Source organism: Enhydra lutris, unplaced genomic scaffold, assembly GCF_002288905.1.
Source record: "Enhydra lutris kenyoni isolate GAN:26980312 unplaced genomic scaffold, ASM228890v2 scaffoldscaffold10, whole genome shotgun sequence".
Lineage (NCBI taxonomy): Eukaryota > Metazoa > Chordata > Mammalia > Carnivora > Mustelidae > Enhydra > Enhydra lutris.
In genome coordinates, this window is record NW_019154094.1 from 43,336,040 (window position 1) to 43,408,128 (window position 72,089).

General features: G+C 44.3%; 1 protein-coding gene and 1 pseudogene across 2 annotated transcripts; one reads left to right on the forward strand and one right to left on the reverse strand.

The window, feature by feature from the left end:
* Nucleotides 1-23,018: 23,018 nt before the first annotated feature.
* Nucleotides 23,019-56,494, reverse strand: LOC111144061 (transmembrane protein 40). The gene is made up of 11 exons (XM_022498149.1): nucleotides 56,437-56,494; nucleotides 40,706-40,786; nucleotides 39,717-39,845; nucleotides 32,841-32,894; nucleotides 30,086-30,121; nucleotides 29,680-29,712; nucleotides 29,265-29,312; nucleotides 25,576-25,647; nucleotides 25,420-25,494; nucleotides 24,816-24,878; nucleotides 23,019-24,051 (listed from the first exon to the last, which is right to left on the reverse strand). The coding sequence occupies exons 2-11, from the start codon at nucleotides 40,776-40,778 to the stop codon at nucleotides 24,032-24,034; spliced, it is 603 nt and encodes a 200-aa protein (XP_022353857.1). The 5' UTR covers nucleotides 40,779-40,786; nucleotides 56,437-56,494; the 3' UTR covers nucleotides 23,019-24,031.
* On the forward strand, nucleotides 36,885-37,448 carry LOC111144062 (annotated as a pseudogene). The gene has a single exon (XR_002640361.1). The product of XR_002640361.1 is annotated as a multifunctional methyltransferase subunit TRM112-like protein pseudogene (transcript).
* Nucleotides 56,495-72,089: the final 15,595 nt, after the last annotated feature.

A 72,089-nucleotide genomic window follows, 5' to 3' on the forward strand; every position in this document is an offset into this window, starting at 1 on the left:
AAGAGTGCCAATTTCCCAACACTGAGAAGTGTCATGATTTGAAATAGTTTATGGAGAAAATAAGTTATTTGTTTAAAATTTCATTTATTTCTTTGAGACAACAGCTTCTCCTCTTTCCGAATAAACTCATATTTATCCTTTTGTAAATTTGATTGGGGAGGAAAGCTCTGGACTTCACCCCATTCATGTCTCTGAGTCTCAGTTTCTTCATCTGCCAAATGGAGTGATACCAGAACGGCTGTGAAATTAAGTGAGATGAAGTATGGGAAAACTCTCTCCACAGTGTTTTCTGCATATGCACATCATCATTACCCCCTTTAGCATGACATTTATCTATTCATTATAAAACCTTCTGTTTCTTAACAATCCAGAAAACCTTCACCACAACCCAATTCTTGAAAGCCTTCTTCCTTTGTGACCTGGTACCTTAGAAGGCTGTGGGCAAAGCCCTCTTTTAATTTCTTTCGTTTTTCGAGGGAAATACTGCGACGTGTTTGCAGCCTTAGAGAAGGGCCCTCCGTCAAGGCCTGAGGGTGTCATTATCTGACACTGGCGAGAAAACCAAGTTCACTGATGTAAGGGCACAGCCTCCCCGCCCTCCCCAGACCTCGCATTTGGGAGAAGAGCCCATCCGGAAAGGTCAGAAGCACTCTTAGACCCAACAGAGACGCACCAGGTACCAGAGGCCAACCCCGGCCGACCTGGCAGGTGCAGGAGCCAGAATACAGTTAATGACTCTCTGCAAGTTTCCTCCTCAAATGTTTTTCTCTGTTGCTAGGAAAACTCATTTCGCGGCAGCTCGCTGGTTAGAGCTCCCTCTTGTGTTCACATGCTGTAATGGCACTACTCCAGTTGAGCAAAGAGTAAAGATTACTTTTTGTCTTTAACACAGTACATGATTTAAACCATTGTTACTGTGGAATATAATACAGAGAAAAGTATCCAAGATAGACACACGGGTTTAAGTAGTTATAAAGTAAACTCTCCTGTAACAACCACGACCCAGGTAAAGAAATGGAACACTGAGACGCCTGGGTGTCTAGCCTGTGCCTTCAGCTCAGGTCAATGTCCTGGGATGGAACCCTGCTCCAGGCTCCCTGCTCAGCAAGGGAGTCTGCCTCTCCCTCTCCCTCTGCCCCTTCCCTCTGCTTGTGCGCACGCGCTCTCTCTCTCTCAAATAAATAAATAAAATCTGAAGAAGAAGAAGAAGAAGAAGAAGAAGAAGAAGAAGAAGAAGAAGACGAAGAAGAAGAAGAAGAAGAAGAAAGAAGAAGGAGAAGAAAGAAGAAAGAGAAGAAAGAAGAAATAGAACACTGCCATCACCTCAGATAGCAGGCACTGGCCCCCTTTGTCTGCTCAATCACACTCCTCCTACAGATTAAACACTCTCCCCAGGCTTAGGGATCTGTTTATCGATTTCCTTCATAGTTTTATTACCTGTTTATGTGTCTATAATCAATATAGCTTTGGTTTTATCTACTTGGAAAATTTATGTAAACAAAACCATATGGTTTTACTCGATATTATGTTGGTAAGGATATAAACATATTATTTTTGTATCTGTAAGTCCCATCCATGTTGTTATCTGCAGACGTAGTGTGTTCATTTCCACTGGTGTGTAACATTCCAGTATATGACTGTACCACAACTGATCCATTCTCCTGTTCATGGATATTTGGGCTGTTTCCAACTTGGGGCTATTTTGGACAGTACTGCTGATACATTAAGAGTGAAGTTGTTGAGAAAAAAAAAAAAAGAGTGAAGTTGTTGGACCACAGAATGTGTATCTCTGGTTTTACTAGATAATGCCCAATAGCTTCCCCAAATGAGTGAACCAATAAATGCACATTCCCTCCCAGCTGGGGTATTCATTCCTGCTGCTCCATGGGACTACAGTTGGTATCACCACACACTCGTTTTCATCAATCTGGTGGTTGTGGAGTGCTATCTCATTGTAATTTTGTTTGATTTATTTTTATTTTTATTAATTTATATTTAATTATGTTTATTTCCTGATAATTAATGAGATAAAGCATATGTTCATATGTGTATTGGCCAGGTGCAATTTCTCTTATTTGAAGTGTCTATTAAATTTTTTTGTCCATTGCCTTTTGGGTTGTTTGTGTTTGTAGCAGAAATCTCTAGTTCCTGATTTGGCTAATATGACTTCAGCCCCTATTGTGGAAAACAGATTTGTTTTTTGCTTTTCATTTTGACATAATTTCAGACATAAAGAGAAGTTGCAAGAATAGAACAAATACCCCTTTCACCAGATTTCCAAATATTAACATATTACCACATTTATTTTAATCTTCTCTGTGTAAGTACGTTTTTTCCCCCTGAATTTGAGAGCAACTTGCAGACATGATGCCTCTTTATCCTAAATCCTTCAGCATGTGCTTTCTGAAAACAAAGTTGTTTCCTTACATAACCACAGTACAATGATCAAAGCCAAGAAACTGACAATGATACATTAATAATGTCTTGTTTTATCTGCAGATCCTATTCAGATTTTGCCAGTTGTCCCAATTATGTCCTCTATAAATGAAGAGTATTCAAGATCATGTTTATATTCATTTATGATATCTCTTCAGCCTTGATTAATCTGTAACAGTTCTTTTCTCTGTCTTGTATAACATTGACACTTACGAAGAGTATGGATCAATATTTTGTAAAATGTCCTTCCATTCAGGGGCACCTGGGTGACTCAATTGGTTGGGAGTCTGCCTTCAGCTGAGGAGGTGACCCCAGGGTCCTGGGATTGAGCCTCACTTCGGCTACCTGCTCTGTCGCTCAGCGGGGAATCTGCTTCTCCTTCTCCCTCTGCGTCTCGCCCCCACCCCCACCGTGTTCTCTCTCACTCTGCTGTTTCTCTCTCTCCCAAATAAATGAATAAATAAATCTTTTTTTAAAAAGTCCCTCTAGCTGGTTTGTCAGATATTTCCTCATGATGAGATTCAGTTTATGTACTTAGGCAGGAATATCACAGAATTGATGCTGTTTCCCAAAGCATCATTTAAACCCCAAGATCAATCTAATACATTGTTCATTCATTCCTTTATAGACAAGAGACTGTTGAATATAAGGTTAGGGCTTTTAACATCATAAAAAGTGAAAAGATTAGCCATGAAGTGAGAGAAGATCATTGAAACATACATAGTTAGACATCAAATATTAAACAGACGATAGTATCAAAGATACATCTAGAATTCTTACAATCAACAGAAAAAAGGCAGACAACAGAGAAAAAAAATAGGCTAATAACGTGATCCAGCTCTTTCTAAAAGGGGAAATGCAAAGGGATACTAAATATGTAAAAAACTTTGAACCTCATTAACAAACAGGAAGTGCAAAGTAAAACACAGCTAGATAACATTATATGCCTAACATATTGACCCAAATTAAAAGGCCATCAGGCTTTTGAACTCAGGGTTGTGAGTTTAAGCCCCACATTGGGTGTAGATGCAGCTTAAAAAAAATAAACTTTTAAAAATCTTAAAAATCTTAAAAAAAATGAAATAAGATAAAATAAAAGGCCGTCAATACCAAGTGTTGGTAAGCTGATAGTACCACTGGATACACCAGAGGATAAAGAGTCAACCCACTTTGGAAAAGAGTGTGGTTTAAATTAGGAAATCTCAAGGGACACCTGGTTAAGTCGGTTAAGCTCTGCCTTTGGCTCAGGTCATGATCCCAGGGTCCTGGGATGTAGGCCCACATCCGACTCCCTGCTCAGACAGGAGCCTGCTTCTCCCTCTGCCTGCTGCTCCCCCTGCTTGCGTTCACTCTGTCTCTCTCTCTCTGACAAATAAATAAATAAAATCCTAAATACATAAACTAGGACAGTTCAAGATATGCACATCCTCTGACCCAGCAATTCCACAACCATTTAGAAACTCTTGCACTAGGAAGGATGTGTATAATGTTCATATCATCATTGTCATAACGCCAAACACTGGGAACAACCAACGTGCTTATTAGTAACAGAGGGATAAATTGCGATACGTTCGCCCAATAGAACAGTCCACAGCAGAACTTCTCCAGGGTGAGCATGCTTCAAAATCACCTGGGTGGTTTTGTGTCCACATGAAAACTTATACCGGAATGTTCACAGCCGCGTTATTCATTACTGCCGAAAAGCAGAAAGAGCCCGCGTGCCGGTCCCCGTCAACAGAGGAATGGATAAACAAATGTGGTATATCCGCGCAATGGACTATTACTCTGCCATAAAAAGGAATGCAATGCTGACACACAGCTACAACATGGATGAACCTCGAAAACATTTTGCTGTGTGAAAAGAAAAAACAACTAGATATGAAAGGCCACACATTGTATAATTCTGTCCATATGAAACGTCCAGAATGGGCAAATTCCTAGAGATAGAACGGAGAATATGGTTGCCTCAGGTTGAGGAAAAGGGAAATGGGGAGTGGCTGCTAACACGGGTTTTTTTTGGTGGGGAGCGTTGAGAAGGGTCTATACCGCATTGTGATAATTGTGCACCACTCTGTGACAACACCCAAACTGTTCCATTATACCTTTAAATAGATGAACTGTATGACAGGTGAATTATATCTCAGTAACACGGTTTATTTATTTTGTTTGTTTGTTTTTACAGATTTCGGTTTTATTTTTTTGATTCAATTAATTAACATAATGTATTATTGGTTTCAGAGGTAGAGGTCAGTGAGTCATTGGTCTTATATAATATGCAGCGCTCATTACATCATGAGCCCTCCTTAATATCCATCACCCAGGTAGCCCACCCCCCACCTCCCTCCCCTCCAGCAACCCTCAGTTTGTCTCCTGGGATTAAGAGTCTTTCTTGTTTTATTTTTTCCTCTCTTCCCCTATGATCCTCTGTTTTGTTTCTTAAATTCCACATGTCAGTGAGATCATATGATATTTGGCGTTCTCAGATTGACATATTCTGCTTTTCATAACACCCTTTTGTTCCATCCTCATTGTTGCAAATGGCAAAATTTCATTTTTTTGGTGGCTGACTAATATCCTATTGTATATACACACCACATCTTCTTTATCCATTCATCTGTCAATGGACATCTGGGCTCTTTCCATAGTTTGGCTATTGTGGACATTGCTGCTATAAACATGAGGTTCAGATGTCCCTTCAGATCGCTACATTTGTATTTTTGGGGTAAATACCCAGTAGTGCAATTGCTGGGTTGTAGGGTGGCTCGATTTTCAACTTTTTGAGGAAACTCCGTGCTGTTTTACAGAGTGTTTGCAGCAGCTTGCATTCCCACCAACAATGTAAGAGGGTTCCCCTTTCTCCGCATCCTCATCTATTGTTTCCTGAGTTGTTAATTTTAGCCATTTTGGCTGGTGTGAGGTTGTATTTCACTGTGGTTTTGATTTGTGTTTCTCTGATGCTGAGTGATGTGGAGCACTTTTTCATGTGTCTGTGGCCATTTGGATGTCTTCTTTCCAGTTCATGTCTTCTGCCCATTTCTTGATTGGATTATTTGTTCTTTGGGTGTTGAGCTTGATAAGTTCTTTATAGATAGTAACACTGTTTAAAAATCACATATGCAGAGGGCCTGGGTGGCGCCGTCAGTTAAGACTCTGACTCTTGGTTTTGTCCAGATCCTGATATCAGAGTCGTGGGATTGAGCCTGTGTCCAGCTCTACTCTCAGCATGGAGTGTGCTTAAGACTCTTAAGACTTTCTCCCTTTCCCTCTGCTGTGCCCCCACCTCAAATAAGTAATAAATAAATAAACAAACAAAATCACATATGCCAATTGAAGGCTTTACCCCACAGAGTTTTTCAATAGGTCCAGGGTAGGACCCAAGACTTTTCATTTCTTTCCCCTCTTTTTTTTTTTTTAAGATTTATTTATTCATTTTAGAGAGAGGAAGAGAGCACGTGCAAGCAGGGATGGGGGGCAGAGAGAGAGAGAGAATCCATAAGCAGAGTCCTTGCTGAGTGTGGAGCCCAACATGGGGCTCAATCCCACAACCCTGAGATTATGACCTGAGCTGAAACCAAGAGGTGGCCGCTTAACCCTCTGAGCCACCTAGGGGCCCCAAGACTTTTCATTTCTAACAAGTTCTGAGGTGATGATGATTGTGGTATACTGACGGGGGTGGTTCTGGGACCACGCTTGGAGAGCTCTTGCTCTGTAGCAGGAGGAACAATCAAGTTACAACTACACACAACTACTCTAGGCTATTCCAAACCAACATTTATTTTGCTTTCTGAAACTTTAAAAATTCCTTAAATTCACCTCCTGGGACCAGGGCATACTTGCTGTCCCTCTGTCTGACTTACTAATGCTGAGAATGGCCCACTGGCCTGGTAGATTGGGCAAGGCAGCTTCCTTCTCTACTCCTTCCCCAGACCCCCTGCAAAGGAAGGGGTGGGAGATGAGGTCACTCCCTGCCCTGCCCAGCCCAGTGGTCCCAGATACCTGCCCTGCTCACCCCCACTGCTCCCAGATACCCTTCTCTCTCCTTTTCCTCCTCTCACCTCCAGGCTCCCCTCCCAATGGTAAAATTACCCAGGGTCTCCAGGCTCTTTCCTTCTGAGACCCTAGAGGCTTCCCTCTCACTGCAATCTTGGTATGTAGAGGTCCACCTCTCAGGCCCTTGTTCTCTCCTATAAAGGCCACATTAGAGGAGAAGGGATGGCGGAGGGAGAAGCAGGATAGCATAAGAGTAGGAGACCTAAATTTGGTCTGTTCCCAGAAATTCAGCTAGATAATTATCAAACCATTTGGAAGACCTGCAAACTCAACAGGAGATCAAAGAGAAGAGCAGCAATTCTAGGAACAGAAAAGCGACCACTTTCTGGAAGGTAGGAGGTGCGGAGAAGTGAATCTGAGGAGATATATGGGAAGAGACACAGTGGGGGGAGGGCCCAGATCCTGGTAAAGCAGTGGAGCAATGGAGGACAAAATCCAAACTTTTAGAAGTCTGCTCCACTGAGGGATGTCATTCCAGAGACTAAGCGGGGGTGGAGTCCTCGTGGGGACAGTGTGATCTCAGGACCTGCGGGGTCAAGAAAGACCAGGGTGCATGAGTGTGGCAGAGCCCCCAGATATCAGAGTGGGGAAGCTGGCTGCAGAGATGGAGCCAAGGAGTGCTCTCTCAGAACGGGGTTCCCTTAAACCATGATCCAAGGCACAGTCGGGGCACTGCTGTTGGAGCAGGGATCCCACAGGTGGCAGGTCCAGAGAGACTCACCTTCCTCCTCTGGGAGGAGCATCACGGGAGCATGCAGCAGGAATCTGCTGGGTTTGGAGACTCCAAATGGGGCCATGCACCAGAGATAGAAACGCTTGGTCACAGGCTGGGTGAGCTCAGATTGAGGCGGGAGACCAGGGTGTCGGGAGGGATTGACTGTTTTTTTCTGAGGGTGCACTGAGGTGTGGGGCCCTGAGCTCTTGGCTCCTCTGGGTCAGAGATTGGGAGGCCGCCATCTTCATTACTGTCCTCCAAAGCTGTATGGAAGGCGTTCAGGGAACAAAAGCTCTGGAGAGTGAACCAAGCAGATTACTTAGCCCTGGCAAGGACGGTGCAATCTCACCTTGAGCAAAGACATTTGAGAATCACAGCAATAGGCTCCTCCCCCAGAAGATCAGCAAGAACATCTAGCCAAGACCAAGTTCACTGATCAATGAGAACCGCAAAACTTCAGAGCTATAGGAATACACCACATAGAATTCATGGCTTTTCCTCCATGATTCTTTAGTCTTTCAAAGTTAAATTTTTTTAATTTTATTTTTTTCTTATTCTATTTTTAAAATTTTTCCTTTTTCCTCTTTTAACCTTTTTTAACTATTTTATCTTATCAATACCTTTTTAAAAAATCTTTTAAAATTTTCATTATTATAGTCATATTTTATCCCTTCATTGTATTTAACCTTATTTTTTGTATACATATAGGTTTTTCTTTCTTTAAAATTTTGGGATACAGTTTCTTCTAACAGATCAAAATATACCTTAAATCTAGTGCATGGCTTTGTTCTGGGCTCCAGCCTGATCACACTCTTTCCTCTTTTTTCTTTTTTTTTTCTTTTTTCAACCAACTTCTTATCAATTCCTTTTTAGAATCTATTTAAATTTTCATCTTTACAGTCATATTCCATCCCTTCATCATGTTTACCCTTATTTTTGTATATTTTGTTATTTTGTATATATATAAGTTTTTCTTTCTTTAAAATTTTGGGAGGCAGTTTCTTCTAACAGAGCAAAATACACCCAAAATCAAATGTATAGCTCTATTCTACTCACTAGTCTAATATATATATTTAGATAGGTAGATACAGATATAGATATAAATATAGATATTTATAGATAATAATATAGATATAGATATAATATAGATATAGATATAAATATAGATAAATATAGATACAGATAGATATATCTATCTATCTAAATATATATATATCTGGTTCTATATATATCTATATACATATAGCTGGTTCTTTGAAAGAATAAGATTGATAAACCCCTGGCCAGACTTGTCAAAAAGAAAGGAGAAAGGACCCAAATTAATAAAATCATGAATGAAAGAAGAGAGATCACAACCAACACCAAAGAAATACACACAGTTATAAGAATATATTATGAGCAACTATACACCAGCAAATTTGACATTCTGGAAGAAATGAATGCATTCCTAGAGACATATAAACTACCAAGTCTGAACCAGGAAGGAATAGAAAAAGTGAACAGACCCATAACCAGTAAGGAGACTGAAGCAGTCATCAAAAATATCCCAACAAACAAGAGCCCAGGGCCAGACAGCTTCCCAGGAGAATTCTAGCAAACATTTAAAGAAGAATTAAGATGTGTTCTCCTGAAACTGTTTGAAAAAATAGAAATGGAAGGAAAACTTTCAAACTCATTTTATGAGGCCAGCATTAACTTGATCCCCAAAGCAGACAAAGACCCTATAAAAAGGAGAATTACAGACCAATATCCTTCATGAACACTGATGCAAACATTCTCATCAAAATACTAGCCAACAGAATCCGACAGTACATTAAAAGGATTAATCACCTCAACCAAGTGGGATTTCCTTCTGGACTGCAAGTTTTATTCAACATCTGCAAATCGATCAATGTGCTGCAATATATTAATAAAAGAAAAAACAAGAACCATATGATACTCTCAATAGATGCTGAAAAAGCATTTGACAAAGAACAGCATCCTTTCTTGATCAAAACTCTTCCCAGTGTAGGGATAGAGTGTATATACTTCAATATCATAAAAACCATCTATGAAAAACCCACAGCAAATATCATTCTCAATGGAGAAAAACTGAGCGCTTTCCCCTTAAGGTCAGGAACATGGCAGGGATGTCCACTATCTCCACTGCTATTCAATATAGTACTAGAAGTCCTAGCCTCAGCAATCAGACAACAAAAAGAAATAAAAGGCATCTGAATTGGCAAAGAAGAAGTCAAATTCTCACTCTTTGCAGATGATATGATAATTTATGTGGAAAACCCAAAAGACTCCACTCCAAAATTGCTAGAATTCATACAGGAATTCAGTAAAGTGTCAGGATATAAAATCAATGCACAGAAATCAGTTACATTTCTATACATCAACAGCAAGACAGAAGAAAGAGAAATTAAGGAGTCAATCCCATTTACAATTGCATCCAAAACCATAAGATACTTAGGAATAAACCTCACCAAAGAGGCAAAGAACCTGTACTCAGAAAACTATAAAGTACTCATGAAATAAATTGAGGAAGACATAACAAAATGGAAAAACGTTCCATGCTCATGGATTGGAAGAACAAATATTGTGAAAATGTGTATGCTACCTAAAACAATCTACACATTTAATACAATCCCAATCAAAATACCATCAATTTTTTTTCAAAGAAGTGGAAAAAATAGTCATAAAATTTATATGGAACCAGAAAAGACCCCAAATAGCCAGAGGAATGTTGAAAAAGAAAATTAAAGTTGGTGGCATCAGAATTCCAGACTTAAAGCTCTATTACAAAGCTGTCATCATCACGACAGTATGGTACTGGCACAAAAACAGACACATAGATCAATGGAACAGAATAGAGATCCCAGAAATGGACCCTCAACTCTGTGGTCAACTAATCTTTGACAAAACAGGAAAGGATGTCCAATGGAAAAAAGGCAGTCTCTTCAACAAATGGTGTTGGGAAAATTTGACAGCCACATGTAGAAGAATGAAACTAGACCATTTCCTTACACCACACACAAAAATAGATTCAAAATGGATGAAAGGTCTCAATGTGAGACAGAATGCATCAAAATCCTATAGAAGAACACAGGCAGCAACCTCTTCCACCTCAGCCATAGCAACTTCTTCCTAGAAACATCACCAAAGGGAAGGGAAGAAAGGGCAAAAATGAACTATTGGGACTTCATCAATATCAAAGGCTTTTGCACAGCAAAGGAAACAGTCAACAAAACCAAAAGACAACTGACAGAATGGGAGAAAATATTTGCAAATGACATATCAGATAAAGGGCTAGTATCCAAAAATCTATAAAGAACATATCAAACTCAACACCCAAAGAACAAATGATTCAATCAAGAAATGGGTAGAAGACATGAACAGATATTTCTCCAAAGAAGACATACAAATGGCCAACAGACACATGAAAAAGTGCTCAACATCACTCGGCGCCAGGGAAATACAAATTAAAACCACAGTGAGACACCACCTCACACCAGTCAGGATAGCTAAAATTAACAAGTCAGGAAACGACAGATGTTGGTGAGGATGCGGAGAAAGGGGAACCCACTGGTGGTAGGAATGCAAGTTGGTGCAGTCAGTCTGGAAAACAGTACGGAAGTTCCTCAAAAAGTTGAAAAATAGAGCTACCCTATGACCCAGCAACCGCACTACTGGGTATTTACCCTAAAGATACAAATGTAGTGATCTGAAGGGGTACATGCGCCTGAATATTTATAGCAGCAAAGTCCACAATAGCCCAACTATGGAAAGAACCTAGATATCCATCAACAGATGAATGGATAAAGAAGATGTGGTATTTATATATATATATCATGTGGTGTGTATAACATGTGGCACACACACACACACACACACACACACACACACACACACGTGAATACTATGCAGCCATAAAAAAACAAAATCTTGCCATTTGCAACAATGTGGATGAACTAGAGGGTATTAAGCTAAGTGAAATAAGTCAATCAGAGAAAGACAATTATCATATGATCTCTCCAATATGAGGAATTAGAGAGGGAGGGCGGGGCGTTGTTGGGGGAAAGGAGGGAAGAAATGAAACAAGATGGGATCAGGAGGGAGACAAACCATAAGAGACTCTTAATCTCGAGAAACAAACTGAGGGTTGCTGGCAGGGGAGGGATAGTGTGATGGGTTGATGGACATTGGGGAGGGTATGTGCTATGGAGAGTGCTGTGAATTGTGTAAGATTCATAGACCTGCACCCCTGAAGCAAATAATACATTATATGTTAATTTTAAAAATGCTGTCATTCATGTTCAATAAAATATTTCCCTTTTTCCCTTAAAAAAAAAAAAAGGAGAAGGGATGGGGGAGGGGAGCAAGGTATATCGTTAACCTCTGTTGAGCCCCTACGGTACCAGGCACTGTGTGAAGTGCTCCTCCTTTATTCCTACAACTGCTCTATGAGGTAGTAATATTATCACCCCATATCACAGATAAGGAAGTCAAGGCTGGAAAAGATAAAGTGTCACATCCAAAGTCACACAGCCAGTCAGAATTAGAAACCAGCTTCTTTCCACTTTACTAGAAGCCTCTTTGGGCCCCACTCTTAATCTCTCCCCTGGAGACTTCGTACTCTCCTGGAAGCCTATTTTCCAGGTGGGAAAACTGAGGTCCAGAGGGGGCAATGTCTTGACTGAAGGCACACAAGACATCCTGGCAGGACCTTGGCTTCTTCAAGAGGCCCGGTTCTCCCCTGCCTCAGGCCAGACCTGTGGAGAACTGCCACAGCTGGGCCACCTCTGCAGTAGCCCTGGCTGGTCCACTCTGAACACGCAGCTCCCTAGGCTGGGATGGGCCAGGGCCTGTGCTCGGTAGCCTTGGGTCTTTCCCAATGGGTAGGGCATCCTCCCAGAATCCTTTGCTCAGCAGCTGGGCCACTGACAGCACCAGCCTGCTGCTGTCCAATCCTTCCCCTTCTCACCTTACCCTCCCCCATCCTGCCACATATCAGAGCCCCCCACATCCTCTGGACCAATATCCTCCCTTTCTCTATGTCAGTCTCCCTTCATCCAGGCTTCATCCAGCTTCTCCCTGCCTATAGCCAGAGGGAGCTCCCCCAGACTCAGAGCTGAGTGCTTTGTGCCCCTCTCCTGCAATTTCCTTCTGTGGCTCCCTTACAGCCATTAGGAAAAGCCCCAGCTCCTCCCCAGTTAAGGCCCTTTGACATCTGGCCCCACCCCCCTGGGCCACGGTATTTCCTGTCATTCTCCCATGGCCCCAAACTCTGACCTCTTCAGAAGTGCCCAGTGTGACCACATAGACATCAGAGAGCCTCCAAGTCTGCACACATTATTTCTTCTTGAACCACCCTTTCCCTACCTCTCCGTCTGGGAGCACATGAGGTTAGGGGGTGGGGAACAAATGAAGGATGACAGGGCCTCTCCAGGGAGGGTCATGACTCTTTTCTGTACTTGAAGTTTTGCTGACCTCATCCAGTCTTGGGACCTTGAATTCCATCCTCATGCTGATGTCTTCCAAACATGTATCTGCAGCCCAGACCACCCCGAGATCTCCAGACTCATAGAATCAACCACCCACATTTCTACATGGATGTCTATTAATGTCTCAAAGTTTACACACTACAGCAAGAAACCCTGCTCTTCCCAACCACACTCCCCCTACCCCACTGCAAACCCCACTCCTCCATTCCATCCCACTCTGTCTGGTCTCAGTGGCTGAGCCACCATCATCTCTTGCCTTCTAGTATCTCCTATCAGTGGAACCATACAATATTCATTTGTCAGAATTTCCTTCCTTTTTTTTTTTTTTAAGATTTTATGTATTTATTTTAGAGATAGAGAGACCGCGAGTGGGGGGAGGATCAGAGGGAGAGGGGCAAGCAGACCTGCACTGAGGGCAGAGCCCAGTGTGGGCTGGATCCCACAACCCCAAGATCATGACCTGAACTGAAACCAGGAGTCAGACAGTCAACCAACAGAGCCACCCAGGAGGCCCAGCATATCCTTCCTTTTTATGGCTGAATAACATTCCATTGTACAGGTAGAGCGCATTTTGTCTCTATGCATTCATTCATCAATGGATGGACACTTGGGTTGGTTCCACCTTTTAGCTACTGTGAATAATGCTGCTATGAATATGGGAGTGCAAGCACCTGTTTGAGTCCCTGTTTTTAATTTTTTTGAATGTACATCTAGGAGTAGAATTTCCAGCTTTTTTTTTTTTTTTAATATTTTATTAATTCATTTGAGAGAAGGTGAGAGAGAGAGAGAGAGAGAGAGAGCGCACCAGCAGGGGGAGGGGGTGGGAGGACAGAGGGAGAAGCAGACTCACCACTGAGCAGGAAGCCCGATATGGGACTCCTGGGCCACCCTGGGATCACAACCTGAGCTGAAGGCAGACACTTAACCGACTGAGCGATGAATTGCTGGCTTCTATGTTTAACTTTTTTAGAAACTGTTGAACTGTTTTTGATAGTCATTTTACATTCTGATCAGCAACATACAAGGAAGGTCTGGCAGGTGTCCAGCTCCACATCCTTGCCAACACTTGCTATATTCTTGGTTTTTTGTTTTTGTTTTAAATACAATAGCCAGGGGCGCCTGGGTGGCTCAGTGCGTTAAAGCCTCTGCCTCAGGTCATGATCTCAGGGTTCGGGCCCTCTGCTTGCGGGGTGGGGGTAGCCTGATTCCCCCTCTCTCTCTGCCTGCCTCTCTGCCTACTTGTTATCTCTATCTATCAAGTAAATAAATAAAAATCTTTAAAAATAAATAAATAAATAGATAGATACAATAGCCATTCTAATGGGTGTGAAGTGATATCTCATTGTGGTTTTGATTTTCATATTCCTAATGACTAAAGATAATGAGCACCTTTTCCTGTGCTTATTGACCTTTTGTATATATCTTCTTTGGAGAAATGTCTATTTAATGCCTTTGCCTGTTTTCCCTCCCAGTTTTGAATTTGGTGTTTGTGGTTGTTGAGTTGTAGGAGTTCTTTATATATTCTGGGTATTTATCCCCTTATTGGATATGTGATTTGCAAATACTTCCCCCCCACCACCATTCCATGGGCTGTCTTTCTGCTCTCTCGATAGTGTTCTTTGATGCGCAAAAGGGTGTAGGCTTATTCTTTGAAGGAAAATTGGAGTGGCAAAAAACACCAGGGAGACAAATAGCAAAGAACAACTACAACCATCCACTAAAGGGCCCAAACCAGAGCTCCAGGATCATCCGAGATTCTCCTTTTTCATATACTTCATCTATCCATCCATTCATTCATTCACTCACACACTCATTCACTCATTCATTTATTTATTGGAGAAACTCAGAATCTAGTGGGAGAGAAAAATGCAGACATAGATAATCCTCATGCTGGGTGTCAAGAGCTACAACCCTAAGGAAAGCCAAGGGGGCGCTGAGGATGGGTGTACAGTTGAAGACAACCCATGGCTTAGCCCTTTAAAATGTCTTCAAATTCATCCCTCCTCTCTGTTCCTGTGGCCACCAATAGCCCCTGCCTCTAGTCTCACCCTGTTAGTCTGGGCCCTCTGAGAAGCTAATGCCAGGACGGGATAAATTATAGAAGGATTTTTATTAGGTGAAACACCTGCGTGAGAGGTAATGAGGAGGGAGTGGAAGGCTGGGAGAGCTGTCAACCTGTGATATACATCTAGCCCCAGGTGAAGAAGAGAGGGAAGGAAGGTTGAATGGAAGGATCTAGCCTGCCAGATTGTCTAAAGAAGGTCTGGTAGATGTCAGGCAGTCCCATGTCTTCCAGGAAGGGACCTGCCTTAGTAAACCCCTTGTGTTAAGTCATTGGCTGGGCGCATCCCATGGGAAGCCTGGCCTTGATGAAAACAAAGAGCACAGCAACCCTTGGTCAGTTACAGTCTCTGGAGTTCAAGGTCCATGAGGCTCATTTTCTTGAACCCCACAACCCCCACAGAGGTGCCAGAGTGATCTTTCTAAATTGCAATCTCACTGTGCCATTCCTCAGCTCAAACACCTTCCATGGCTCCCCAGTGTCCTCAGGGTAAATCTTTAAAATCCCTAAATCCTTATCCTGGTTCTCAAAGTCCTGTTGGGGGAAAGGGGACAATTTACCTTTAGTGCTCCACTGCCCACTAATCCTCACTCTTTTTTTTTTTTCTTTAAAGATTTTATTTATTTATTTGACAGGCAGAGATCACAAGTAGGTAGAGGAGGCAGGCAAAGAGAGAAAGGAGGAAGCAGGCTCCCTGCTGAGCAGAGAGCCCGATGTGGGGCTCGATCCCAGGACCCCCGGATCATGACCCAAGCTGAAGGCAGAGGCTTTAACCCACTGAGCCACCCAGGCGCCCCTAATCCTCACTCTTAAGCACAGCCTATATCCCTCAACCACACCGGACAGACTATCCATTGCTTCCTAGATGTATATTCTCTTCTATTCCCTTATGCCTTTGCATAAGGGGCAGATTGTGCCCTCTGCCTGGAAAGTCCTTCCTTACATCTCTCCCATCAAAGCCTAGCTCAATGTCAAGTGCTTTCTCCAGCTTCCCAGTCAGCAGCATTCCTGGCTCTATCTCTGGTTCAGGCCCGCATCCTCTGGAGTAGACAGTGGATTCCTGTGGCTGTGACAGAAGAAGGGGGCAAACAACTACCACTGTCCTCTCGAGCTTTGCTCCTATCTTCCCAGAGCAAGCTGGCTGATATGGCCTCAAAACAGTCGCACACCCCCATCTTCTCTCCAGTGGTTACAACAGAAACCCACTGCACAGAATCCAGGGCAACCAGAGATTGAAGCCCACCCCGATCCAAGGGCTTTCTCTCTCCCTCCTCCACTTGCAGTCCTGCCTTCCTGGACTTAGGATGTAATGGTTTATTTTTAGACCACATACTGGACTGGGAATCTGCTTGATGCCTGAGGTGTAACCGGACTCTGGGGTGGCACTAGCCTTGAGCTCTAGCTTGGCAGAGGAACCATGAGAAGGTCCAAAGACTGTGCTGGGTGCTGGGGCCCCTGGGAGGCAGCACACTAGGGCAGATGAACCCTCTACTGAGCTCCAGAGGGTGGGGGGGGCTTTCTTTCAGGGCATGAGGTGCTCTTACAACCTGACCCACCTGAGCCCCTCCTTTGACAGTTGGAGCTCAGAGAGGCCAAGATTACCAGAGGTAGACCAGGGACTGAATTCATGTCCCCACAGCATGGTCAGGCTTCCCAAAGTTGGAAAGTGGAGCAGAAATGATTGTGTCCTTATTCTTGCTCTGGTGTTCTCTCCCATTCTGTGTGCACCTCCAGCTACACACCATGGAGAAACCCCCAACACAGAGGGCCTGCAGGCTGGATCCAGTTTTGTTTGGTCACAGATATTTTGAATTTTTTTAAAAAATTGTGGTAAGATACACATAACATAAAATTTACCATCTTAACCATTTTTAAGTGTACAGTGCAATGACATTGAACCGTTAGATGTCATGCAGCCAGCCCCACCATCCATCCCCAGAACTTTCTCATCTTCCCCAGCTAAAACAGTACCCATCAAACAGGAACTTTCCATTCCCCTACCCCAGCCAGCCCCTGGCATTGGCCTTTCTATTTCCTGTCTCTATAAATCTGATGACTCTAGAGACCTCATCTAAGAGGAACTATACAATATCTGTCCTTTTATAACTGGTTGATTTCACTTAGCATAATATCCTCAGGGTTCATCCATGTGGTAGCACGTGTCAGAATTTCCTCCCTTTTTAAGACTGAGTAATATTCCATTTATGGACAGACCACATTTAGTTTATCCATTCATCCACTGATGGACCCTTGGGTTGTTCCTACCTTTTAGAATTGTGATTAAGGTTGCTATTAATGGGGGTGTGCAAATATCTATTTGAATCCCTGCTTTCAATTCTTTTTTTTTTTTTTTTAAAGATTTATTTATTTGACGGAGAGAGAGAGATCACAAGCAGGCAGAGAGGCAGGCAGAGAGAGGGGGAGAGAAGCAGGCTCCCTGCTGAGCAGAGAGCCCGATGCGGAGCTCGATCCCAGGACCCTGAGATCATGACCTGAGCCGAAGGCAGAGGCTTAACCCACTGAGCCACCCAGGCGCCCCCTTGCTTTCAATTCTTTAGGGCATATGCCTCAATGTGGATTTGCTGGATTTAATTTTTTGAGGAATCATTTTTCACAACAGAATTTGAAATTTTAAAAAATTAGTTGCCAGCATTAGAAAAAATTTGTTAGTGTATAAGAAAGCAACTGGTTTTGTATCCTGCCACATTACTGAATTGCTATATGAGTTCTAGTAGTTTGGGGGTGGAGTCTTTTGGGTTTTCCATATAAAGTACCATGTCATTTGTGAAGAGAGAGAGTTTGACTTCTCCTTTGCCAGTTTGGATACCTTTTATTTCTTTCTGTTGTCTGATTGCTGTTTCTAGGACTTCTAGTACTATGTTGAACAATAGTGGTGAGAATGGGCATCCTTGTCATGTTCCCGATCGCAACGGGAAGACTGTCAGCTTTTCCCCATTGAGGATAATATTTGCTGTGGGTTTTTCATAGATAGATTTTGTGAAGTTAAGGAATGTTCCCTCTATCCCTATACTTTGAATTGTTTTAATCAGGAACGGATGCTGTATCTTGTCAAATGCTTTTTCTGCATCAACTGAGAGGACGTGTGGTTCTTTTCTCTTGGTGATTTGTTCTATCACATTGATTGATTTGCAAATGTTGAACCACCCTTGCATCTCATGGATAAATCTCACCTGGTCATGGTGGATAATCTTTTTAATGTACTGTTGGATCCTATTAGCTAGGATCTTGCTGAGAATCTTGGCATCCATATTCATCAGGGATACTGGTCTGAAATTCTCCTTTTTGGTGGGGTCTTTGCCTCGTTTGGGGATCAGGGTAATGCTGGCTTCATAAAAAGAGTCTGGAAGTTTTCCTTCTGTTTCTATTTTTTGAAACAGCTTCAGGAGAATTGGTATTATTTCTTCCTTGAATGTTTGATAGAATTCTCCAGGGAATCCATCAGGTCCTGGGCTCTTGTTTTTTGGGAGGTTTTTGATCACTGCTTCAATCTTGTTACTAGATATTGGTCTATTCAGATTGTCAATTTCTTCCTAATTCAGTTTTGGAAGTTTATAGGTTTCCAGGAATGCATCCATTTTGTCTAGGTTGCTTAACTTATTGGCATACAACTCACTGATGATTATAATTTCTGATGATTATTTCTATTTCCTTGGTGTTAGTCGTGATATCTCCCTTTTCATTCATAATTTTATTAATTTGGGTCCTCTCTCTTTTCTTTTGGATTAGTTTGGCCAATGGTTTATCAATCTTATTGATTCTTTCAAAAAACCAGCTTCCAGTTTCACTGATGTGTTCTACTGTATCTGTAGTTTCTATCTCATTGATCTTTGCTCTAATCTTGATTATTTCCCTTCTTGTGTGTGGGGTTGGCTTAATTTGTTGTTGATTCTCCAGTTCTTTAAGGTATAAAGAGAGCTGATGTGTTCTGGATTTTTCAATTTTTTTGAGGGAGGCTTGGATGGCTATGTATTTCCCCCTTAGGACCGCCTTTGCCGTATCCCATAGGTTTTGGATTGAAGTGTCTTCATCAAGATCAAAAGCTTCTGCTCAGCAAAGGAAATAGCCAACAAAACAAAGAGGCAACCCACGGAATGGGAGTAGATATTCATGAATGACACTACAGACAAAGGGCTGATATCCAAGATCCATAAAGAACTCCTCAAACTCAACACACACAAAACAGATAATCACTTCAAAAAATGGGGAGAAGACATGAATAGATACTTCTTCAATGAAGACATACAAATGGCTATCAGACACATGAAAAAATGTTCATCATCACTAGCCATCAGGGAGATTCAAATCAAAACCACATTGAGGTACCACCTTACACCAGTTAGAATGGCCAAAATTAACAAGACAGTAAACAAGTGTTGGAGAGGATGTGAAGAAAGGGGAACCCTCTTACACTGTTGGTGGGAATGCAAGTTGGTGCACCCACTTTGGAAAACAGTGTGGAGATTCCTTAAGAAATGAAAAATAGAGCTACCCTATGACCCTGCAATTGCACTACTGAGTATTTACCCCAAAGATACAGATGTAGTGAAAAGAAGGGCCATCTGTACCCCAATGATCATAGCAGCAATGGCCACAGTCGCCAAAAGGTGGAAAGAACCAAGATGCCCTTCAAAGGACGAATGGATAAAGAAGATATGGTCCATGTACACTGTGGAGTATTATGTCTCCATCAGAAAGGATGAATACCCAAGTTTTGTATCAACATGGACGGGACTGGAAGAGATTATGCTGAGTGACATAAATCAAGCAGAGAGAGTCAATTATCATATGGTTTCACTTACTTGTGGAGCATAAGGAATAACATGGAGGACATGGGAAGATGGAGAGGAGAAGGGAGTTGGGGAAATTGGATGGGGAGACAAACCATGATAGATTGTGGACTCTGAGAAACAAACTGAGGGTTTTGGAGGGGAGAAGGGTGGGGGGTTGGTGAGCCTGGTGGTGGGTATTATGGAGGGCACATATTGCACGGAGCACTGGGTGTGGTGCAAAAAGAATGAATTTTGGAACACTGAAAAAAATCAAATCAAATAAAAATTTTTAAAAATTCGGCTTCTGTTGAGAAATTGGAGTTCTGATATCACTGGTCCTGAGCCAGTTCTTCTGGGTTCCCTGGAGAGACACCAGTCCAACCAAGCAGTGCCCCCTCCTCACAGGGCTGGGATGCAGCTCTGTGGTGCCCTGTCCTGAGCTTCTTGGTTGTAAGAACTCAAACTTCTTTCCTTTGTTCCCCAGCCCTAGGTAGGCTCTGTGATACCTCAGTGACCCCTTTTGCCTTTTCATTCCTTATGTGTGTGTTTAACATATCCCCTATAGTAGATCTCTCTGTTGAAACACCTGGTGTGGTTCCATTTTCCTGGCTGGCTCTGGCCTGTAGCACTCGGCTACTGTTCCTGCCTGGTGATGCTGGACAGCGGCTGACCCCCCAGATCAGGTATCATCTTGCCTGGTCACCTCTCCCTGACTTCCTGTTTTTCTACCTCTGGCTAACTTGGCCTGCCTGAGATCAGATGTGTGCCCCTGCTCTGATCAAGTACCTTCCAAGGAGATGCTCCTTATTGAGCACCTTACTGTGTGCCAGAGACCATGTATAAGACTTTATACATCAACTATACTCAAATAATAAAAGCAGACACCAAAAAAACACACAAAAAGGATTGCTTTCAAATAAGAGAATATAAACCTGAAAGAAACTTCTCTAATAATAGGGTTTTAATAAAACCAATTATTATAATATATGAGACATAAAACTAGGCATCTAATAACAATCTGTATGGATGATTCTTTAAAAATAAAGACTTTAGGGGCACCTGGGTGTCTCAATGGGTTAAAGCCTCTGCCTTCAGCTCAGGTCATGATCTCAGGATCCTGGGATGGAGCCCCACATCGGGCTCTCTGCTCAGCAGGGTGCCTGCTTCCTCCTCTCTCTCTGCCTACTTGTGATCTCTGTCAAATAAATAAATAAAAATCTTTAAAAAAATAAAAAAATAAAGACTTTATGCACTAATCCCATGTAGTCCTTGCCACAACATTGTGAAGTGGGTGCTGCTCTGATCCCCACTATACAGAAGGGGACATTGAGTCCGGGACAGAGAAGGACTTGGCCAAAATCCCAGCCAGGCTGTAGCAGAGCCAGCCACAAGGACACAGCATTCTCACAAAATGAGGCTAAACACACTGTCCCTGAGTCAGTAGGTTTCTTTTTCTATCATAAAAATCTACATTCTATAACTGTTTGGTAAATATCTGACCTAGATTTGTGTCTTCATTTTCTCATCTCTAAAATGGAGATCATGACAGATGCTACCTCACATGGGTTTCAGTGAAGATATGGTGTTCACCAAGTGCCTGGCTCCACAGTCAGCACATAAGAAGGGCTGAACAGATGTTAACCATTGATATGATTACCTAGATCTGGAAGGATTATTATGCAAAGCATGAAATGCACAGTGGGTGGAGATGATGCTTATGGAAATATCCTTATTATGTAATGGAAAAATCCTTATCCTATGTGCAAGAGAAAAGGGCCCAAAATAAAAATAAATAACTCATGCACTAAAGACTCACAGGAAACACACCCAAACATTAACTGTGGTTGATTCTGGGTGCTGGGATTTGGGGCAAACATTTTTTTTTTTCTAATGCAAATGTTTAAAAGGTAATAAATCAGTTAAAAAAAAAAAAAAAAAGAAGCACCATACCCTTCAAATTTATCTACAGATGCAGTGCAATCCTATCACAATTCCCACTGGTTTCTTTGTGAAGTTGATAAACTGCTTCCAAAATTCATGTGGAAATGCAAGGGACCCAGGACAACAAAACAATTTTGAGGAAGAGGAGTAAAGGTGGAGACCTGTGCCACAGGCATCTACATCAGGGCCAGGATCAGAGCTGAATGCTGAGACGGCACGATCGTGCTTACTGAGAACATTCCCTACTCAGAAGTCACTGTTCTTCTGAAATAATGCTGTAAGTTTCATTGAGACAGTTGTCTTAGAATGAGAGTAGAAAAAAAAAATTTTTAAGTCCTTGGAAATTCTCTGGTTTCGTGGTTTCTGAGAGATGACTTTTTCACCAGACCACAGTGATTCGAGGAAAAAGGACACACAGTAAAGTTTTCATAAAGCTTCATTTATTCATTTAAAACCCTCTTGTTTCCAATGATAACTTCCCTGCCTCTTTTTTTTTTTTTTTTTAAGATTTTATTTATTCATTTGACAGAGAGAGAGAGCACGAGAGGGTGCGGGACAGAGGAAGAAGTGGACTCCCCGCTGAGCAGGGAGCATGACAGGAGGCTTGATCCCAGGACCCCAGGATCATGCCTGAGCAAAGGCAGACACTTAGCTGACTGAGCCACCCAGGTTCCCCTTCCCTGCTTTTTTGATGTGAAACTATTCTTTCTTTTATAAAATGATGCTGATGTTTTTATTGTCTTCAATCAGCAAGAGAAAGAGTTGGTAGCCCTCCTTTGACTATTTATTTATTCACTTGAGAGTGCACACCTGCAAGTGGGGGCTGGGGAGGGCCGAGGGAGAGAGAGAATCTTAAGCAGGCTCTACGTCCATCATGGAGCCAGATGCAGGGCTTGATCTCAGGATCCTGAGATCATGACCTGAGCCAAAATAAGAGCTGGCTGCTTAACCAACTGAACCACCCAGGCTATTTAATTTATTTTTAAAATATTTTATTTTTAAGTAATCTCTACACCCAACACAGGACTTGAATTTACAATCCCAAGATCAAGAGTTGAATGCTCCATCAATTAAGCCAGCCAGACACCACCCCCTCATTTAAAAAAAAAAAAAAATACTCTCTAACTCAGATATCCCAAAGTCTGGGAAACACAGGGGAAAACTGCTGCTGCCTTGGGGCTGCTCTCCCTGGAGTGGGGGCCTAGGTTGGCCAAGCTCTATAAGGCAGCTTGGCATAAGGAGAACATAAGCTTAGGTTCAAATGGCGGCTCTGCCACTTGCTTACTGTGGGAACTTGAGGAAGTTACTAAAGTTCCTTGAGTCTCTTTCTCCTTCTGCAAAATTAGGCTGATTGACATGTCAAGGGTGCTGTGAGAATTAAATCAGATAACATATGTGACTGTACTTGAACCACCATAAATGCTTGAGAAAGTATCCTCTAAGAGTCTGTGAGCTCAGGGAAGGCCCCACTTTTCTCTTCTGTAAACTGAAGAGTTCTTACCTCTTCAGTCATTCTTTATATTCCCACTCTGGTCTCTTCTGTATGTTCTCTAGTTTGTCACTATTGCTCTTGAGATGTGAATCTACAACTGAATACATGCTGTTGGTGTGGACTAGCTGTATAAAGAACTACTATCACCTCCTTCAATCTAGACTCTGTACCTCCATTTATGCAACCCAAGTTTGCAGTGAATTTTTGTGTATGTGTGCTTCTGTTTCACTCCTTTGGTATTTGTTGGGCTTAGAGTACCTAACAGCCCCAGACCTTTTCATAGGAATGTTTGCAAAACCCTCTTTTTGAACTTGTGCAATTGGAGTCTTGGCTCTAAAGTGAGGGGCTGTACATTTATTATCTTTTATACTTTATCCAATAGACAAGTTGCCTTCCCTGACTAGATGGGGTCAAAGGAGACTCCAAATGTGTTCTCATACTCAAGAAACCTGAAGGAACATTTAGCTGACTCTTTTTTTAGTCCAGGGAAGAAAACATTTATTTGAATCTTGTTGGAATCCAAAGCAGCAGGGCCGGCACTAGGCAATGGGGCTAGAGAAGATGCCCCCAGCAGCTCCCTGTATCAGGCTTATCCTAGGGGCCTGGCATGATGGCTCCCTGCCTCAGGGCAGTAGTTTCTCTTTCCTTGGATGACTCTGTAAGGCTTAGAGGCCACCTGGATGGCCTGGCAATTTGAGAGGAATCAGAGGCTCACACGGATTATAGCTTGTAGGGCCCAGGGGTCTCCTACTGTCTTCTGAGAGTAGTAACATCCTAGAATCCTCCTGCTGATCCAGGAACCACGAAGGGCATAGGCCTGGTACCTTTCCTCTGCCTTCCAACCTGGCAGCTGGATTGCATGCCAATACTGCCCAAATGATGCCTGGGTCCAGGCTGGTATCAATGTTCAGACTACATGGAAGGAAAAGCGCTCTCTTTATTGCTCTAGACTGGCCCGCCCGCGTGTCTCCCAGGACGGCGCTCTGCCCTTGTGCACTCAGGAGATGCAGTATGGTCATACTGGGGCCCAGCGTGGCTCCTGGCCCAGCACTGGCCTCAGTCGGTCTTCCTGAATCCTGGAAAGCAAAGCCCACAGGATGGCATGGGATTCTGAAGGCAGCAAGGCCTCATCTATACCATTCCCCTCAGTTGCCCAAATACTTCTCACAGCTGGGATAATGTGGTCACCCTAGAAGCCATGGCTCTCCATCACCTGCAGCCACTGCAATTAATTTCCCTTTCATAAATTAAATAGGTTATAGGACACAGATATCCCCAGCACAGAGCCACACAGCCCCCTGGCCACTCAGTATTGAGACACCATGGTAGGCACAGAGCTGCTGTCAGAAAGAAGGAGGAGCTCCTTTAGCCTAGCCCAACCACACTAGCTGTGTGACCCTCGACAAATCACTCCACCTCTCTGGGTCTCAGTTCCCTCATCAGTCCTTTGCAACATAACTGCAGCACACTTAGTAGGCAAATAAAATCCTGGCAAAAATGGTGTTTGGGTAAGTGTAAAGGTCTATGAGAGAATGAGGAACACCCAGATTCCCTTCACTTTTCTACTGTGTTCTACACTTGAGGACTTGCACCTCCGTTTCTCACATGCTTTTGCACAACACCATTGCGCAGTGGGTATTACTACACCCATTGTCCAGTGGAGGAACAGAGGCTGAAAGATGATCCTGGGCCCCAGAGCTGGTGACTCGGCAAGAACAGCCCTTGAACCCAGGCCCCTGACTCCAGACCCTGTGCTCTTTCCTATAGGCTAAGCCTCATTTGCAACCAGAGACCCTGATAGGGAGAAAGAGGGTGAACATAAGAAGGGTGGAAACATTACCCATCAGCCTAAGCTTCTGAAAGAGCGGGATGAAGCCGTGCAGAACACTGTGGATCCGGTAAACTGCTCACAAACAGAGAAAAGGAGTTTGAGCTTTGTGCCCCAACAAGGGACTCAGGCTCACCCCCCCACCCACCCGCAGACAAAAGCTTAAACCACACACACACAGGGATTAGCGGTGGAATTTCAGGCAGCAGGTTGAGCTTAGATAATAGTACTGGAGTTATTATTATTAAAAACAATGACCTCCAATAGCAATAACAGTGCCAGGAAACTCAGTGAATTCAGTACCCCGCTCCATGAACTGCCCTGTTTTCCATCTCTGGCTAATTCTGTTTGTTTGCCACTTTAAACTGTTTTTGTTGCATTTTTGTGGAGCTGCCCATTTTTTCCATGGGGTTTTGCCAATGACCTCACCGTGACCTTGAAAGCGCTCAGGAAGAAAACATAAGCATAAGGAAATCTTGAAAAAATGTTTGTGTGGTGGCTTTCTGACCCTCGGTGGGCATCTGTGGGCGTCCAGTCACCACCCCTAAAGAGTCTGTGTGTGTGTGTGTGTGTGTGTGTGTGTGTGTGTGTGTGTGTGTGTATGGGGGGAGCTTACCCAGCCCAAAATAGATGCTGACAGTCTCCAGGGAGGCGAAGGTGAGTAGGCCGACCCCAAGGGACATGAACCAGTCTGTAAGGGCAGCAAGGGAGAGAAGTGTCAGCCTGCAAGTCTGGACCCTCCTATCCCCCCACCTGTTCCCACGGTCCTCACCTGCATAATAGTGATAACACACCAGCAAGGTCCCAATGGCAAAGCAGAGCAGGACAAAATGGAAAAACTCATCTGTAAAGGCAGAGGTGGGAAATTACTATTTGCTTCTTTCTTTCTCTCTTTGCTGTCTCTGCTCCAATGTAACTTTATTCAGAACCCAACTAAAAAAATCACCCCAGCCCCACTCCTTTCCAGGCTTTATCTCTTTTTATTATTTTTCTGACACTGACACCACTCAACTTGTTATATATTTATTTCCACCCTTGTTCTCAAAAAACAAACAAAAAAATGTGAAACAGATTTATTCTCTGTCCCTCTCAGTAGGATCGTAGGTAGGAATTTTGCTCAGAGACTAAAGTACTGCCAGGCATGCAGAGCTGCCCAATACTTTGTTTGTCAAATGAATATTAAATCCAATTGTAAAAAATGCAAATGTGTCAAGCCTAAAAGTTTCACAATGCCCATTTTTCCTCCCTAATCCCCCTCCTTAAAGACAGCTTCCAGGCATATAGATGCACATTCAAAAAAAACAAAAGCAGGGGTGCCTAGGTGCCTCGGTGGCTCAGTGGATTAAGCCTCTGCCTTCGGTTAAGGTCATGATCTCAAGATCCTGGGATCGTGTCCTGCATTGGGCTCTCTGCTCAGCAGGGAGCCTGCTTCGCCCTTCTGCCTGTCTCTCTGCCTACTTGTGATCTCTCGCTGTCAAATAAATAAATAAAATCTTAGAAAAAAAAAAAAACAAAAGCAGGGAGGTGTCACAATCCCAGATTTAAAGATACACTACAAAGCTGTAGTAATCAAAACAGTATGACATTAGCATAAAAATAGACACATAGATAAATAGAACAAAGTAGGGGCACCTGGGTAGCTCAGTCATTAAGCATCTGCCTTCAGCTCAAGTCATGACCCCAAGGTCCTGGGATGGAATCCCATCTCAGGCTCCCTGCTCAGTGGGAAGCCTGCTTCTCCCTCTCCCACTCCCCCTGCTTTTGTTCCCTCTCTTGCTATGTCTCTCTCTGTCAAATAAATAAATAAAATCATAAATAAATAGATATCCAGATAGATAGAACAAAATAGATAGTCCAGAAATAAAGCCATGATTTTATGGTCAATTAATCATCAACAAAGGAGGCAAGACTATCCAATGGAAAAAAAAACAGTCTCTTCAATAAAAGGTATTGGGAAAACTGGACAGGAACATGCAAAAGAATGCAACTGGACCACTGTCTTACATCATATGCAAAATAAATTCAAAATAGAAGGAAGACCTAAATGAGAGACAGGAAACCATAAAACTCCTAGGAGAAAATATAGACAGTAATTTCTTTGACATCAGCCATAGCAAGTTCTTTCTAGATATGTCTCCTGATGTAAGGGAAACAAAAGCAAAATTAAACAAATGGGACTGTACCAAAATAAAAAGCTGCATAGCAAAGGAAACCATCAACAAAACAAAAAGGAAACATAGTGAATGGGAGGAGAATTTTGCAAATGATATATCTGATAAGGGATAATATCCAAAGTATATAAAAAACTTATATAACCTAACACCAATATTAATAATAATACTAATAATCCAATTAAAAATGCACAGAAGACATGAGCAGACATTTTTCCAAAAAAGACATCCAGATGGCCGAGAGACACATAAAAAGGTGATGAGCATCACTCATCATTAGGGAAATGCAAATGAAAACCACAATGAGATATTACCTCACACCTGTCAGAATGGCTTAAATAAAAAAGAAAAGAAATAACAACTATGTGCAGGGTGTAGAGAAAAAGGAACCCTCATGTACTGTTGTCGGGAATGAAAATTGGTATAACCACTGTGGAAAACCAATTATGGGGGTTCCTTAAAAAATTAAAAATATAATTACCATACAATCCAGTAATTCCACTACTGGGTGTTTACTCAAATAAAAAAAAACAAACACTAATTCTAAAAGATATATGTACCCCTATGTCTATTGTAACTTTGTAACAGCCAAATTATGGAAGCAACTCAAGTGTCCATCAAAGGATGAATGGATAAGAAAAATATGGTATGTGTATGTTTTGAAATATTACCCAGCCATAAAAAGAATGAGATCTTGCTATTTGTAACAACATGAAGTATAATGCTATGTGAACCAAGTCAATCAGAGAAAGACAAACATCATATGACTTCACTCATATGTGGAATTTAAGAGACAAAACAAAGAAAAAAGGGAGACAAACAAAAGAACCAGATTCTTAACACACTGATGGTCACCAGAGGAGAGGTGGGTGGGGGAAGGGGTGAAATGGGTGAAGGGGATTAAGAGTATACTCATCATCATGAGCAGAGTAATATATAGAATTACTTAACCATTATATTGTACACCTGAAACTAATGTATCACTGTATATTAATTATACTTGAATTTTTTTTAAAAAGCAGGACCAGTTTGTATACCTGCAGCTCCATCATTTGTTTTATTCCTCTCATAGATAGATCATGGCCATCTTTCCATCTCAGAACATATGCAGATCTGCACTGTTCTTTTGGATGGCTGCATAGTGTTCCATGGTATAAACTTAACCTAATTTATTTGTCTGGTCCCCCAGTGATGAACCTAGAAGCGCCTGATTTTTCGCTGTTACTGATGCTGCACCAAATACCACTACACATGAATCTCTGTGCATGTATTTCTGTGGACCCCATGCCCAGAAGTGGAATTGTAGGCTTGGAGGGTTCTCCAAGGAGAGGCGCTGAGAGTGGGTTCTGTGCCTTGAGGAGTTGTTCAGGTGTGCTCTGTGAATGAGGCCCTCCTGCACTTAGTCAGGTGCTGGGCTAGTCCCTGGGGAGATGCCGCAGGGCCCTCAACTCAGTGGAGGGGCTGAGATTAGATGAGGCTCTGCTGTCTGTGTCCAAAGAGCAATGAGCAAAGGTCAGGGTGGCATTAAAGGCACAGGGGTTCCAAACTGAGATCATGCTCTAGGAAGGAGAGCGGAAAGGGGAATCACCTTCTTGCTTTAGGGTATAATGTCATGTCCTGCACTTTAAGAGTCTTGGTTTTAGTCCAATGAGGCACATTTCATAGCCCAGGGAAGATCTAAAACCCTGGTTCATTTAGCTGAACAGAGACAGAGTCAGGGGCTCACACGGAGTCTCCCACTCCCTGAAGGTGGGGCTTTGCAACAACCCCAGATTTTCTAGGACAACCGCCATTTGTTTAATCGAACACCCTGGTCTCCTGCCACCTTCTTACCCTCCTCCTTGAAGCCCCCAAAGACCCCAGGCTTAGAGTGAAAGAGTTTCTTCCAGTTCTTATGGCTCCTTCTCTAGAGTCAAGGCTAATCTAACCTCACGGCTTCCTCGCCTCCCCCCCCCCCAGCACCCCCTCATGGCCAGAGGGCTAGGGGGCATTTATCATTCCTATGACTCCACATATAGCAGAGACAGCCCAGGACCAGGGTTCAAGCCCAGGTTGTGCCACTTGCTAGCTGAAAGTCCACACTCCATCCTTAAGCCTTAGTTTCCATATCGGCACAATGGGAGTCATCATACCACCTTCCTGAGGGGATTGCAAGCTGAGGAGTCTGCAAACAGGGGACACAACAGAGGTGGGCTATGATCATTGTTTTTCTAGGCCACTGGCAGACTTTCTACCCATAGAATTCTGGACCAGACAGGCAGAAGCAGCTTCGGGGCACGAATTTCCTTACCATCTTTCTTTATATTCAGTCTTCTTAACTCAGAGGCCTCCACTTCTCCTTAGGAACAAGAGAGAGATGAGTGTTGAACTTTGATGAGGGAGGGCAGGTGGGGTTTTCTCTTCCCTGCTTCACTGAGACTGACTCTCCTGGGTTCTTCTTCCTGGGTAGGAGGGCACTCACCGCAGGACTAGTCAGAGCAAAGCTGTGGGCCCCCACTCTCCCCTCTCTTCTCTGCACAGGCCTGAGTCTGCATTCTGTTTCCCTTCTCCTGAGTTTAGAGGTCCCTTTCCAGAATCAAGGTGACCCTCTGGCTGGTGACAGCATCCCTGCTGTGACTGACCCACCCTCTCAGGCTGTCTGGTCCTGTCCTAAACCCCCGGAATCCAGACCCTTCCTCCTTTCTTCTCAGAGTTTGTGTATTTACCACTTGCTGGGTCAGAGCCTCGTCTTCGGAGTCCTGGAAATGAGAAACTCAACATCAGTGCCAGGCTAGGTTGGGACCTTAACAAGTGCCTCCAACCCAGCGGGGGAAATAGGTGACCTCTGAAAATGCTGTGTCAATTTCTGCAGCCCTCAAAGGAGATTTCCATCTATCAGTTTCTGGCTGTAATCCCTTTGCCTCTTGCCTGAAACCCTTTTCTAATCTGCACTGGACCCCTGCCTGGCTGAGCCCAGGTCAGAGCCCCAGGACCCCAAGTGGATTTGGAGTTCCTATCTTACACCCATGAACCCCAACAGTAGCTGGCTCTCCCAGGGGAAAGAAAGTGCCCAAACCTGTCCATCATCAGCATTGACACCCCCTCTCACCCAATTCTCTAGAGGCCACTCACCCGATTCTCCAGAGGGCACCACCTCTCCAGGGGCACCTACTTGGAAGAAAAATCAGTGATTACATATCCCTTACATTCTGGGTGGGGAGAAGTTACACTGTGGGGGAGGTGGATCTTACTCAGAGACTTGGCAGGTGACCTGAGTGGGCCAAGTGGGTGATTGGAGCAAGCTAGAGGCTTATTGCTTCTAAAGGGGCAGCCCCCACCCATCTGCCATGCTAGTGTTATAGGTTATTCAGTTTCCCACGAGAAGCCAGAAATCCAGGTTTTCACATCCACTTCTTGATTATAAAAAAGGTTGGAAACTCTTGGATTCCACAGAATCAAAGATGTCATCCTTTGTGAAACATGACATTATTATACACATTACTATGTAAGGAAAACCACTGCCAATTTTAATTGTAAGTTGTCAGTGATTTTTAAGATGCATCTTGATTTCAGAGATGTCTAAATGTGAAAAAGTATGAGTTGATGAAATGTCGTAATAATAGGGCGCCTGGGTGGCTCAGTGGGTTAAGCCTCTGCCTTCGGCTCGGGTCATGATCTCAGGGTCCTGGGATTGAGCCCCGCATCGGGCTCTCTGCTCAGCAGGGAGCCTGCTTCCCTCTCTCTCTCTCTGCCTGCCTCTCTGCCTCCTTGTGATCTCTGTCAAATAAATGAATAAAATCTTAAAAAAAAAACAGAAATGTAGTAATAATAATAACAACAACAATAATAAAAAATGCTCTATGAGCCAGACAAAACACACCTGCACACACATGGGCACCAATTTGCCACCTGTGCCTGTTCTTGACTATGCAAGATGCAGGTGATGACACTCAGCCACGTGGACCCAGCCTCACGAGGCCCTGAGTTCATGGGAGCCAAGCCAGGCTGCACACTGGGAACAATAGCCCCACACCCTGAGTGTTGAGCTCTCTGTCTGTGCTGCTAAGGGTGATGTGAGCCCTACGTACTTGTCCCAAGCAGCAGCCTCTCCATTAATCTGGTCTAGGGTGGCCTACCGATTTACCCTGATTCTTGGTGCCTATTTTAGTTCCTGGGGACCTCTCTCCTAGGCTGTCAGATCCTTCCCCTGAAGGGCAGGCAGGACCCCGTGTAGCACCCCCACCCCACCACCAGTAGTACATTTTCCATCGTTTGGGTCAGCCCCAGGACACAGACACCAGAAGGGGGCACTCAGCACATGAAAATCAACATGCTGGATTTTATGCATGGCTAATATGCAAATGAGAAGCATCATCAGCATGTCACCCAAGAGTGGCCAGTGCTGAAGGTAAGGAGAACATTCCTACTAGAAAGGCATGATATGAGACTCCAAGAGTGTAACCTCCAATGTCTTGGGGGGGAGAAAGGTGATTCACAAGTTTGTGGTGAAATCTATGTTTTCTACGGTAAATATGAATTACTTTTATGATGAGAAAAAAACCTTTTTAAAAATATCTCATTTTAAAGTAATCTCTACACCCAATGTGGGGCTTGAATTCACAACCCTAAGATCAAGAGTCTCATGCTCCCCTGACTGAGCCAGCCAGGCACCCCAAAAACATTTTTTAAAAGATTTATTTATTTGAGGGGGGGAGGGGTGAGACAGGGAGAGAGAGAATCTGAAGCAAACTTCACGCTGAGCACAGAACCCAGTATGGGGCTCAATCTCATGACCCCTGAGATCATGACCTGAGCCAAAATCAAGAGTCAGATGCTTAACTGACTAAGCCACCCAGGTATCCCCCAAAACATTTAAAAATATATGTAAATGTAACAGTTTTTCTCTCTCTCATTTTACACTCAGTGAAACCATTCTTATACTACTTGAATAATTAAAAACATTTTTTCTAAACCAAGTAAGACTTGCTTTTGTGTAAAAAAAAAAAAAAAGGAAGAAAGAAAATCAGAAAATTCAGTTAAGCAAATAAAACAGTGTAAAGATTACTCACAATGCTACCACCCAGAGGCAGCCAGGGGTAATATCTTGATGCAGAAATTAATATATTTCATTTACATTTCTTAGAATGTGTCTGTTTCTTGTTGGTTCTTGGGTTATTATCAGGTGTTAGGAAACTACATAGATTATAGAAATGTTGGATTAAACAAAATTAAGATTTTTTAAAAGTAATCTCTATACCCAACATGGGGGTTGAACTCACAACCCCAAGATCAAGAGTCACATGCTTTCCTGACTGAACCAGCCAGGTACCCCAGGGATTAAACAAATTAACTGGGTTTTCTTAACATTTGTTAGTCTTTTTGGCAAACTGGTTCATTCCTACAAATTGTTCCCATTTCATCAAAGTGCTTCCAAGGCAAGTGCCATATGTTTATATCTCCTTGCTGTAATAATCACGATGCTTGGAGAGAATTATTCCATAACATGAGTTTTTTAGAGATGAGAGCCTTAATTTTCCTATGCACCTGAAAACAGCCCAGTATTCCAAGACAGTGGGTACTAATCATGTTCCATATTGCTGGCTGGGAAGTTCAGGCCTAGAATGATTGGGTGACTGCACTACGTCACCCTACAAGTCAAGGTTATAGTTCAGAAGAGAATCCAGAACAGTCTCACCATGGCAGAAAATGCTTGCCTCCATCTCCATCTGCCAACGCTAACCATTCATCTTGCCATGTCTCCTATATTTTCCTAGCACTTTTCAGCCATGAAACACCCTCATGAACTTGTTTCTGTCCAACAAAACTCAAAGCACTCATGTCCTTTGTGTAACTCCATTTTCGCCAAAGCCACTGGACAATGACTCACCTCCATAGAGCTGAAGCTCATCCTTCAAAAGGTCAGGCTCCTCATGATCAGCACCTGAGTGGAGACAACCCTCTTTAGTCAGCTCCCCCCATCACAGCACCCCAGGGTAGCTTCCATCTCCTGCACATCTGAAGCCTTAAAAAGTAACACAGTCCTTGTCTGTGCTGGTGGTGAGCCAGGCAGTCTTCAAGAGGCAAGGCAGCTTTACAAATACTTCCCCTTTACCCTGTCTATGCCCCCACACACACTCAGAGGTGACTGTGGTCAGTTTCCTGAAAAAGAATTGAGGATCTGAGTGGGCCTCCTTCAAAGTCAGTAAAAAGCGTTGCCATTTATTGAGCATTTCCTAGGTATAATATGGAACTAAATAATTTATATTTAATATTTCATTATATCCTTACAGAAATCCTATCAAGAAGGTATTAGTACCTCTCCCTCACCCATTTTATGAGTAAGGAAACTGAGGCTCACAAAGTTAAATTATTCCCTCAAGGTAACATAGCCAGTAAGTGGAAATTCCAGGGTTCAAACCCAGATCTGACACCCAAGCATGCCATCCTAATTCTTTTTCTTTTCTTTTTAAAGATTTTATTTATTTATTTGACATACAAAGATCACAAGTAGGCAGAGAGGCAGGCAGAAAGAGAGGAGGAAGCAGGCTCCCTGCTGAGCAGAGAGCCCGATGCGGGACTCGATCCCAGGACCCTGAGATCATGACCTGAGCCGAAGGCAGAGGCTTTAACCCACTGAGTCACCCAGGCGCCCCAATCCTAATCCTTTTTCTAAAAATATTTATTTATTTGAGAGAGAGAGAGAGAGAGAGCAAGAATGAGAGCAGGAGAGCGTGCACAAGCAAATGTGCGAGGGGGGTGGGGAAGAGGGAGAGAATCTTCAAGCAGACTCCCCGCTGAGCATGGAGTCTGAGGTGGGGCTCAGTCTCTTAAACTACGAGATCAAGACCTGAGTCAAGACCAAGAATCAGATGCTTAACCAATTGCACCACCCAGGCATCCCCAATTGCTTTTATCTTCAGAAAAATAACCCAGAGGGAGGCTCAGTTGCTTAAGCCTCTGCCTTAGCTCAGGTCATGATCCCAGGCTCCTGGGATTGAGTCCCTCATTGGGCTCCCTGCTCTCAGGGAGCCTGCTTCTCCCTCTGCTTCTGCCTCTGTGCTCTCTCTCGCTCTCTCTCTAAAATAAATAAATAAATAAAATCTTTAAAAAAAGAAAAGAAAAATAACCCAGACCGCAACTCCAGCTTCAAGGGCAGCATTTATTAAGTATCTCATGTGTGCCAGGTTCCATCCTAGACATTAATCTAGGCTCTTTCCCCCATGCTCTTTCCTTCCCACAATCCATTTCGGCCAAAATTTACTTAAAATTTTTATTTTTCCAAAAATTTTCTTCTGGTTGTCAAAACAGAACATGCTCATTATATAATATTTATAGTATAGGATAGGTCAAAAGAGCAAAAATAAAAATCACCTATGATTAACCATCCAGAGATAACCACTACTGCCATTTTGCTATTTTTCCTTCCAGTATTATTTATCACCATGTATGTGTGAATTTTTACAGAGCATATTTGAGATCAAACAAATCATACAACTTGACATCTTTCTCGTTTACTTTAGAGCTATGTGAAGAGCAGAGCTATAGGCAGGACAGGGTGTCCTTTCCCAGTGTTGGACCTTAGGCTGCTTGCTATTGTTGCCTACTATAAACAAGGCTGAGAGGAACACCCTCCTGCAGGCACGCTCAGTCCCACTGAGAAACTCAGTAGTGAACTGGGCGGGAAAAGGAGAAAGGGCAAGGCCTACTGCCTACCAGGTGAGCTGTCCCTGGGGGGTGTCCGGCTCCCTGGCTTTGCTGATGTTTCCCAGTCACTCCTGGGTGCTGGTCCTCATCACTGCTCTCTGCAGGGAACAAACACAAGCTGTAGGGGAACCTCAGTCTGGAATGAGCCTGAAATACATTTGTTCTGGTGTTCTCAGAATTTAGCTTATATGAGGAGTGTGGTTTGGAAGAAAGATAGCTCTTGGGAGGATAAGAGGGGTAGGAGATCGGCCACAAGCTTTCTGTGTGATCTTGGACAAATAATTTAATATTTCCATTGCTGCTTTCATGAAGATAAGAGAAGGTCATCCAAGGTATCCTAGGACAAGCACAGGGGTGTGTCCCCACACCATGCGACTCTGTCTGCTCCCACCTAGAAGGCCCTTCCCATTTGTCTCCTTTATCTTGAAGGTTAAGGGGCAGGAAGCCTTTTCCAACTGCCCAGCTCATGCTCATCTTGGCCCTCCTTCGTTTGGGGTTACTATAGCATCAACTGTCTGTGCTTGACACGGTGGGCCTGAGGGCCAGTGGTGGTGGTGTTCATCTCTCCAGCCATCTTGAGCTCCTGTAGGACAAGGCCTGGGTCCTCACTGTTCTGAGGGTACCTGGAGGAGGAGATTGATCGAGACCTGAAGAATGATAGGCTTGTTTGCACTCTTGGACGACCAGCATTGCAGGAAGTTCCTGGTTTCAGGTCCAGAGGACTCCCTTTTCCTTAGGATGACCAAGATGTCTCTGGCAGTGCTGATATCCCTCAGTGTGCTTGGGGAGCTCCTACTCAATCTATAAATTTCAAATTTCCAGAAGCCAGATTAACTGTGCTTTAAAATCAGTGCATATGTGGTCTCAGCTAGATATAGAGAAAAAGGTATCAGGAAGTACATCAAGATTACAACAGGAGTATTCATCTCAGAGGATAGGATTTGGGTTGGCTTCTATTTTCTTCTTTTCTGTATTTTATAAATCAGTGTAAGAAAAAAATGCTTTTTCGAATGCCTAGTGGCTCAGTTGATTAAGTGGCTCAGGTCATGATCCCTGTGTCCTGGAATTGAGCACCGTGTTGGGCTCCCTGCTCGGTAGGGAGTCTGCTTCTCCCCCTGCCTGACACTTAACCTGCGCATGCACCACCCTCTCTCTCTCTCAAATAATAAATAGAATCTTAAAAAAAAAAAAAAAAGGCTTTTTCATTGCATTTTGCAAAATATCAAACAAGACAGAAAATTAAAACAAAAATTACTCCAAATTCTATCTGCCAGGGACAACCTCCATCACATGCAAATGAACATTATTTTAGCTTTCTCTATGATATATTCATAATATATAATTTTTTTTTTAAGTAGGCTCCATGCCCAGTGTGGAGCCCAGTGTGGGACTTTAACTCATGACCCTGAGATCAAGACCTGAGCTGAGATCAAGAGTATTTGGGGGAGCTCCTGGATGCCTCAGTCATTAAGCATCTGCCTTTGGTGCGGGTCATGATCCCAATGTCCTGGGGTTGAGTCCCGCACTGGGCTTCCTTCTTAGTGGGAAGCCTGCTTCTCCCTCTCCCCCTCCCTCTGCTTATGTTCCCTCTCTTGCTGTTTCTCTCTCTGTCAAATGAATAAATAAAATCTTTAAAAGAAATGAACAAAAAGATTTATTTAGAAAAAGTATTTTTTATAAAAGTTATTATAAAATTATATGCTGTCTAAAATGAGGACAACTCTATGTGCTCTCTAATTCAGTTACTTAAAAAATTAACCCTGGCAGAAAGAGTCACAGTTTGTTGCTGGTACCCCTGGTACCCATCCCAGAGCCTGGCGCATAGTTGGTGCTCAACAAATATCTATTGAATAAATGTAAGGAAACACACTAATATGTGTTTAATAGTTATCTCTAGGTGACAGAGCAAAGGATGATTTTTTATTCTTTCTACTTCCTTATATGCTCCACATTTTCCACAGTGTTTCTATGTGTAACCTTTCACAATAAAAAGTTTGTTGTGTTTTGTTTAGAGAGAGAGAGCACACACATGTGAGCAGGGGGAGAGGGAGAGAAAGAATCTTAAGCAGGCTCCATGCTCAGCACAGAGCCTGACGTGGGGCTCGATCTCATGACCCTCAGATCATGACCTGAGCTGAAATCAAGAGCTGGCCGCCCAACTGACTGAGCCACCCAGGTGCCTCTCACAATAAAAAGTTTTAATTAAAAACCAACAGGAGCAGGCGAGCGCGTTGCGGCGACATGAAGCTGCTCACCCACAACCTGCTGAGCTCGCATGTGCGGGAAGTGGGGCCCCGTGGCTTCCCACTGCGCCTCCAGGCCACTGAGGTCCGCATCAACCCGGTGGAGTTCAACCCCGACTTCGTGGCACGTATGATACCCAAGGTGGAGTGGGCGGCGCTTCTGGAGGCGGCGGATACCTGGCATCTGGTCGAGGTGCCCAAGGGGCCGATTGAAGGGTATGAGCAAGATGAGAAATTCCTGAGGCAGATGCACCACGTGCTGCTGGAGGTGGACGTGCTGGAGGGCACTTTGCAGTGCCCAGAGTCTGGACGTCTGTTCCCCATCAGTCGCGGAATCCCTAACATGCTGCTGAGTGATGAAGCAACCGAGACTTAACCGCGCCAGGCACTAGTTTTTCAGTCTGTAACCACGAATGGTTTTGTTTATGTATAATATGTTTGTTAGGTCTGTCTTGTATCCCCAAACCTTGACCCAGTGACACACGAAACACAGTGTTCTTGAGCTCGACATATTTCTTTTTCTCATTAAAGGTTCAAAACCAAAAAAACAAAAACAAAACCAACAGGATACAGTAAAAACAAAAAGAAATGTAGGCAGAGCAGTACTGGATGCTAGACTATGAGTTCGGGTCCTGTGTGTGGGGGCTGCTGTGAGGTACCCAGCCAGGGTCGGGGCCTTGGGAGCCATCCAAGCCCAAAGAATGGGCAGGGTCTGAGTTCTAGCAGCAGGCCAGCCATTGTGGACCAGAGATCAGAATCCTGATATCAGTATGTCTCTGTGCTTCTGTTTATTTTCTTGTTGCTTTTTTCTTAGTGTTCTGCTTTGCTAACTAGTACCATATGCAATGTGGAGACCTGAGGGAAGGGGTTCAGAGCCATACTTGGGGGAGGGCATCTGTAGGGGAGCAGCATCCCTGAGGATCAACCACAATCGGAAGACAAAATGTCACCTCCCACCCAGGAAGGAGAAACAAAAGGACAGGCAAGAGCCCCCTTGCACCTGGAAGTTCTTCTTCCAGGGCTACCCCTAACAGGTTGGCTCTTGAACAGTACAGGTTTGAGCTGCACAGGTCCACTTACACACACTTATAGGTCCACATAACACAGTGCACTGCGTTATGAATATATTTTCTCTTCCTTTTCTCAATAACTTCTTCTTTTCTCTAGCTTACTTTATTGTAAGAATACAATATACATGATACAATATACAACGCATATTATACATACAAGACACAGAATATGTAGCAACCACTGTTTATGTTTTCGGTGAGGCTTCCAGACAACAGTAGGCTTTAGTAGTTAAGTCTGGGTGGAGTCAAAAGTTATACACAGATTTTCAACTGCCTGGGGAGTCAGGGTCCCTAGCCCCCATGTTGTTCGAGGGTCAGTTGTACTTTTTAATAAGGACAGTGGCAGGGCACCTGGGTGGCTCAGTGGGTTAAGCATCTGCCTTCGGCTCAAGTCATGATCCCAGAGTCCTGGGATCAAGCCCCATGTTCGGCTCCCTCATCAGCAGGGGGTCTACTTCTGTCTCTCCCTCTGCCCCTCCCCCTGCTCAAGCTCTCTGTCTCTTCCTTTCTCTCTCAAAAAAAAAAAAATAAATAAATAAATAAATAAATAAAGTCTTTAAAAAAGTAATAGTAAGGGCAGTGGCTTCCTTTCCAGTCCCACAAGGAGACTGGCTACAAATAAACCCACTGGACCCACCAATCACTCACTCTCCTCTGTCTGGAGAAACAAGCATAGATTTTGTGGTCTTGAGCCTCAGTCCCATCATTTGCAACGTGAGGATGTGAGGCCAGGGCTTTGTGAGCATTTTTTAGGATTTAGCCTGATAATTCTTTTTCCAAATAAAACCTCAGGCCCAACCCCACTCTGTAAAGCATATCTTAGTGCAGGCATTCTGATGGAGGAGTAAACCAGAGCCCACCCCTTAGCCACCCCAGTCCCAGAAAGACCTCCAGGGATCCTGAGTTGGTTACTGAGCCCTCTGACAGCAGGTCAGTCAGCCTCCCCGTGCCTCAGTTTCCTCACCTGTAAAATGGAAATAATAATAATAGCACCTTCCTCAGCGGGTCTCTTTGATAATGAACTGAGTTATTACATGTAAAGTAAGTGCTCAATGAATGCCAGCCATGACATTGCTGCTGCTATCCATTCAGCCTAACATTTTGAATTAAGAGAACAGAAATGAAAGGACATTCCATTTTCATGGGAGAATAAAGTGGCAATTTGTAATCAAGGCCCAATGGGAAATGTTCACTTCCTGTTAACCCACTGAAGGACTTGTGGGGAATCGATGCTGAGGACACAATTTGTGCCAAAAATTCAAAAAGTAAAAGCCTTTGAGCAAGGATGCCTATGAGCATGATAAACTGGTAGAAGGTTGGGGGATAATCTGTACAGTTCTTTTTTTAGAGCTTTTACAATGTGCTAGGTACTAAGACTTGAAATGTGTACAAAATGTAATCCTCACAATAATCTTATGAGGTAGTAACTTCTGTTATCATTCCCAAATTCCAGATGAGGACCCGAGGCATGTAAGCATGAAAATTAGCTGCAAACATATTATAGAATAACCTGTCAGAATACCTGGGATGTGCCAGCAAACATTTTAAACAGAGGGCAAAATTATCTGTCTGGTAGTTATAACTGTACAAGTTATGTGTACTGTTAGTTATGGTCTGGAAGGGGATATGGAAAAATAGAATTAAAGCATCAAGGTGGGAGGTCACAGGGCATTGTTTTTCCACGCAAATGCTTTTCTTGAATAATACTGTGAATATATGTATACATATATGTTAATATTGCTATACCTGAGGAAGAGGAGGATGACGAGGAGGAAGAGGAGGAGGAAGAGGAGGTAGAAGACTTGTCTCTCTTAGGTTGTTCGTGAGAAAAGAGTCCAGCTTCCCTGTCTGGCTTGTGGAAATCCATCTCTTCATCTGGGAGGCACACATAGAAAAGGATGAGTGTTTCTTGTCTTTCCCAACCCAGAGACCACCAAGACCACCCCAGGCATCTACTTGGACTTAGAGGCCAGGAATGACTGGATTATCTGGGACACTCTCCCAAACAAATAGGGCCAATGGAAGGTGCAGGATATCAGAGCTCTCAGAGACCCCAGGGGCTCAAGGAAGCCCCAAAGCATAAATTTCTCTGAATATGGAAACCAGAAAGGGCCTTCTAAGCATCCCATTCTGCCCAGAGGCCACTAGACTGTGTACAATAGTTTCTAACTTAGGATTCACTGTAAATTACAGGGCAGGTATGATATGGCTAAGTGAACCTTTTCATTCCCAATTCTGGGGTAGTGCAGGAACCTCCCTGCCTTCTCAGGGCCCTCCCTAGTGTCAGCCCAAGCCTCCAGAGCCCCCTTGAGATTTGGGGAGCAACTGAAGGTCCCCAAAGCTAGAAAGTTCTAGGGGACAGACTGACCAAGTATGTGTGTGTGTAAAACATTACTTCTCGGGCGCCTGGGTGGCTCAGTGGGTTAAGCCGCTGCCTTCGGCTCAGGTCATGATCTCAGGGTCCTGGGATCGAGTCCCGCATCGGGCTCTCTGCTCAGCAGGGAGCCTGCTTCCCTCTCTCTCTCTCTCTCTGCCTGCCTCTCTGTCTACTTGTGATCTCTGTCAAATAATAAATAAAATTAAAAAAAAAAAAAAACATTACTTCTCTAGAGGATTCAGCTGTGACTTGAGCCATTATGTCACATGAGGGGAGCAAGGTCTTCTTCTGTTCCACCCACTGCGGGACTCTACCTCCCATGTGGCTTTGCCCAGAGGATGAGAGAAAGCAAACATACAGTCTAGATCTTCTGTTTCTCCATGGACTCGACTATGATCTGGAGTCTGGGAGGAAGGTCCTGACATCTCCATGATTTTCTCTGGAGGAATAAAATAATAAGTAATTAATTAGTACCACCTTAGTTAATCCCCTAAACATATAAAGAGTTTGGCAAATAAAGAAGAAAAAGACAAACACCCAATACTCAAAAGTATAAGTGAATAACTTGTAAAAAAAAAAGTATACAAAATTAGGGGAATTTGAACAATTGGTCATCTTTTGATAATATTAATAATTTACTTATTTTTAGTTTTTAGAACAGTTTGAGGTTCACAGCACAATTGAATGGAAGGTATAAACAGAGCTAACCAACATGCCCCCTGGCCTCAAACACACATAGCCTTCCCTCATTATCAACAACCTTCACCAGAGTTTTTTTTTTAGGTTATATTTATATTGAGATTATATTGATTTAAAGTGTCCTTAAATGTAAGGATACAGAAATTTTTATGATGAAATTATATGACATCTGGGACTTTCTTCAACATGATCTTGTTGAGGAGTCCAAGGGCATAGGTAGGGATCCAAATAAGCACATAAGAGCCTGAGTTGGTAGTTATTGGAGCTATATCAAAATATAAATAGTAGTTATCTCTGGGTGGTGGTATTATGGGTATTTTTAACTTCTTATTTTTATTTTACATTTTCCAAATTTTCAACAGTATTGTTTTTGTTATAATAAAATCACCAACAGGGATGCATGCCTGGGTGGCTCAGTCTGTTGAGCGTCTGGCTCTTGATTTTGGCTTGGATCATGGTCTCAGGGTCATGGGATTGAACCCTGCTTTGGGCTCCAAACTCAATGTGGAGTCACCTTGAGATTCTCTCTCTCTCTCTCTCTCTCCCTCTCCCTCTGTTGCTTCCCTCATCAGGCGCTGGTTCTCTCAATCTCTCTCAAATATATAAATAAAATCTAAAATAAATTTTTTAAATATAAAATCACCAATAACTTTTCCTTATGTACTTAAAAATGTAATATGCCCATATCTTGTCTCAATGCAGTCCTTCATGGTTTTATAAAGGGCTTATCTGAGGCTGTCACAAACCAGTCAGGTAGGAATTGGGATTCATGGCTCCTCACGTTTGAACTGTAGTTTCTAGACAACAAAACTTCCCCAAAGATTGTCTCATTTGACTCTTACAACAACCCTGCAAGTACGTTTTATTATCTCTATTTTATAGAGGCACTCCAGAACCCACATTCTATTTAATACACCCCAAAACGCTGGACTGGGGGCACAGAACTGGAGCCTGTCCCTGCCAGCATGCCTGTCAGGATTGTGGATGCAAGCAATGAACCTAACTGCAGAAAGCAGGCACTTGAAGTGACGAGCAAAGTTTGGGAGGCTGTCCCTTCAGGACACCACACTCTTATACTTTCCTGAAATTCTGAGTGGAAGCACTCTGAAGGTCAGCCTTCCAATGAGACCACAAGAAGGCCATAATGGTGACTCTGGAGGATCCAAATGGCTAACTTCAGCCATCTAGTGCTCTCCCCCGGGGAAAACACATGGAGTGGGGCTCCCCTACAAAGCCATTATTTTTGCTGCGCACATGGCCAGCCAGCTAGAGACTATGGCTGCTAGCATCCCTTGAAGCTAAGTGTGGCCATTTGACTACATTTCTGCTCATGGAATGTGGGTGGATGGGATATGCGTGGTGGTGTGCCCAGAATGTTTAATGGCTCTCCAGGAAGAAAAAAGTACACACACACACACACACACACACACACACACACACACACACACACGTTATAAATTTTGTGATGTAAAAAACATATAGGGGCACCTGGGTGGCTCAGTCATTAAGCATCTGCCTTTGGCTCGGGTCATGATCCCGGGTTCCTGGGATCGAGTCCCGCATCTGGCTCCCTGCTCAGCAGGAAGCCTGCTTCTCCCTCTCCCACTCCCCTGCTTGTGTTCCCTTTCTCGCTATGTCTCTCTCTGTGAAAAAAATAAATAAATAACATCTTTAAAAAAAAACATATAACATACAGTTTACAAATAATAAAATATATAGCACTCTTTACTACAAATTCAACACACCTATAACTTCAGAGTGCTTTGGAATTTCTTGCAAAACCCACTATCAGTTTTTGTAAGTCCATTATCAACAACAGGGTCACAAAATCTGACATATTTTTGAATACTACCAGTTTCAGCAAAAAACTTGCCAACATCAGTGATGAACAGGAGTATTTCCAGTGTGAATGTTAGCTGCTGTTTTCTTTCACATTTATGAATAAGAAAAAAGTGAATCAACTAAGGCATTTCCTGTCATAGTTTGACAGTGATATGAGCAATGCTGAATTGAATCAGTTTTCAAATTCTGAAAGAATATTTTCTCAATTTTTAGGCTACTCACAATGTAATGGCTATAGGTGCAATGTGGTTTTTAGGTTCAATCTGCATTATTAGTGTTTTCTTGATCACTTTCTAAAATGCAGACAGTCCACAAAAAACCACTGAGCTCTGATTTGCAGAGTTTACTGATTCCTATGGTGTAAACACTCCCACCATGGCTGATTTCAAACTACCTGTGGTCATGGAGTGTGAAGTTGGGAAGGGCTACCATAGAACACACCATACAATGTTTCCACCATACTGATAAAACAGGTATGAAAATCTCAAGTGCCTAGGTAATAGTAGAAGGGAGTAAAATAAATCAGGAAATGATATCCTTTGAGTACTTATTAACTTTGTTTTTAATAGAATTTATTTAATTGTACATTTTTATAATTAAATATTGGTTGGGTTTAACAATCAGCTCCCAAAATTCCTAAAGATTTAATGATTCAGTGATCTGCTTTCACAGGCAATACAACCTAGTGTCAGCCCTGGACATATCTGCTTGCCTTCTACTTCCTCTTTCCTGCTTTTGTGTATGCTGGAGCAGCAGACTCACAGACTCCAAGACTCAGGGGTGGGGGGATGGGGGCTGTGAACTACCTCAATCATGCAAAACAAGTCAATACCCCAGGGAATTCCTAAGCAAGAAGTCAAAAGGAAATCTAAGTCTTGCCTGGCTACCTGAACCTACTTCTGATCAGCTATGTGCTCAGGAAATAAGCTTCTCTTTTATTTGAGCCCTGTGATTTGGTCTATTTGTTACAGCAGCATAGCTGAGTTGCACAGGCTTCATTTTAAAGCCTCCCCTGGGGGCACCTGAGTTGCTCAGTGGGTTAAGTCTCTGCCTTCCACTCAGGTCTTGATCTCAGGGTCCTGGGATTGAGCCCGCATCCCTGCATCCCCGCATCCCCAGGAAGCCTGCTTTCCCCCTCTCTCTGCCTCTCTGCTTACTTGTGATCTCTGCCTGTCAAATAAATAAATAAAATCTTAAAGCCTCCCCTATTTTTTCTCCCAGCTCTGAGTCCAAGTCCTCAGCTGGGAGAGGGGATAGCTTCACTACTCTCTGATTAGTTTAGACTAGGGTTCTCAACCTCAACACTCCTGACATTTGGGCAAGATGATTCTTTGCCATTGTATGCATTGTAAGATGTTGAGCCTCCCACTAGATGCCAGTAGCATCCCCCAACCAGTTGTGATGATCAAAAATGTCTCCAGACATTACCAGATGTCCCGTGGGGGTGAAAATCACCCCCACTCATTGAGAAGCACTGGTCTAGAGAATCTACTCTTTTTAAAAATTTTAATTGTATTAAAAGTTTTTATTGTGGTGTAATTGCCATATAATATTATATTTGTTTCAGGTGTGCAACGTAATAATTCAATATTTCTATACATTGTGAATGATTACCACAGTAAGTCTAGTTCCCATTTCTTCCCATACATAGTTACAAATTCTTTTTCTTATGATGAGAACTTTTGAGATCTACTCTTTCAGCAACTTCCAAATATGCAATACATTATTATTATTATTATTATTAAAGATTTATTTAGAGAGGGAGAGTATGTGCATGTGTGCATGCATGAGCAGGGGAAGGGGCAGAGGCAGAGAAAGAGAATTTCCAGCAGATTCCACGCTGATCATGGAGCCCTGTGCAGGGCTCAATCCCATGACCCTGAGATCATGACCCCAGCCAAAATCAAGAGCTGGATGTTTAACCAACTAAGCCACCCAGGAACCCCCTACAGTACCATATTAGTAACTATACTCACCATGTTGTACATTAATCCCCATGACTTATTTCTTTTATTGATGGAAGTTTGTACCTTTTGACCGCCCATATTAGCCACCCGCCACTGCTACCTCTGGCAACCACCAATCTGTTCTCTGTATCTATGAGTTTGGGATTTTTGTATGTTTGTTTGTTTTTGGTACAGAATCTACTCTCAGTCCATGAAGACCTTGGCAAGGCAGTATCCTTCCCTGTGCCTCAGAGGTGGACCATCTGGGCTTGGATCCTATCTAATGCTCTTGGTCATGGGATCTTGAGCAATTATTAACCTCTTGCTGTCTCAGTTTCCTCAGCTGTAACATGGGACAATAATAGTGCTTATCTCATAGTGTCGTTGTGAAATGGCATGAATTAAAACATGTAAAGCGCTTACAACAGGGCTTGGTATAGAGCAGGTATGGAATAAATGCCAGATAAGATGATTTCAGGCCTCCAGACCTAGGCCATTTTTTCTTATTGTCAAAATTGTGTCTGACCTTTCAGGCACAGCTCAAATGCCACCTCCTTCATGAAACTTTGTGCTATTTGCCTAACTAATGCCACTCTCCTTACCCCACTCCCTTAATCCTCCTTCCCCCAGCACCCCTGTCCTTTCTTGCTAACAAAACTGCAGTTTTTTTTTCATTATTACAACAGGAGTAGCATCAAGACAGTATGTATGTAGTGGCAAGAGCATGAGCTTTGGGATCAGACTGACCAGGGTTCAACCATATTCCAGTCATCTGCACACAGGATGACCTTGGGCAGAGCGGTCCCCTTTTCTTGGCTCTAGTTACCTCAGTTGTGAACTGGTGATGGTAGTACCTTAGGGAGGAAACAAGGCAGTGCTCAGTGAATGTGAGGTTCCTCTTCTCCAGACCTCCTATTACCCTCAGATATTCGGTGTCTAGCCCCAACTCTGCCCATGCTCTGTCAAAATTATTTCTGACCTTCCAAGCACAGCTAAAACATCTCCTCCTTTAGAAAGCCCTATGCTAGTTACCTAACCAGTCCTCATCCTTCCTATCCCACACCTTTAATCCTCCCTGCTCTCATCAGTCCTACCCTCCTTTCTTACTAATGAAACTACAATTTTGTTCTTCCAATCCCAGTTAGATACTAGTTTTGTCATCCTTCCTTGTAGCTGAAGTTGGCTAGGATTCTGGGAAGGGTTTTTCTTCTCCTGACAAAATAAGCCAACAGTGCGGGTGGTGTGTCTTGCCTCTCCTTCCTTCCTTCCTTGGACATAAATGTGATGGCAAGAGCACCCAGTGACCGCCTTGTGACCATGAGGAAAAGCCAAAACAAATGTGGAGACATTGTTGAGTTGCTGAGTCCTTGCCAACAGCTTGTTGTTTTCTTGTTATTTGAGAAAAATGAAACTTCGTAGTCTGGATTTTTGATACACACTTTCCCTCTCCTACATTACATCTGTTAATTGAGCATCTACTGTGTGCTAAAACGGGAATACGTGATAAACAAGTTGCATCCCTGTCCTCAAGGAATTTCATGGTAGACTAGGGAGCTGCGGGAGCCTAGGGGCCAAGTCAGACCAGGGTCAGTCAGGGAAAGTTCCTGAAGGAGAGAGTGCTGGGGTGAGTTTAGAAGGGCCAGAGGGGACAATGTACAAAGGCATAGAGGCAAAGGGCCTTGTCCCACATGGGAAATAGTTGCAGAAGGCAACTCTAAAGAAGAAAGAGATTGGGGGGAGGCCCAGAGGGAACCCCCAGCTGGTCCCCAGGCATATCACTCTCCTAAGCCTCGTCAATTCTGCCTTGTGCCAGACTCTTCTTCCTCAGGGTAGGGCATCTTGTTGCACAACTCCAGGGCCACTGTTGTTAGTCACACACAAATCTCTGCTCAGGACTCAGTAGGGTGTGTCTCCTCCACTACAGCCTACACCCATCGGGGGAGAGACTGAAACTGATTCATTTCTGTGTCACCTGAAGCCTGCACCAGGCCTGGCAAAAAACAAAAATGATGAAGATGATGATAATAATGATGATGATGGTGATGACGACAACAACCAAGTACTTCTCATCTTCCAGGCAACCCTCTAAGCATATTACAGGTGTCATCTCACGTATTTCTCACAACTCTGTGATGGCTCACTGTGGTTGTACCCACTTTCTAGATGGTACAGGGAGACTAAGAAACTTTTCTGGGGCCAGAGCTAGTAAGCAGCTGAGCAAAGGGAGTTGCTTAGTCCGTGTTGGGAGATGGGAAGGAGTGAAGCTGTCACCTCTCCTCAGGCCCCTGTCATTAGTACCAGGAATGAAGCCACTAAGTCATGGGGGTGCTATGCAAATGATGCTGACTTAGCTCTAGTCAGTCATCCTGGAGCCCTGAGCAGTGTCCTCATGGCCAGGGGAACTGCCTCAGGCACTTGCTCAGCTCATCTGTCAGAAGCGAGGGAAATGGAATTATCATGGAGGTGGGACCTAGGGAAGCCCCATTTCTCCTTTTAATGTCCCTGCCCCATCCCTCCCCCTCCACATTTCTATTATGAGAAAGGAGAAATGGAGTTTTGAAAAAATTAAAGTTCAAGGATCGGGGTGCGGGGCAATGCTTAACTCAAAAGGGCAGAACTAATGGAGCATCAGGCATTGGCCGACGATTTCTGGGATGGGCTTCCAAAGCTCAAGGGCACAGTGTGTGCACTCTGAAGCAAGATGGACCACGAGGTGTTGAGACAGGAGAAGTGAAGAAAGCAAAAGGAGGAGAGAGAACATGGCATGTTCCCCAAGATCTTATTTCATGAATGTAAGTCTTATTTTATGCAGCAAGAAACTGAGGTTCAGATAGACAAGTGACTTGTTCAAGGTCTCCTAGTTGATGTGTGGATTCGAATCCAACCCCTGCCCCCAGCAGAGAAGCCCCTTTCCCTCTATTAGGGATTCCCTAAATCCCTCTGATTTAGAGGCCCCTAAAATCCCCTCCCACAGGTGCTCCCCACCACCATTCAAATCCAAGGCTGGTCCTACAAGGAAACAGAATGCCTGACTTTCTAGCATATTTTTCCCGAAGGCCCAGCCCTGCTGAGTCACTGGTGGGGCCAGGGCCTCTATACCCACAGGTCTTGCTAAACTGGATTTCCCCTTCAGTTCAGCCCACATTTCCTAAGCTCCTCTGTCACAAGGGCCTGGGCCCAGAGTGGGAGGGACACTAGGGGACACCCAGCCATCACAGCCTCACAGTGCTTTCCCAGCCCAGATCCTCATGTGAACCAGGAGGGAGGCAGAGAGGGGATTATTGTCCTATTTTATAGACAGGGAAACTGAGACCCACAAATGGGAAAGAACTTGCACAAGGTCTCAAGGCAGCTCAGGGGCAAGGCTGACTCCAGAGCCCTGACTCTTGATTCAGGTGCTGCTTACCCTCCCCTGTTGCCCCACTTTGGAGGAGGGGACTGAGGTGGATTTCAACAGGTGGCAAAAGGCAGAATGGGACAAAGGTTTACTAGAGGAAGTGGGTGGCAGGCAGTTGAAGGGGTAGGAAGCCTGTGAGGTTGGGGAAAATCATCCTGGACTTGAATGTCAGGCGAATGGCCCTTTCCCTGTAGGTAGACTGTAGCCTTGTGCCTATGAACCACAAAAACAGGCCCAGGGCAGTAAAGGGGTTAAGGGAATTGGAAGCAGAAACAGCAGCTGTGCAGAGAACAGAGCTGACTAAGGGTGGACGCTTGTTTTTGCCTACCTGGGATTGAAGCCCCTTCTTCTGGAGGTTATACCAAAGTCCTCCAGAATCTCCTTTGGCTTCCCAAGCCACCCCAAACAGGCATACACCCTAATTTCAAATGTATCCTGGTTTGGCTGACACAGCTTCAGGACAAGCAGTCACTGCCCTGTACCCAGGTAAGACCATCAGCCTGTCCCTTTTGGGAATGTGACTTGTGACACAAATTTAGTCTCTCACGGTTCTGTAGGTGAGAAGTCTAACTCAGGTATCCCTGGGGTCAGCAGGACCGCATTCCTTTCTGGAGCCTCTAGCAGAAAATCCGTTTCCTTGCTCTTGTTCCTTGCTGCTGCTGTTTCTCTAACACCTGTACTGACTGAGCCAGCCAGGTGCCCCTTTCCTCTTCCACTTTTAAGGACCCTTGTGTCACTGTGACATTGAGCCACCCAGGTCATTCAGGATCAACTCCCTGTGTTAAGGTCAGCCAATGAGCAACGTTACTTCCATCTGCAATGTGAATTCTCCTTTGCCATGTAAGCTTACTTAGTCCGTTTCCAGAGATTAGGATGCAGACATCTTTGGGGGCCATTATTCAGGCTGCCATAGTCTCTAACCCCAGTGCCTGCCACAGCCTGGAACCCTGCAGAGGCTGAACATCTTTCTTAAACCAGTTTCCCTCTCTGACTCCATCACACTCCTGGGCCCCCAAACTCCAAAGATAGGAAGGATGCCCTGGCTCCTTTCCCCTCAGCCAGCCAAAGCCCAAGCTTGTCTCATTTTCCCTTCAAGAGGCCTGGTCTTTCTGTTCCCACTGCCTCCTTCCCATGAGAGCTAATAAGGGAACTGAGGGCTCTGAAGTTGGTTGTTACTGTGCTCTTATCCCTGTCCCTTAGATGCCTGGTTCCTCTCAGCCTCAGTTTCCCATCTATAAAGTGGGGTATTAATATATGTCCCTGAGAGTGTTGTGGGGATTAAATGATATTGTGCCTATAACAAGCCCAGAATAATGGCACTTAATAAATGAGAATATCCCCTCTCCTTGCCCATGCTCAATGTCTCCCCAATTTGGCTAATAATCCAATTTCCTTAGGAGCACTGTTGACAGGGCAGATTTCCAGCTCTTCTCCTTTGGAGGTTTCCACTCAGGGAGCTGCAGTTAGGAGCAAAGTTAGGGTTAGGTTGTGGCTCAAGGAAGTTTGCATTGTTGATAAAACCACCACATGCTAGGCAGAGCGTGGTCCACTTAGACTACCAGAACCTCTCCCTGCCTGCCTCTGGCCTCGCCCCTCCAAAACACATTGCTGGATTGCCTTAGGCTTCAGTTACCCCATATGTAGAAGCTGGGCTGCCTTCTGTAAGGTTCTTTCAGCTCTGGCATTCTAGCGCTCTCCTCCAGTTAATGTCTACCTGATTCATCCAGTTAGCAAAGAACTTTGAGACTCGGTTGATATGACCTGCAGGAAGGCCCAGGACAGCATGTTCTAACAATAAGATGCATCTAGTTTCTTGTGGGGAACAGCAAGCCATTGAAATGCCCCAAGATTTTGTGTTCGAAGAAGTTTGTGTGATACTGCTTTCCATAGCCCCCACCTTGGAGTTCTAAAATGTGCGATTGCATATTAAAGCCTCTGAAAAGGCCTGCAGAAGAGAAAGCTCTGTTACCCTATTCCTATGCTTCCCCAAAGCATGCAAGAGCATAGCTCTTTTCCCCCAGAATATGGTTCAGTGTATTTTGGAGCAGCTTTGGGAAATGTCACAGACTTCAATCCCTGACATTTTCCAGGTCAGCCTTTCCATCTTGGAGTCCAGGCCTGGGCACTATTGCTGCACATTTTGGACAGTGCCAATGCCCAGGTCCGGAGCTGTTCTATCCCGCCATTAAGACAGTTAGGGAGGGGAATTAATCAGAAACAGACCCTCAGAAGCCAGGGGCCTGGAACAGAAATGGTCTTTTCATCAGCTTCTGGGATCCCAAGGTGTGGCTCATAAGTCCTCTCAGCACCGCCAAGGCAGGGACAGGGGTGGGGGAGGAAACTGACTCAACCATCATAAGACCAAGAGCCTTGTCCTGGCCGTGCCTCCAACCCACCCTGGGCCCTTGGGCACATCACTTCCACCCTCTAAGTTTTTATTCTCATTTGCAAGACAGATAATAACATCACTCTTGTTATTCACATTTTGGAGTGCATATGGGATTGTGGACAGGAAAGTACATGGTAAAATTATCATGCCTTTTGCCGGGACATTATACTGAGAGGTATCTTAATTAAGTCACTGAGGCAATGGGGTCTGACAGAGCCCATTCATGTCGTGCTTTATCACTTTGCTTCCCAGCTCTGTAATAAATCTTTGGGTAAATCACTTTACCTCTGTAAGCCTCAGTTTCTTTGTCTGTAAAATGGGGATTAGTGTTCTTGTTTGCAGGGTTGCTGTGAGGATTGAAATTAAAAAGACTTTACTTCTGAGCTCCCTGGGAAGAGGAATCATGTTTTTCTTGCTCTCTACTACATTTTAGTCCCTGGCATAGACAAAGTGCTTCATAAAAAGAAGTGGAAGAGTACTGAATTTAAGAGCTTAGAGAAATGCCAGCCTACAAAGTTTCTTTAGGATCTCCTTCTTTCCTTTATACTACTTGTTCATACCCCTTCTTCTTTAACACTCTCCCCCTTCCTGTCCCAGGCTCACCTCACCCCCACCCCACCCCCAGCTTCCCAGGTTTGGTGGTCTCTCCCTTTCTCCAAGCTACAATTCCACAGAGTTGTAGCCAGGACACCAAAGCCAAGCCCCAGAAAGGGAAAGGGACTTGCCCAAGGTCACACAGCAAGGCATCTAGATATGAACTCAAATCTGAGTCTGAAGTCAAGCATGAGGGGAACCTCACAGAGAGAAAGAAGGGAGATGCCTCAGTTTCCACCTCCTCCACCATCTTGTCTCAAGTCTGTCCAGGCAGTTTAATGGTGGGATAACAACCCACAGTGACCCCAGCCAGTGGACCATGAGCCAGATGGACCCGTTATGAATCTACATGACCCTTTGGCCACAGCACACCCAACAAAGCAGCCAGGGCCTAAGGTTGCCTCTGAGCAGTACACCTAGGCCGAACCTAGAAGGTTAAAAAGGGACAAAGTTGGGAGGCTTAGGTGGCTCAGTTGGTTAAGTGTCTGCCTTTGGCTCAGGTCATGATCCCCGAGTCCTGGGATCGAGTCCAACATTGGGCTCCTTGCTCAATGGGAAGCCTGCTTCTCCTCTGTCTGCCACTCCCCTGCTTGAGCTTTCTCTCTCTCTGACAAAAAAAATAAAATCTTTTAAAAAAAATAAATAAAATAGAAAAATAAAAAGGGACAAAATCAAGTTGTACAGAAAGAGGATGGGTGAACCCAGCTTGGAGGCCGTTCATACAGAAAGACCTAGGAGTTTTTAAAGACCCTCTGAAAGATAAGTAAATGTTAGCACAAGCATCTAACTTGGTGTCCAGCAGATAGCAGGTGCATAACCATTGTTTGTTAAAGTGTAATATGAGCCAACAAAGTGATAGAGCTACAGAGCAAAGCTAACACACCCTTAGGTCATATTAACAGAAAGACAGAGACTACAGTGAAGAAGGTGACCCATATCTCACCATCTCCCATCCTATGTTCAATCCTGGGTTCTGAACAGAATAGGGTCTGGACAAACAGATAATCCAGGGGATGTGTGGGGTATTAAGATCAAAGCCAAGAGAAGTGGCTGGAGGAACAGGAGCCAAGGGATAAGCACTGCACGGACAAACTTGGTCACTGTCCCCCAGTATCTGCAGGGGTTCCTGCAGGACAAAGGGACCACATGGGGCTGTGAGCTCCAGAGGCCAGGACCTTGGGATGTCACCAGGGCAGATGCCAGCTCAATCTATAAGAACAATTTTCTAAAATTCTTTAGAATTTTGGTTTGGTTGGTCATGGGCACCCTGCCATGAAGGGTGGCAGAGGTTGGCCTAGATGTCCTTAGCTCAGAACCTACCAGTCTCTCAAATTATAACCTCCAAAGTACAGGAGGGACATATTAGTCCATCTATTTCTACTAAACTTCTAACTAAAAATAGCTAACAGTATATAGTTCAACCCTGATGTGCACCCTTGGCTATATGTCAGATACTGAATGTCATGCCTTCTAAGTGGGCATCCCAAGCCCAGTGGGAAGCCCCACAATAGGTCTGCTGTGACCCTGTCTTTCATTTCTCTAGATTCATCCTATTACCATATATTGCGATACACTGGTGCCAGGTTGGGTGGATCTGAGGCTCAAACAATGCATTTTAACGGAATCAACTTCTACAGAGTAGAAAAATGGCTTCAAAGAGTCCCTACAAAGAAGCCACAGATGGAGATAACTCTAATCCAGAAAGTGCAAGCAAGCAGCAGGAAAAGTGCAGCACAGACTGCTAGCTGCTCCTCGCTCAAGGCCTTTATCAGCCACCTTACCATGTTGAAAATAACAATGAATGGGATCTCATACACGTGGAGAGGTAATTTCAGTAAGCAATACACATGTGAATGTCCACGGCAGCTTTATTCATAATAGCCACAAAGTAGAAACAACCCAAGTGTCCATTAACCAATGAATGGATAAATAAAATGTGATACAATTGTATAACACCATTCAGCCAGAAAGAGGGATGAAGTCCTGATGACACGCCACAGCATAGATAACAATACAATGTGTATTGCTTAATGAAATTCCAATAGGAAAACTACTCGGAATGTGGACTTCCATCCACTATTTTTGTGATTAAATTCACACTGAGTGTATATTGGGCCTTTAGACATTAGCTAATCATCACAGTCCTTGTATATCATTTCCAAATCTATAAATATGTATCTGTTAGGGGTGCCTAAAGCTTTTTTCTTTGGAAGGCTGTGCAATCTAGAAGTGTGACTGGGGCGCCTGGGTGGCTCATTCAGTTGGGCATCGGACTCTTGATTTCAGCTAAGGTGGTAATCTCAGGGTAGTGGGATTGAGCCCTGCTTCAGGCTCTGTGCTGGGTGTGGAGTCTGCTGTGGAGTCTGCTTGGAATTCTGTCTCTCCCTTTCCCTCTGTCCCTGCCCATATTCCCTCTGTCCCCCGCCCCCCCCCCAAAAAAAGAGGGAAAAAAAAAAGGCATGGCAAACACTGCTTCAGATCCTTGGACACAGCTAAACACTAGGGGATGTTGCTCTCTGGTGGGGTTTCAAGGTTGAATCAGATTTGTTTCAGATTTAGAAACTAAGAAAAACTAGGGGGGAGTGAGCCCCCTAGTAAAAATTTTTGAGCCCCTCCCCCACATTTGAAGATTAATGGGAAGAAACCTAAACCTCTTAAAAGGTTTTCCCCAGCTCTGACTCTCCAAGGTGGGTGCCTATTTAAACAGCCAGAGCCATTCCAGCCTCCCTTCTCATTCTGTTACCAAAGTTTCTCTCTTTTTCATCTTTTTCTCTTGTCTCTCTCTTTCCCTCTCCCCACAACACAGATGCAGTTTGGCAACAGGGAAAACCAGAAAGGAGGAGTCCAGTTCTAGAGAAGGAGCTTGCTGGGTCTTGAACGTCAGACAGACCTGGATTGAGTTCCCACCACTACCCTCCACTAAATGGGATCACTGCACACCACATTCATTCTCAGAGCCTCAGAGCCGTCCCCTGGAAAAGCATGCCTACAACTCAACAATAAAAGGACAACCTAATTTGAAAATCAAAAGATTTGAACAGACATTTCTCTAAAGAAACCGTCAGTAGTACCTGGAATAATGCTCGACATCTCTTTATTAAGAGAAACACAAATCAAAAACACAATGAGAGAGGCGCCTGGCTGGCTCATTCGAAGGAGCATATGACTCTTGATGTCAGGGTCATGAGTTCGAGCCCTATGTTGAGCACAGATATTACTTAAATAACTAAAACTTTAAAAAGACACAAAACAAAACCACAATGAGATTCTGCTTCATACCCTCTAGGATGGCTACGATAAGAAATCCAGATAATAACCAGTGCTAACAAGGATGTGGAAAATTGGGAGCCTTCATGTAGAGTTGGTGGAATTGCAGAATGGGATAGCCCCTTTGGGAAAGCTTAGTGACTTCTCTAAATGTCAAACATAAATTCACCATATGACCCCGCAAGTCCACTCCTAGGTATACATCCAACAGAACTGAAGACGTATGTCCACACAAAAACTCCTCTCACATGAATGTCCACGCAGCTTTATTCCTAATAGCCACAAAGTAAAAACAACCCAAGTGTCCATTCACTGATGGACAGATAAATAAAATGTGATACAATCATACAACACCACTTGGCCAGAAAGAGGGATGAAGTCCTGATGACATGCCACCGCATGGATAAACCTTGAAAACATGATGCTATGTGAAGGAAAAAAAAAAAAAAAAAAAGCCAGTCAGAAAGGAGCACCTGTTAAATGATTCCATTTATATAAAATATCCAGAATAAGCAAATCCACCGAGATAATCCACAATGCAGATTAGAGGTTGTCAGGGGAAGGAGGAAATGTGGGGTGACTGCTAAAGGGTCCGGGGTTTATTTGGGGTGATAAAAATTCTAAATTCTAAATTAGTGGTGATGGGTGCACGACTCTAAATACACTAAAAAACACTGACTGGTACACTTGAATAGTGTGAATTTGATGGTATGTGAATGATATCTCAATAAAGTTGTTATGGAACGAACAAAGAATGAGGAAGACTCCCCCCAACCCCCCCACCAGGTCCAGCACGCACCACCCCCCCACCCCGCGGCGGAGCCGGAGCAGGAGGGAGAGCAGAGAGCGCTCTAGGAGAGTGGCCTGAGGGGATTTCACAGCACAGGTTTAGAGGCATTTTAGAGGGCTGCACTAGCCCCAGTTCCACGGGTTTCAGAGACAGAAGAGGGCCCATTACTTACAGGTCCGCTTGGTTTGGACCCCGGACAGAACACCGCATCCTTCCCTCACCACAACTCCCCCTAACACACTCCTGACTCAACTTTTCTGGCAGTTTCTGAACAAAGCAGCATAAAATAATAAGCACATGACTCTCATCTTTTGTTCCCCTTACCAAAAACGGATTGGCTGAAGGCCTGAAGGCTACCTCTGAGGAGAGGAGCTGGGACGCTCCCTAACGAACGGAGAGGCTCCCGGGACCATGGTGGCTGCGTTAGAGGGGCGGGACTGAGGGGGCGGGACTGAGGGGGGGCGGGGGGCGGGGGGGAGGGGGGGCGGGGGGGCGGGGGGCGGGGCTCCCTCCCAGGGCCCTCAGCCTGGGTGAGCCTCTGACAGGCAGCAGCGCTCCCTTCCCCCACGGCCCGGCTCTGCAAGTTCAGCGTTTTCTCCCCAGAGGTGCCATTGAGCCCAAGGCAGAAGAGACGAGTGGCCTCCTCATCTTCTCGAGTCTATCAGGCCCAGCCCAGAGGGCCCAGGGCGCCTTCGGAGGAGATGTCCGGAGGGCAGCTGCCTTCACGTGCTAGTCAAAGCACAGAAACTGGGATGTTTTGGGGGGAAACACCTTCGTCCTCCCAAGTGTTTGGTCCTGCAAGGGCAGAGTGGACGAAGCTTTCAGAGATCTAGTTTGGCCCTTCATTTCACAAATGGGGAAACAGGCTCAGAGCCATCAAAGATTTTTCTGAAGGTCCCGCAGCAAGCTGGCGACAGAAACAGGAGTTGGTCACCTGCTATGGCCAGACAAGGGCTGGCCCAATCCTCAAAACAACCCAGGGAGGTGAATATTTGTCCTCCTCCCCTGACACCTCCAGATATGGAGACTGAGGTGCTCACCCAGCTAGGAAGGTGCAGAGCAAATCCAGGTCCACCTAGGAACCACAAAACATCAGGCCGGTGGAAGAGCCTGTTCTAAAAATTAACCCTTCTCCCCGCCCCTCACCCGGCAGGTGTCCCAGTACCTGTGGTCTGGAGGCCCGTGTTGGCTGCCAGGAGAGCCGTGTGTGGACTGTGCCGATGCCAGACTGGGCCGGGGAAGAGGGCGGCAGGAGAGGCCAGGCCACACCCCCGTGACAGGGAGGGGCGGGGCATGAGTTGCCCTGGGTCACGCTCTCGTTCACCCGGGTGGCATTCCTTCCCGCTGGTACTATCGGGGCCCCAGGCCTTCCTGTCTGATTTGAAATTTCCACATGACACCCCAGGCACAGCAGATGAGGCAGCTAAACCCCTAGAACCACCCCCTGAGCATGGCCATGACTGCTTAGTCAGGGGGCAGCGATGTGTGGGGTAGTTGTACCAGGCTTGGCTGGGCCAAACTCTCAGCAGGGAGGAGGTAGGGTGTGTCCCAGATCCCACCTCATTGGTGAGACTGACTCAGGACCCAGCCGTGTGGGCCAACCCAGTGCCTTCCCAAGGGGTGAAGTTGGGCATGGAGCAGGACCCAAGGCCCAGTACTTAGAGGACTGAGGGACTCCTGTGAATGGGACTGGCAGTGCCCTCTCCAGTGAGGAAACTGGGCAAAGGCTAGAATATCCATTGCCTTGTGCAGACAGGAAAACACAGGCCCCAATGGGGTGAGGGGTGGGGACTGACCTACAGTGAGTCCAAGAATAACTCCAGCTCAGCCTGCCTTTGCTTCTTACTCACTTATCAAACAACTTGAAAGCAGAATAGTAAACAAGTCCTATACTGCTTTGGGAAGCACCCAGGCAAGCTAGAGTCAGGCCATGACAGGCCACATTAGGGCAAGGCCCAGAGAGCTGTGGGTTCCCAGGAGAGCTTCCTGGAAGAGGAGTCATTTGGATCCTAAGCTCAGGCCAAGATCTCAGAGTCATCCTTGACTCTTTGCTCTTTCATACTCTGTATCTGACATATCTGGAAAACCCTGTGGCCCCACCATCAATGTATCCCAAAGCCAACCTCTTCTCTCCACCACCATGGCAACCATGCAGGTCCAGCCAACATGATCACTAGTCTGTCTACTCCTACCCTCAGCCCAGTAGCTGTCCTAATCATGGCAATCAGAAGTATCAGGTTAAAACCAAAGTCAGCTCATGTTCCTCCTCCACTCAGCACCATTGCAGGACTCCCACCTCACTCAGGATAAAACTCAAGTTCTTACATAGCCCTCCACTATCTGGGACCCACCTCTTGCTCTCTCTGACCTTAGTTCCAATGACTTCCTCTCTCACTCTGCCCAGCTACACTGGAATGTGCCCCAAACACTCCAGTTAGATTCTACCCTCAGGGCCTTTGCACTGGCTGTTCCCTCTGCCTAGAATGCTTTTTCCCCAGTAGCCACCTGGTTCCTTTCCTTACTTCTTCAGGTCTCTGCTCTAAAGTCACCAAGAGGCCCTCCCTGACCACCAGGTACAAGGAGTAACTGCCAGCACCACCTTTCCCTGTCATCTCGATTTACTGTTCATCATCTGACATACTGTATGTTTTTAGTAATACACATTTCCTCCTTATGTATTGTTTGTTCCAGGACCTAGGCTAGTGTCTGACACATAGTAGGTGCTCAATAAAGTTTGTTGACTGAAGAGGTGACCTGAAAGGGAAGCTGAAGAAGAATTGCAAGGACATTCCAGACAGGGGGAACCATGTATGCAAAGGTTTAGGAGGAAGAGACACTGCTTGTCCTGAGGATCTGGAAATAACTCAGCACAACAGGAGAGTGGGGCCTAGAAGAGGGGAGAAGGAAAAGCAAGAGGCAGGGCCTTGGGAGCCAGACCAAGGAGGCCAGATGTTATCCTGAGAGCAACAGGGAGCCACACAAGGGGGACAAGATCAAATCTACAATTTAGACAATTTGGCTGCCATGTTATGGATTAGGGAGGCTGTGAGGGGCAGGCATCCAGGTGAGCACAAGCCATGACAGGGGAGATAAAGACTAGGGACAGGGGTACTCCCCAGTCCCAAACAGTAGCCACAGGCCACATGTGGCTATGGAGTCCTCAAAATGTGGCTGGTCAGAGTTGAGATGTGCTGTAAGTGTAAAACACATCCAAGACATGCTATGAAAAACAAGAATATACAAGAGCTCAATAATATTTTTGATATTAGTTGCCTGTTAAAAAGATACTGTTTTGGATACACTGGGTTAAAGAAAATATGTGATTAAAATTAGTTCCACCTGCTTCTTTTTGCTATTTTTATTTTTTTATTTTATTTTATTTTTTTAAAGATTTTGTTTATTTGACAGAGATCACTAGTAGGCAGAGAGGCAGGCAGAGAGAGAGGAAGAAGCAGGCTCCCTGCCGAGCAGAGAGCCTGATGCGGGACTCAATCCCAGGACCCTGGGATCATGACCCAAGCCAAAGGCAGAGGCTTTAACCCACTGAGCCACCCAGGTGCCCTCTTTTTGCTATTTTTAATGTAGTTACTTAAAAGTTAAAAATTTTTGTAGGTACATAGAGCTCACAACATATTCCTGTTGGACAGCCCTGATCTAGAAGGTAGAACAGGCAGGGCTTGGTTGATGGACTGGGAGGGTAAGGGAGACCCTCAGTCTAACTATACATCTTCTCTCCCTTCCAGCTGCTCCTGGCTGATGACACCATGTAATCCAGAGGCAGAAAGAATGGTCTGCAAGGGAAGGCCAATATAGTTTTCATCTCAACACAAGCACACACACAAAATTCCTGTCTTTTCAGTAAGAACAATCCAGAAATGGCATAGGTTGAGAGAAGAGGCAATGAGTCCCCCGTCTCTGGAGGTATGTAAGAAGAAAGTTAAAGACTACTATTAAACATGGGAAAGGAAGTTGAACTGATTAGTTACTTTCAAAATGTGGACCAGCAGTATTAGCATCATGTGAAGATGCTTTAGAAATGCAAATTCTCAGGACCAATCCCAGTCCTACTGAATGAGCAACTCTGTAGGTGAGACCAATAATTTGTATTTAACTAGCCCTCCAGGTGCTTCTGATGCTTGTTCAAGGATCACTGGACTAAAGAATACTTCATATCATTTAAAGGTTTCAAGGACTGGCACATAGTAAGTGCTCAGAAAAACCCTGTTTCACCTTCTGTTTGCTTCCTGATCCCAGGTGAAGGTACTTCCCCTCTCTGAGTAAATGAAGGGTTTATTTCCTGCCTCACTTGTAGCACCAGGTTGTATGGACCTGACACAGGATGGAGGCACAACCTCAGGGCATTTCCTATCTCTCCAACATGGCCAGATGACCAGGGCTGCGGCGGCGGGGCTGTCAGAGGTGCTCAGGAAGCCCCCGCTCAGCTCCCTCCAGAGGTGACCTCACTGCCCTATGTGTGTGTATGGGGGGGGTGGTGATTCATGAGACAACCTCCCACTGTCCTGTGGACACAGCTGACAGCCCCAGGGAAGCCGACTCAGCAGCTGAGCGTGGCATCCGGCTTCCCTGCATTCCAGAACTGCCTGCTGGGGACCCACCTGACTCAGCAAGCATGTGCACTGTGCACTCTGGAGGCAACAGAAAGCTCAGCCTCAGTCTCCACATCCATCAAAATGGGGAGATGGCAGTCCCTATCCATGGTGACATGATTGGTATAAAGTGCTTGGAAGCATGCCTGCACACAGTCAGCCCACACTCTGCCTCTGCGTTCTTGTGATGAGGCTACTGGGATCCCTCAGACAGATGGGAACTCCCCATGGACTTGGTAGGTCTGAGAGTTATGCCATGCAGGTGTAGGGGGGAAAGAGCGTCCTCCTACTATGCACATCCAGGAGCCTGGTTCTCTACGTGAACTTTTACTGAGTCACCAAACGGATATCTGTGAGGACAGGGTCTGTCTTAAGCACCTCGAAACATGTATTAAATGGATCCTCTAAATCAGGGGGCATTGGCCCCATTTCATGGATGAGAAAACTGAGGGTCAGAGCTGAAATGATTTCCTCCAGGTCACATAACTAAGAGGAAACTGACTGGGTGGGTCAGGATTTGAAACCCAGTTTCCCTGACTGCAAAGATGGGATTTTTTCCACTCTTCTGTGCAGAAACCCCAACCTAAACGTCTGGTTTAGAAACCCCTGTATATGTCACTGAAATCCATGTTTGAAGAGTTAGCCTCTGGTGGAGACTCGAATCTTTGCAACTCCATAGTCTGAGAACCAACAGCTGCAGCTGATGCTATACGAGCTGGAATTTAAAATATTCCTAAATCCAGATAAAGCATGATTCATGCTGGCTTCTGGGCCTCAGTTTTTCTGCCTATAAAATGGGCAGGATGAAAACCAGCCTTAGTTGAAGGCAGAGTTTGAACCTGGCGACCCTGACAGTACTTCTAACTCTCAGATGCCAGGGTCTCTATGTCTACTTTAAAGAATAAGGACCAAAGTTACATTTTAAAAATTCATAAAGAGACGGGGCACTTTAACCCACTGGGTGGCTCAGTGGGTTAAGCCTCTGTCTTTGGCTCAGGTAATGATCTGAGGGTCCTGGGATCGAGCCCCGCATCGGGCTCTCTGCTCAGCAGGGAGCCTGCTTCCCCCTCTCTCTCTGCCTGCCTCTGCCTACTTGTGATCTCTCTCTGTGTGTCAAATAAATAAATAAAATCTTTAAAAAACATGAATAAAAATTCATAAAGAGGGATGCTTGGGTGGATAAGTCAATTAAGCAGCTGATTTCAGTTCAGATCATGATCTCCAAGTTCTGGGGCTTGAGCCCCCTCTTCAGGCTTCCTGCTCAGTGGGGAGCCTGCTTCTCCTCTCACTCTGCCCCTTCCCACCATTCATTCTCTCTCTCTTTCTCAAATAAATAAATTAATTAAATATTAAACAAAAAAACTATCTCTGACCATTTTTTTCTTTAATGAAACTTTTTACAATGTATTTGAAATAATTATTTATTTGAGATAATCACATGCAGTTTTAAGAAATTATACAGAGATCCCGTATGCCCTTTATCTAGCTTCCCCCAATGGGACCATCTTGAAAAACTACAGGACAGTTTCACAAAGAGGGATATCAACATTGATACTGTTAAAATACAGAACATTTCCATCACTACCTGGATCCCTCCAGCTGCCTTTTGAGAGCCACACCCACTCTTCTTCTCACTTTTCCCCTCCCTGATCCTTGGCAACCACTAATCTCTTCTCCATTTCTAAAATTTCATCGTTTCAAGAATGTTATATAAAGGAACCATATAGTTTGTGACCTTTGGGGATTAGCTTCTTTCATTCTGCTTGCTTCTCTGTTAAATTCGTTCCCATTGTTGTTTGTATCAATAGCTTGTTCCTTTTCATTGCTGAGCCCTATTCCATGGTGTGGATCTGTTATAGATCATTAGCCATTCACCTACCGAAGGACACTTGGTTGTTTCCAGTTCTATTACGAATAAAGCTGTTAGGAACATTCATATACTGGCTTTTACATGGAAATAAATTTTCACCCTTCTGGGAATAAATGCCCATGAGTGCAATTATCAAGTTATATGGTAATTACCTGTTTAGTATATTAAGAAAGTGTCATAATCTTTTTTAGAGTGGCTGTACCATTTTGCATTCCCACCAGCCATGGACAAGTTATCCAGTTAATCCAGATCCTTGCCAGCATTTGATGCTGCTGCCATGTTTTATCTGAATCCTTCTGATGGGTCTCATTGTGCATTTCCCCAATGGCTCATGATGTTGGACATCTTTCCATGTGCTTATTTGCCATCTGTGTACATCCTCTTTGGTGAAATGTCTACTCATGTCTTTTGCCCATTTTCTAGTTGAGATGTTTATATTTTTACTGTTGAGTTGTTAGATATGTGGTTTGCCAATATTTTCTTCCAGTCCATGGGCCACCCTTCAAAGTGCCAGTTATTTTCTCTTCCATTTCTCAGGATCTGGCTGAACAAGGATGCAAACTGAGCAAGCATTCATTTTTTTTTTTTTTTTAAAGATTTTACTTATTCATTGGGAGAGAAAGTGTGTACATAGGAGAGCAGTGGGAGGGGGAGGGGCAGAGGGAGAGGCAGACTCCCTGCTGAGCAGGGAGCCTGATTCTGGGCTTGATCCCAGGACTCTGGGATCATGACCTGAGCCGAAGGCAGACGCTTAACGAACTGAGCCACCCAGGTGCCCCTGAACAAGCATTCTTGAACACATTTTACTGGTGAGGAAACGGAGGTCCAGAGATTAAACAGACCTGACCACCGATGTGTAGAAAGTTTGGGGGCAGAGGTGGGACTAGAACCCAGAACTCCTGACCCTCAGCCCAGTGATCACACCACTTTGTAGAAAAAGGAGACATTCCTCTTTCCTCCACTGTCACCTCAGGTGCTCAAAGCACAGTCTAGAGCTGCTGCCCTCGTTGAGGCTTTCAGTCAAAGAAGAGGGATGTCTGCACCTAAAGATGGTCCAGTTTCCCAAAAGGATCTTGTGTTCAGAAAATGTGAACCTTCCTCCAGGTGAGGGAAGGGTCTGACCCTGGAGCAGATATAACACAAGAAGCTTCATGGGAGAGAAGCTAAAACCCTGAGGAGTTAAGTAACTTGCCCCAGGCCACAAAGTGATGAAATGATGAGATCTGGGGTTGAACCACAGTTACCAAACTCCTGAAAGCCCCCTCCTTTCAGTTCTGAGTCTGGCTTTATATAGGAAAGGAAGAGAGAAATCAGGTGTATTCAATGGCTCCGGTAGGAATAAACATTCATCCCGCAGGAAAGAAAGGAAAAAAGCTGCACTCCTTGGAGAAAAGTGAACAGTGACAATCAGGGACAGGGTGGGGGATTCCTCTGTCCTGGGGAGCTGCGGTGCCATTAGAAGAAAGGGGGAGAAGTGAGTTGGGAACTTGGGTCCTATGGCTGAGTATGGGCCCTGCGGTCCTTAGGGTTTGTTTTTCCTGAAGGTCAGAGAATCAGGGGAAAGAGAAATGAATCAAGTTCCCCATCAGATGGGGGAGGGCTCAAATCCCAGGCTCCAGGAGTTGGGCCCCACAGTTCTGGCCAAATAGCAACGCCCTTCATTTGCAGAGCAGGAAGAACATAGGCAAAACTCCGAACCCTGCGGCTCTGATGGGGGGATTGGGGGGGAGCAGAAAGTGGCCTCCAGGGAAACAGAACAGCGAGGGCTGACCCTGGAGTCAGCTGGACTCAGTACTGGGTTAGGGGGAACCTGGTCTCATCTTGAGGGCCTACTTGTGTCCAGCACCCAGCTGCAGCTTTGAAGAAGGGATGTGATGCATTTCCTATTGCTGTGTGCCTTGCAGCTGGACTAGGAGGCAAAACTGTGGAAATGCCATAGTTACAGAATCCAGAGCCAAATGGAACCCCAAGGGCCATCACTGTCCTCCAGCCAGAGGCTACTGGAGCCACCTGTGGTTAAACAAGGTGGGTTTGCTACTCATTGAGGTGAGGGAGAACACACCTGTGGGGACCATGGGGGGGGGGGTCTTTTTTTTTTTTTAAGATCTTATTTATCTATTTGGGAAAGAAAGAGGGCAAGTGTATACAGGGTAGGAGGAGGGGAAGATGGGGGGAGGAGGAGAGGGGGTGAAAGAGAAGCAGACACCCCACTGAGTAAGGAACCCAACATGGGGCTCCCTCCCAGGACTTCCAAATCATGACCTGAGCCGAGACAGATGCGCTTAAGGGACTGAGGCCCCCCCAGGTGCCCCCATGGGTTGTCTTGATAGAGGGTACTAGAAAGCCTATTACAGGATTGCTGCTTTGGGTGGATGGTTTGGGGGAGGGCCTGAGGTAGCAGGGGCTCACTGGATTGGATGCTGCCAGAAAGGAGGGGCTAGCCTATGATGAGAGATCTCGATAAATCTACAGGGAGGGGAGCTATGATCCATAAAGATGTAGCACTCCCACTGATTTTAGCCAAGAGAGGGGTGCTAGGTATTTAGTGGGTGACACAGGGACCTTGTTTTGTCTGGGCTGAAGCACAGTTGTGAAGTGGCCTTGCTTTGTCTCTATCACGGTCCCAGAGGGACCTTATCTGAGGTTGGTGTTTCATGAAACTGCTTATGTCTTGGCAGAGAATAGCACAGCCCAACTGTGAGCACATGGCCAGCTTCCAGATGATAGTGGCTGTTCTTTCTCCTTCCTTCCTCTCTCCCTGCTTCCCTCCCTCCCTCTTTCCCTCTCTCCTTCCTCTCTCTGTCTCTCTTTTTCTCTCTTTCTTAGGGCTTTTGAAGCTTTAAGTCAGCAGTACAGGATAAAAATTGAGGACAGTGTCTTTGATATAAAATAGATCTGTTATTTACTAACTCTGTGACTTGAGGGAGGGCAGCCTCAGTTTCCTTATTTGTAGAATGGGGATGATAAAATGCTTTTCTAAGAATCCAGTTGCAAATAGACATCTTGGACACAATCTGGGAAATCTGAGTGTGGATTAACTATTAGATTATTTAAGGTCCATTGTTATTTTTGTTAGGTGTGATGATAGCACAGTCAGTTATGTAAAAGCAATGTGATCTGTCAGTGATGCAGAGTAAAGTGATTACTAGTGATATGACAGTGTCTGCGGTGTGCTTTAAAGCATTCCAACAATGGAGAAAATGTGGGAGCGGGAGAAAGGAATCACAATGAGTTAATGTTGATAAGAGCTGAATTTGGGTGATTTGTAGGTGGGAGTTCATCAAATAACCCTTCCTACTTCTGTGTATGTTTGAAGTTTCCATAATAAAAGTCTTTAAGAATACAGTATGTTGGGGTGCCTGGGTGGCTCAGTGAGTTAAGCCTCTGCCTTCAGCTCAGGTCTTAATCCCAGAGTCCTGGGATGGAGCCCCACATGGGGCTCTCTGCTCAGCAGGGAGCCTGCTTCCCCCTCTCTCTGCTACTTGCAATCTCTGTCTGTCAATAAGTAAATAAAGTCTTTAACAAAAAAAAAAAGAATACGGTATGTCATTGGACCCACATTCCTCAGCAATAGAGAGGTCCTGTTCTTTAATAGTGTCTGGACTGTGGCTTCCATGTCTTTGTTTAAACCCAGTGTTTAAACATTTAGCAATCAGACACCGGACACCAGAAGATTCCCAGCTAGAAACAGTGTCGTGGAACCTCTGGCTGTGAACTGTGAACCCATCCTGGTATTGTCTGACTCACAAGTACAGTCATGTTCTCTAGGAGAGGTTCAACCATTTCTGTAAGTTGGGAAATGTGGGTTGTTAACCTCTATGATGGAAAGAAAGAATGGAAAGAAGAGAGGAGAGAAGGGAGAAAGGATGGGAAGGAGGGAGAAGAGGAAAGAAAAGAAAAAGATGAACTGGAGGGAGGGAAGATGGGAGAAGTTAGGTTTTTTTTAAAGACTTTATTTATTTATTTATTTGAGGGGGCGGTGAGCAAGAGCGAAAGAGAGAACACAAGGGGCAGAAGGAGAGGGAGAAGCAGCTCCCCACTGAGCAAGGAGCCCACAGGGCTCAATCCCAGGACCTTGAGATCATGACCTGAGCTGAAGGCAGATGCTCAACCAACTGAGCCACCCAGGGGCTCCAGGAGGAAGATTTTTAAAGAGGAAGCTTTTGAGAGCATCTTGAGATCCAAGACCAAGAGTCTGGAAATAGGTACTCTCCGCTGGAGGAGATAGTGCCTTAGCCTGGGAATTCTCCTAGGAACTCTGGGAAGTGACTTCCCTGCAAGTCTGTCCAGACTTGGCTCAAGCCCAGATGTCACAGGACACACCTGTCCTGTGGGTGTGAGGGACAGGCTCAGGATACCCAGTGATGAAGCCTGAGGTTGCACAGATGCAAGCTTGTGTGTCTGGAATGGCAGCCCAGTGCTCTGCCTGGAGGACATACCCGCTCCTCAAGGTCTGACTCAGACATTCCACCTCTCTCCCCTGTGTTTTCATAATCCTTCCTCAGCCATCACACATTGGCGGTGTATGTCTCCCCTGCTAGGTGTCATGACAATAATACAGCAAAAACTGACAGCGACCATTCACTGCAGGCTTTCCATGTGCCAAGTATTCTGCCAAAAGTTTACCTCCTGAGGTGGGTGTTATTATTTCCATTTTATAGATGTAGAAACTGAGGCTCAGAGAGATTGAGTCATTAGCCTAAGCTCACACAGCTAGAGGGTACTCAAACTTAGCTCTGTCTTCCCACAAAGTAAATTATTCTAAGCTATAGCTCTAAGCTCTAAGCTCAACTTGCCTTTATATCCTCCTATGCCTTGCAAACGGCCTGGCTTCTCGGTAAATGCTTGAAGGAACATTCACTTAGATCCTTGGCTTCCCCCCACAGCTGGGAGATGCCAATCTTTCCCAGCAACCTGCCTGCCTCATTCACTCCTCAGTTATGTGATGCAACAAGAGTTCAACCTTATTTGCTTCAAGCCACAAACATCTTTCTCTCAGAAAGAAGTTTAGTCTTATAAATAGTGCAGAGCTGAGAGTTGGGGGACCTCAACTTGAGTTCTGAGTTGAGTCAAATTGCTTAACCTCTCTAAGCCACATTTTCTTCAGACGGCAAATGGAGAAGTCACCTGCCAACAGGAGAAAGTGTCTTAAGAGTGCTCAGTAAGTGCTTCTTTTGAGTCCTGCAGTAAGTTAAAGACTTCATCCAAGCCCCTCTGAAGTGGGCTGAGATCTCATAACAGGGAGTGCCAAGAGACAGACAGGGAGCCCTGCTGAGATCCAGACAGAAGTGGGACATAGGGGAGCCTGGCCTCCCCACAGGACCAAGTGAAATAACCCCGGGGGCAGAGGGTTGTGTCTGGGGGAAAGGGGCTGGTTCTGCTGCCCCGGCCTTCTCCTCAGGCAACACTGTAAGTCCTGACTAGGAACCAATATGAGTGAAGAGGAAGATTTGTTGATAAAACCCAACTTCAGTTACCTATGGGTACCTACAGGTGGAAAGTCCAGGAATGAACCAGTTCTGATCCCTATCCTAGAAAAATAGCTGGCACATGGCTACATTTTCCAGTGCTCTAATACCTACATGTGGCCAAGAAATTGTAAGTGAACGTATTTCCTCCTACTGGAATGTAGAGGTGATGGCAGGAGTCAGAGTAGCAATATTTGACCGTGAGGCAATACCAGGAAAGTTAGTTATAATGAGAGCCAACATGTAAATACCGACAATATAAACCAGAAAATAATAGATCATATCTTCATAGTGGTGAAAGAAAATAACTGTCAACTTAGAATTCAAAATCCACCTAAATATTTAAGAGCAAAGGCTTAATAAAGGCATCACAGAGTGAGTACATTTATCATTCCTAGATTTTTGCTGAAAAAAACTTTCATGGTTTCCTAGATCAATAAAAAAGAAACTGAACAAAGGAGGAAGGAAAGAATCAAAGAATCAAACTTTTGTGAGTTTTACTTCCGGAAATCTCACTAAATTCTTCGAATGAAGAGCACAGAGAGATGTCCTCCTGGTTCTGACAGGAGATAAAGAGTAATTGCCATGAAATGCACCCAGAGTATTCTCTATAACAAACCCCAGCACACCAAGGAAAACGTCTTTAGCAATCCTTATCCCATCTAGGGGAACGACATTTCTCCCACTCCAGATCCCACTGGCTGTTCTACATCACCTAAAGTGGAGGAATAAAGCTAAGAAACATGCACAAGACTCACAGCCCAGGGACACAGATGCACAGAAATACTGAGATTTAATCATAAGTTTATAAAACACTTCTCCTCTTTCACCCCTCACCACACCACAATAGGACTCCAGATTAATAACAGTAGACTATGGTTGAAAGATGCAGATTCTCTCTGAGAAGGGGAATCTAGGGAAGCCCAAAGTCAATAGGAAAAAATGAAAACAAAGATGTGAGAATTTGAAGCTTCTAGCTGCTATAGCTACAGAAAACACTAACCAACCCCAACTCCAAGCCAGATTAACATAAATTCTCACACTAGAGGCTTATTTACCTCAGTACCTACTTACTGAAACACTGTGTCTGGCTTTCAACAAAAAAACAAAAAAACAAAACAAAACAAAAAAACCCAAAATGCATGCTAAAGAACAAGAAAAAAACAGCTTGAAGAGACAAAGCAAGCATGAAGACCAGATGCAGATATGACACAGATGCTGAAAATATCAAACAGTATTTAAAATACCTACGATTAACATTGTTAAGGGCTCTAATGGAAAATGTAAACAACATGTAAACGCAGTTAGGTAACGTAAGCAGAGAGATGGAATCTTTAAGAATGAGTCAAAAGGAAATACTAAAAATCAAAAACACTATGGTAGAAATGAAGAATGACTTTGATGGGCTCATTAGACTCATGGTGGCTGAAGAAAAATCAGTTCAAATACCAATTCTCCCCTGTTTGATCTATTGGTTCAACATAATCCTAAAAAAATCCCAGCAAACTATCTCAGAGACATCAACAAACTGATTCTAACATGTATATGGAAAGGCAAAAGACTTCAAACAGCCAGCACAGTATTGAAGAACAAATTCAGGGGGCTGATACTACCCACATTCAACACTTGATATAAAACAGTAGTCAAGAGAGTATGGTATTGGTAAGAGAAGAGATTAATAGAGCAATGGAACAGAACTCAGAACCCAGAAAGTGATCCACGTAAATATAGTCAACTCTTCTTTGACAGAGGAGCAAAGGCAATTCAATGGGGATAGGATCGTCTTTTCAACAAATGGTACTGGAACAATAGTACACCCACATGCAAAAAGCAAACATAGGGGGCACCTGGGTGGCTCAGTGGGTTAAATCACTGCCTTCGGCTGGGGTCATGATCTCAGGGTCCTGGGATCGAGCCCCGCGTCAGGCTCTCTGCGTGTCGGGCTCTCTGCGCGTCGGGCTCTCTGCCCGGCGGGGAGTCTGCATCCCCCTCTCTCTCTGCCTGCCTCTCTGCCTGCTTGTGATCTCTCTCTCTCTGTCAAATAAATAAATAAAATCTTAAAAAAAAAAAAAAGCAGACATAGATATAGACCTTCTACCTTTCACAGCAATAACCCAAAATTAATCCTGGACCTACATATAAAACACAGAAGTATAAAACATCTAGAAGAAAATATTGGGGGAAAATCACTATGAGCTTGGGTTCGGTGATGAGTTATTAGATACACACGAAAAGCATGATCTATGAAAGAAAAAATTAGTAAGTGGGACTTTATTAAAAGTAAAACCTACTGGGGCTCCTTGGTGTCTCAGTCAGTTAAGAGTCTGCCTTTGGCTAAGGTCATGATCCCAGCATCTTGGGACCGAGCCCTACATCAGGCTCCCTCCTCAGCAGGGAGCTTGCTTCTTCTTCACCCTCTCCCTTTCCCTCTGCCATTCCTCCTGCTTGTGCTCTCTTCCTCTCTCTCTGTCAAATAAATAAACAAAATCTTTAAAAAAAAAAAAAAAGTAAAACCTAGTGCTCTGCAAAAGACACTATTACTCCCACAGACTGGGAGTAAATAATTGCAAATCACAGTTCTGGTAAAGGACTTGTATCCAAAAACATACAAACTTAAGACTCTTAAAATTCAACAATAAGAACACGCCTCACTGAAGATACAGAGAGAGCAAATAAGCATATAAAAATGATCATTATCGTTGTCATTAGGAAATTGTAAATTGGAACTATAAGATACCACAAGACACCTATTAGAATGGCCAAAATCCAAAAAGCTAACACCACCAAATACTAGTGAGGATGTGGAGCAACAGAAACTCTCATTTATTTTTGGTGGGAATACAAAGTGGTTCAGGCACTTTGGAAAATATTTTGGAAATTTCCTAAAAAGCTATATATAGCTTAGCATATGACCCAGCAATCCCACTCCTAGGCATCTATGCAACTGATTTGAAAACTCATGTCCACACAAAACCTGCATGTGAATGTTTATAGCAGCTTTATTCACAGTTGCTAAAAACTGGAAGCAACCAAGATGGCCTTTGATAGGTGAATGGACGGACAAACTATGGTATGTCCATGCAATAGAATATTATTCAGCAATAAAAAGAAATGAGCTGGCGTGCCTGAGTGACTCAGTTGGTTAAGCCTCTGCCTTCAGGTCAGATCATGATCTCGGGGTCCTGGGATCTAGCCCTGCATTGGGCTCCCTGCTCAGCGGTGAGTCTGCTTATCCCTCCCCCTCTGCCTGCTGCTCCCTCTGCATGTGCACTCTCTCTCTGTCAAATAAATAAATAACATTTTTAAAAAGAAAAAAAGAGAAAGAAATGAGCTATCGAGGCACAAAAGACATGCGTGAATCTTAAATGCATGTTGTTAAGTAACAGAGAGAATCTGAAAGGACTATACATTGTATAATTCCACCTAAATGACATTCTGGAAAAGGCAAAACTGTAGATAGAGTAAAAAAGATGAGTGGCTGCCAGGGAATCCAGGAGAAGGAAGAGGAACAAATAAGTGGAACAGAGAGGAATTTTTAGGATGATGAATTTATTCTTTATGATAGTGAACACATGACATTTTTCCTCAAAACTCAGAGCTCTACAGCATAAAGGTGAATCTTAATATATTCAAATTTTATAAAACCATTTAGGAGGGACAGAAGATTTGAAGATGGAATGCAGAATGTGACAAAACAATCTAATTATATTATAAAAGTATGCAACAACGTCATTGAATAGAGTGGGGGAGAAGGATGCTGACCTAAATCCTTTGGAAATGAGTGGGGGATGCAAAACTGAAGGCAAAAGAAGATATACAAAGTACTATACTCGATCAAATTGTTTCCCATGGAGATACAGGCTCACAACTCTGATGTTGTTGTACATATACATTGGAATTGAACAATTAGGTAAGTGGGTGGCTGATGGTGGGAGCCAGGTTTCTCATTGTTGGAGTAGGAGGTTATAGTTATCAAAGGAAGGAGGCTTACTAGAGATACAAATGGTTACATATAGACATTTCTAGAGGTATTTGGATATAAGTAGGTTCTTTTTACTCCTTGTTCTGTCAGCTAAGAAGATCTGCGAGCAATGACATCCCAGTAGCAACAAGTACATCCCACACTCAGAAACTGGTTTCTAATACCATTCTCCAGTCAAAGGAATCAGGACTCCTTAGAGAAATGGCTAACATTAGGATTGGGTGAGGAAATACACAGGATGAGTCTGAAGTACCTTGTAGTGCCAGAAAATAAGGAAATGCTCCCCACCCCCAGTCCCACCGCCGTGCGTGCGCGCGCACACACACACACACACACACACACACACACACACACACACACGCCAATCAGGGTATGTCAAATGGACACAAGAACCAACCAAAATCGCTCCCAATGGTCAAAGCTGAAATAATTCGAGCAACACAATAAAATAGTACCAGATTATAACCCAAAGTATAAAATAAATATCCATACTGATATAAATAAATGAGTAAATAAAGAAATGGGAGAGAGTAAACACATAGCTAGTGCAGAAGAATTTAAAATAATATATGTAGATACTCTACCCTAAAGAAGGTAGAGCATAACTCCCACAGCTGGGATCTGAGGTATCCCCTAGAGTCTTGCTCTAAACCCTGTTTCTTTCTTTCTTTTTTTTTTTTTTTTAAGATTTTATTTATTTATTTGACAGAGAGAGAAATCACAAGTAGGCAGAGAGGCAGGCAGAGAGAGAGAGAGGGAAGCAGGCTAACTGCTGAGCAGAGAGCCCAATGTGGGGCTCAATCCCAGGACCCTGGGATCATGACCTGAGCCGAAGGCAGAGGCTTTAACCCACTGAGCCACCCAGGCGCCCCAAACCCTGTTTCTATTTGA

Bases quoted from the DNA above. Each gene is read 5' to 3' on its own strand.
- LOC111144061 (XM_022498149.1), bottom strand. From the start codon at position 40,778: ATGGAGATGTCAGGACCTTCCTCCCAGACTCCAGATCATAGTCGAGTC. The intron at 39,846-40,705 runs GTATGTTTGCTT...TGTGCCTCCCAG, and splicing joins AGAAACAGAAGATCTAGACT to ATGAAGAGATGGATTTCCAC. The intron at 24,052-24,815 runs GTAATGTTTCCA...TTTGCTTTCCAG, and splicing joins TCAGAAGCTTAGGCTGATGG to GATTCAGGAAGACCGACTGA.